This window comes from Talpa europaea, assembly GCF_964194135.1.
Source record: "Talpa europaea genome assembly, chromosome: 9".
Classification (NCBI taxonomy): domain Eukaryota; kingdom Metazoa; phylum Chordata; class Mammalia; order Eulipotyphla; family Talpidae; genus Talpa; species Talpa europaea.
The window spans coordinates 14,238,502-14,310,590 of NC_140076.1; the positions used below are offsets into that span (position 1 = coordinate 14,238,502).

General features: G+C 42.8%; 1 protein-coding gene across 2 annotated transcripts; it reads left to right on the forward strand.

Moving 5' to 3' along the window:
* Positions 1-6,047: 6,047 nt before the first annotated feature.
* Positions 6,048-55,051, forward strand: MACO1 (macoilin 1; the record flags this gene model as incomplete). 2 transcript variants are annotated; one of them, XM_084242008.1, is made up of 11 exons in its annotated part: positions 6,048-6,127; positions 19,634-19,775; positions 21,211-21,337; positions 24,270-24,393; positions 24,848-25,026; positions 26,255-26,756; positions 45,271-45,429; positions 46,772-46,954; positions 48,782-48,902; positions 50,353-50,527; positions 54,849-55,051. In XM_084242008.1, 11 exons carry the CDS (start codon positions 6,048-6,050, stop codon positions 55,049-55,051), a joined length of 1,995 nt encoding a protein of 664 aa, XP_084098134.1. The 2 variants fall into 2 exon arrangements, with proteins under 2 accessions (XP_084098134.1, XP_084098135.1); XM_084242009.1 differs by lacking the exons at positions 24,848-25,026; positions 26,255-26,756.
* Positions 55,052-72,089: the final 17,038 nt, after the last annotated feature.

Sequence of the window (72,089 nt, forward strand, 5' to 3'; positions counted from 1 at the left end):
ACAAGAGAACCTTGTTTTCTGACTACAGATCTAGTTATTCTATCTCCAAATCTTGAAGGCAGGGCATCTGATACAAAATAAAGCAGATGTGACATAAAACAAATATAGTTAAATGTTAATTGTTGAATCTAGGTGGGAGGTGAATGGCTTTTTACTATACAAGTTTTTCGACTATTTTAGTCTGTTTGAAATTTTTCATAACAACATGTTGGGGGGGGGGAAGCACTCTGTGTACCTGCTGCTGCCTCTGCCTGAAACATTTCTCTCTCCAGACACCTGCATACTACTACCCTCACCAGCTCAGATCCAGGCAACATGAGAATGGGGGCTTTTGACTGTTGTATCCTCACCACCTGGTGCTTGGTCCATAGTAGGAGCTTGGTCCATAGCAGGTGCTCAGTAAATATTTGTTGAATGAATAACAGCTGCCATTTCTGGAATGCCATGCACAGGGCTAAGCATTTTGCATACATCATTTCAATTAATCCTTCCCCCAAGCCTGTGAGTACAGGCATCAGCACAGATGAGGACACTGCTGCTCAGAGAGGTGGTGCAAGTGCCATGGTCACACAGCCAGCAAATTGCAGAGCTGGGACCCAACCCAGATCCATCTGACACCACAGCTTGTGTTGCTAACTACTTCGCAATTCTGCCTTCCATCTACTAAGCCACCCACAGTCTTAATTTGCTTATGAGTTAAATAAAATGAGCGACTCTGCTTTCCTCACAAGGTTACTACATGTCCGAAAATCTGTTACACATGCTTGAAAACCTTGGCAAGTGAAGGTGGACAATTGGAGCCATTAAACCATCATCAGAGGGCCTCCCTGGTGATGCAGGGGTTAAGTCGCAACCTATGAAAGCTATCCACAGCCACTGCAGCACACGTTCGATCCCCGCCTAGGGAGCTACCCACATGGCGCAGCAGACCTCTCCTGACTCGCCCGCTGCTCCCCTCAGCAGTGTATTTCATTCAGTCTGCCTGTTCTGTCCCCCATTCTGTGTCTGGTGAATCCTCTCAGCCCCTACACCTCTTGCCTGTACCCCAGTTCTTGTATGCATAAATAAATAAATCTTAAAAAAAAAAACAAACCATCATCAGAAACAGTTCTGCAAAGTTCAAGTGTGTCACACAGGAGTGGCTAATGCAAGCTCGTTGTTCCCTTCCCGGGTATCTCCCCCTCCTCCTTTTCACAAACTTTTGCCAGTTTGTTTTTGCAGAGTCAGCAGACCCTGGCCAGCAGAAATTGGCCAAAGCAAGTCCGAACAGGTTATCAAGCAGCTCTGTTCCAGGGCTCATGAGCAAACCTCAAAAGAAGCACCTGGGAGTTGCTCAAACTCTCCAAATTCCTCAGGAGCATTAGTAAGCCCCTCCCCCAATGAACACCCATGAAGAGCCATGAACCACCAATACATATGCTCCACGTCTTCCTTTCCCTAACCAGACTCCTCCCCTCCTCATCTCCACTCAACCTGTGATACCCCAAACCTCCTAACGGGTATGGGGGCGGATTTAAGCTGGGTCTCCCACATCAAATTTGCTCACCAGGCTCAGCAAAATAAAAGTGTTTCCCTTGCCTGGAAAGCCGAGTGTCTGTTCCCCATGGGCAGCAGGACGACCACAGCCCTGCCGGTACGGTGAATGAGGCACCCTAGTGTGAGTGGCCAGGATTGCTCCAGGTCTCATGAGTCAGGTGGGAGAGCCTGCAGATTTCACACGTAATCATGCACGTTTTTGTCCAAAGAGGACTCTATGAGAATACTTGCCACGCCCTCCCCTCCTGACTCAAGCATTGTAAAGCTCAGTTGTGGGCAGTGACAAGGGAAGTAGGCCCTCCATTCCTTCTCTGGAGCTTGACCACACCAAGGGTGTGACCCTGCTCTGGCATGTCTGGTTAAAGTGTGACTAAGTCAATCATTCATTCAGTTAACAAACATCAGCTTTGGAGTCAGGCAATCTGGGCTCAAATCGTGGCTCTGCAGATTATTAGATGTATGACATTGGGTGAGATTGTCAAGCTCTCTGAGTCTGTTTCCTAACCTGAAAAGTGAAGCAAAATAGTGTGAATTTCATGAGCTATGCACCCAAATGTCAGATGGGTAGCAAACATTCCATAAACGTTTGCAATTAAAGTTATTATATAAATTACATATTGACTGCAGAAAACTTTAAAAATGCAGAGATGTGTAAAGCTTAAAGTACCCATGATTTCAACATCTCCAAAAAAACAACTCTACTTTGCTTTTGTGTAAATATATCCTTTCAGATTTCTATCCATGTGGATTTATGTCTTACGTTTCCCCTATAAAAATGCGATTATGTGGCATATGCTGTTTGGTGACATGCTGTTTTTATGAACAGCATATCATAAGCAAGTCAGGAACATCTTTCTGCAACACCATAGCAAGGTGGCTAAAAGACCAGACTCTGACACCAGACTGCCTATGTTTGGATCCTAGCTTAGCACTTAATATGTGAGCTTCGGCAATTGATGTAACTGCTCCGTGCCACAGTTTTCTTAACTGTAATATGGTGTCAGTAATAATCTCTACCTCAGGGTTATTGTGAGGATTAGATCAAGTGCATATTATACAAGTAGTAGTGAGTGCACATTGTGTTATATGCAATTAGCCTGTATCCTCCAGTCACTTCCAAGGTAAGGATATTTGGTCATGAGTTTAACCAGTCCCTTTTGTGGGATGTTCGAGTCATTTCCAAACTGTGTTCTAAATATTACCACAAACATCCCCAGGGTTCTTGGGCGGGGTTGGGGGTGGTGGTACAGATACATGTAGAAGCAACAGTTATCCTAATATCTGGATTTTTTTCTGTCTTATTATAGCCCGTCCTTGGCAAAGAGGTCATTTTATCATCCCAATCACCATCTGTAGCCTTTTACAGGCACCAGAGCCAATGTCCAAAGCGTCAAGGCTGATCTCACTCCGCTTGTACCTGGAGTTAAATTGTTCAACCATACCAGTTCTGTGACCTTAGTGTCTTTGAACCTTAGTTTTCTCATCTGTGAAATAGGGCTTGAAGTGTCTCCTGAGGGGAATCTTGGTTCAGGCTAGGCAGGTGATTCAAGGGCACCAGGGAGTTGACATCTGAATTGGGACTAGAATCCCCAGCTCCAGATTTTGCTTCTTCTCACCCCCAGATTATCTGTTTGGTTTTTTCTGCTTCCAAATAGCCCTGTGCCCAACAGAAATGCTCAGTCACATGGTCCAATAGCCCCCAGCTGCTCCACACCTCCGCCACAGCATGAAATGCCCTTCTTAGGAACCTACTTGATGGCAACCTGGACTGTGAGCTCCAGAAACATGTCCCCAGTGGCTCTCTCATCTTTTCTTTGCATTTCTCACCCATCAATTTCCCAGTGTGCCTCGGCACACTGTCCAAGACAAGTGGGGAATGGAAAAGACCACATACACGGCCCCGAACCTCAGGAAGTTGGCTGTCTTAGTCTCTGACCAGGTAATCTGCTAATCCTTGCAGTCATGGAGATAAGGCCTCCTTGGGTCTGGGGTTCCCAAGAGTCTGGAGGCAGGACCTTATCAATTGCACATCCTCCCTCATGCCTCCAAGCCTCCATCCACCTTGATTTAGGTCCCTCCTGTACTTAGGCCTCCGTGAAACAATGTGCCTTGGCAGCTGAAGCCTTTTCCTGCTGCTCCAAGCAGAGCATTTCACTCAAATCTTTCACAGTGATGGCAGCTGTGTTGAAATTCTGAGCTCATGGAATTAGTTATCCTTGGCTGCCCAGTGCCACTTTAGCAACATGCTGGTATAGAGGTAAGGGATGAAAAACAAGTATACGCTTAACAGTAATTACTTGCTGTTCCCTACAGCCTGCCTGGCCCTGAAGGTTCATTATCCTGCAAGACTTAAAAGATACTTACATGGAGATAGAGGATCTGAGAGATTTTGTAACTTGCCCATGCTAGTAAGTGGCCAAGCTGGAATTTCAATCCTGGACTGAAAAAGCAGATGCTCTTATCATTTTTCTAAACTGCATCTCTATGTGGTATGGATCCAACCCTCAAGATTTACACTTAGGTGGGTGGACAAGAAACCACACCAAGGAACCATAGATTAGGAGCAGCATTAGGATGTTCTGTGTGGGAGCACAGGCAGGAAGGAGAGAAGATAAGGTTGTACTGGGATTGAGAACAGTGAGTAGATAAGGGTTGTTTTGCCTGGGGAAGTCTGGAATAGCTCTGGATGCCATAATAAAGAGAACGGGCCATAGTAAAGAGACCGGACCTTCTTTCTCCAAGCAGTGGGGGAATCTTTGAAGATTTGTAAGACAGCAGAGAGTAGTAGTTGAAGTTCTAGTCCCTCCTTGGGGTGGGTTATATAGATTACGAGGTTATATAGGGCGGGGAGAGGTTCACCCATCTCAGGATAAAACATCTGGCACCTACTCCCTGGAAGTTTTTTAAAATACGCTGGAAGACCACCAAGCAGTCCTGGTGGTTGGTGAGTGGTTAAGTTGGTGAGTGGTTAAGTTGGTGTAGTCATTTAACAGGAGATTCTGCAACCATCAATAAGGTTTAGGAAGGGTGACCCATTAAAAAAATGTATATAAAGAGCAGGATACAAAATTTAGTATCTAGCATGATCACTATTCTATTTAATAACAATAGTAGTGATGATAATAATAATATAACCCATGGAAATAAAGGAAAACTGCACAGAAAGGAAAAACACAGAATGCTAACAGTGGCGTATTAAGGTGATGAGATCGAGGTACGTCCCCTTCTCCTGCTACTTTTCTACATTTTCCCAGTTTTCTTGAATGACACGCCTTCTTCCCGTTCTTTCCCTTTGCTGTCTTTTCTCCTTGTTATTTGAAGGGGAGTCATGAGGAGTAAATGCGCAAAGAGCTGCACAGCCCCCCGCACAGCGTCAAGCGCAAAATCGGGGTGTCCAGCGAGCAGGGTCACCGGCTCGGCTTCCGCGGCCCCCTGCCAGGCCCAGTCCCCGCAGTCGGCGCCCCTAGCCCAGGGGCAGACACGGCCCCGACGCCCACAGCCGTCGAGCCCCGCAGGCGCGGGGCCGCGGACCAGGCGCTCGGCCCGCGCTGCGGACGTGGAGCCCACGCCGCCGCCACCCACGCCCCCCGGCGCCCTGCGCGACGTCGCGCGCGCCCGCGGCCCCGCCCCCGTGACGCGCGCCAGGGGGCGGGGCCGCGGAAGGCTCCGCCCCTCGCCGCCTCGGATTGGCCGGCGCGCTGTCACCACGTCGCTGAAGCTGGCGGGGCGGGCGTGAGTGTGTTTGTGTGTGTGTGGTTTGCTTTGTCATTCGTACCCCCGTCGGCACCGACGCGGCCGGGATCCGCAGAAAGGGCCCCTGGCGCTGCCCTCCGAGGCTCCCGCGCGGGGAGGAGGCTGCGAGCCCCTTACATAACGCCGCGAGCGCCGGGAGCACATGTCAGCGCGGAGCCCGCACATGCCGCAGAGCCAGGCCGCCGGGTGCTCTCGGTGCGAGGGGCGGCCCACAATGACTGTAGCCCGGCCCGCTCTAGTACGGGTAAAAATACAGCAAAACGCAATCCAATAATCATGAGGGTACCTTCGCAGCAAGGCATAATATAGGGTGTTATATTTATAGGGCCTATTTATAAGCCTCTATTTAACTCTTTTCTGATAGGCTCAGACGCGCGCCCAGACACCAACATGATTGGCGCATTCTTCTGTCCTTCAAGGAGGCGGGTTCTAGAGTCCGTTTGGCCTCAGCGGGCCTTGGGATTGGCCGGCAGCGGCGTAGCGGCGCCTCCGATTGGCCCGAAGGGCCGTCCGTCGGACCGAGGAGGCGGGGCAGGCGGCTGGCTGGCGCTGGGGCGGGCGGGCCCCGGAATTGTCATTTCTTTGTTTCCGAAGGCGGAGGAGGCTCCGGGGCCCCCCTTCCCCTGCCACCCCCTCCCCCCGGTGCGGGCTCCATGTCTGTGTGACCGGCCCCAGGGGTAGAGTCCAGGCCCGGCGGGCGGGCGGGCGGCGGCGGCGGCGCGAGGCGGCGGCGGGCGGGCAGCGGCCCCGGCGGGAGGATGAAGCGGCGGAACGCCGACTGCAGCAAGCTCCGCCGCCCCCTGAAGCGGAACCGGATCGCCGAGGGCATCTACGGCAGGTGAGGGCGCCCCCGCCCCCGCCGGCGCGGCCCGTGCGCCCCGGCCGCTCCGGAGGGGCCCGGCCCCGTTATGTAACCCCGACTAGGCCGCACGCCCGCGCCGGGGGCTCCCCGAGGAGCGCTGCCCGGGGGGCCCTCGGCCGGGCCGCCGGGGGTCCGCCCGGGGGCGCGGGGCGTGGCGAGGGCCGCGGCGGGGTGGGCGGCGCGGCGGGCGCGGGCTGAGGCGGTCGCGGCGCCGCCGTTGAGAGCGCCCGGGCCGTCGGGGGGAGGGGCGGCGCCCCCCGCCGTGGCGGCCGCGCCCCCCAGGCCCGAGGGCCGCTCCGGGGTCCCAACCGGCCTCCGCTGGCCCCCCAAGCCCGCTCCGGCCTGGCGGTCGGCGGCCCGAGCCGGGGGCGCGTGGGCCGTGCGCGCTGGGGGGACAGGCTGACAAAGTTGGGCGCCGGCCGGGGCCCCGCGGCCCCTGGCAGGCCGGGCAGGTGGCCGCGGGCCCCTCGCGCCTCGCCTGCTGCTCGTGGGAGTTCAGAGCTGGCCCCAGCGGCGGAAGCTGCTGCCCCCAAGTCGTGCCCCGTGGCCCCGCTCCAGACTCGGAAGGAGCTGGTGAACATTTTTCTCAGCAAAACATTATTTTGACAATTACGAGCAGATCGTTTTCTTCTGTGTCTTAAAAGGGATCTTCGCCCAAATTCGTAATTTTTTTCCTCCAAAAGAAAAGTGGTGTCTCTTTCAATAGAAGTTGAGTTCAGTACTCAGGAGGACAACAGGTTCATGGGGCAACTTGGTGACAATCACAGCTTCCCTGAGCAGAATTTGCTGTTATTTTGTGGCTCTTCTCAGATTAATTCTATTAGTTTACAGAGGAGGACTCTCAGCACGGGTATGGACTTAATTGGGTCCTCTTGGTGTTTTACAGTTCAGCTGTTCTAGCTGTGAGACTTGGAGAAGTATGCAAGGTAGCTGATGACACCCAGGTTGTCTCGGCATAACTGTACATCTTGCACCTGCTCTTGTTTACGCATGTGGAATGATTGCTTTTCCCAAGCAGCTGATTGATGTAAACATTATGTTTTCTTTATCTCAAGTTTAAAAGCATTAAAAAGTCAGTTAAAGTATGTGAAATCAATTATGTCATGAGCCATAGATCACGGGAATCATTCATTCATTCAGCAGATATACATACTATGTGCCAACTCTGCTTTAACCAATGAGAATACAACAGTGAGTAAAACTGGCCGAAGATCATACTGTATCAATCAAACCTGACCATTTGACAAAAACCGAAAAGCAAAAGCGTATTAAATAGAATTAAATAGATTAGGGACAGTTGTGGCATTTGAATGGCTGCTTTTTACAATGGCATGTAATGATGTTTCTCCATTTATAGCAAGGAGATTAGGAATCCCATATTGTTTACATATCTCCTGTTGTATTTCAATTTTTCTTTGTATTTGAACAAATTTCCCTAGTGTAGTACCTGCCCCATAGTCTATGATGTGAATTAATGTGAAGAGTGAATTCATTGCCTATTGACAATCTTTTGTTTTACTGATATCTTTTGGAATTTTAATTTTCTTAGCCCGGATGTTAACAGTAAACACCCTATGCAAGTTAGAGTTTCATCTTACAATTTTAAAAAATCAGCAGTGCCTCAGCTCTCAAGTCACTTTACTTCCCTATGTTTGATAGCCTTCAAGTTAATTATCAATAAAACACCTCAATATATTTCTACCTACTTTTCCTGTTGGAACATCATATATCAAATAAGTGTTTTAATGTACTTATTTATTTCTTATTTTTATGGTGTGTTGGACTGAAGAACAAGATCATGTATTTTGTTCCTCCCCTCCAGAATGAGTCGGATAGTTAAAATTATGGTGTTTAAGGATTTGTGAATATCAAACTTCTGTTGACTATCAAATAATAAATTGTCCACACCATCTATTGCTCATTCTGTTTCTTAATATCTGGCCAATTTTGGTCTCATTTACCAGAGAGTTTTTGGTGGGTTTTTTGTTCGTTTTTTTTTTTAGGCTCTGTTGACAATTTTGATAGCCACTATCTGTGCTGTTTCGTAGCATAACCTTTCATGGGCTTATTATTTTCATGTTCTCAGTCTCTACCACTTTCTGAGTTTTGGTGTTGTAAGGATGCAGCAGTGGTGAGGAAAGCTCCGGATCACTGGCACTGGGAGACCTAGGTTCAGACTCAAGAGCCCAGCTCTGCCACTTTGATTGGCAGGGCAGCCACAACTTTGAGCTCCAGTTCTCTCATCTGTCAGATGAGTTTTAAGAACTAAAGGAGATAATGTACAGTTTGTGAAATGCTTTATTCTAGTGTGATGTACACATATTATCAACCATATTTTGTTATCACAGCTTAATATGCTTTATTCCTTAAGGAGACAGGAAGGACTCTTAGATTTGGTACAATTATAAGCAAAAATTAAGTAGTAGGAACAGGAGGCTAGTTGCTGCTTGATCTTGCTGAAAAAAAAATTCCTGTTGCTGAGATGCTTTTAATCACGGGCTCCCATCCAGCAACTGTGACTGAGGTGATTGTCAAATGATACCATTTATTGTTAGTATCATGGCTGTGATAGAATTCTGTTTCAGGGACAAGAAAAAAGGAAAATGGATTTGAACATTATATTAATGCCATCTACACTTATATATATGCTTATCACCTGACAATTGAAATGTAAGGAAGTAATGTTATTCTAGTTAGCAACCAAGAATAAAAAAGATAACAGGAATGGTTAATCACTTTCTTTTATATTCATAAGGACAAAATATAATGCCATTTAAAAACTGAGCCCACACAGAGCCTGACAGGGAGTAGGAATTTAGTACACAGTGAATGTTAAGTGAATGAATTAGTAAATAAACAAATGTAAGCCAATTCATTTCACTCATTTAAAAACCCACATTATTGAGGGGATTATGAAGCATGCAGAAGGCATGGTTCCTTGTCTTAAAGGAGTTTACTGTCTGCTAGGTCAAAATGCCCACTTAAATTTGTATAGTGGTTTTGGGGGGTCCAAGGAACTATGAGCTTTGTTGAAGCAAAAAATATTTTTGTTGAATTAAAATTTAGCTTGCTGTTTTAGTGGTTCACCTGATACATAAACATCTTTATTTTGCCTTGTGCTATTTTATGATGAAGTAGACAATTGCCATTAAATGGGGGAATATTTTCTAACTCAATTGAGGTGGATGTAAAACACTTTGGAAATTATGGAAATAAGTTGTTAATGAGAAAGTAAAATGAATAACTCTACTTAACTTACATTTTAGAGATCCTTGGGTTTTCAGGCAGTGATTTTCTGTGTTTCCCTTCACCCATGCACCTGTCATTCCCAATAGTGGTATCTAGTTACATACAGTGATTCTTCAGGTGAGCTCAGGTTGAAGTGTTATGTAGTTTTAAAAAGTCTTATGGGGATTCTGTGTGGTTCACCCACCTTTCACCTTACCTTATTTCCTATTCCTTCTCCCTTGAGAACTGCTGACTTCACAATAGGAAAATGAGGAGATAGGATGTGAGAAATATAAGACTGAGGCAGGAAGGTTTAATGTCTTTGCAATTAAAATTGTTACTTACCAAGTAAGCATATAGGTTTCTCCTGCTATCTGAGAGTAGAACATTCCTATTTGGTATGATTTGGTAGAATACGATTTGGGTCTGGGAACACTATTACTGTTAATTTATATGGGAATTTTTTTGAGCTTTTCCAGACCCAAAAAATAACCTACCAAATTGGAATATTCTACTTTTGGATAGTGGGAGAAACCTATAATAATTTTAAGTAAGGCTTGTGTTTTAAGCCCCAGGAAACTATTTTATATCGTTGTGACTGGTGTTTGAAGGAAGTACCACTTCATTTTGAATTTATGAATACTTCCTGTTCATGTACTGGGTTCTGCTGTAACATATTGCTTGCTATTTTGACAGTGCAATACTACTCCTGACTCACACATTTTTACAGTTTAATGCCATGAAATTAGGACTGAGCACTCAAGGCTTCTCTGGTAAATAGGAGAGTTTTCTGGCCTTTGACTATTTTAAATGATCAGTCTGCATCCTTTTCAGCTTCCTAATTTCCTTTTTTCAGAGCCCTGTCTAAGTAATCTCCAGAGGTGGTTCTTTACTGCTTTTCCTGCCTCTCTAATGGTGTTTCCTATGTCTTGTTTTAGACTCCTTTGGGCTATGCTTATTAAAGCCTCTGGAGGCTGGTGTGACCCTTGGCTGTGCTGATTGTACATGTGTTCTGCAACTGAAACCCCAGATACCATTGTTGCAACCTCATAGCCTAAAAGCATTTTGGTAATCTTGGTAGGTTTTAAACAACTTCAACAATGCCAGACCTGACATGAAAAGTGATGAATTCAGTATTGTTTTAGAAAGGGGTTGAGGGGAGGAATAAATATAATGGAGGGCCTCCCTAGTGGCGCAGGCAGTTGAGAACAGCGCTGTGAAGCTGCCCTCAGCCTCTGCAGTCCAGGTTCCATCCCGACCAGCAAGGGAGATACCCACATGGTGCGGCAGACCTCTCCTGTCTCGCTCACTGCTCCCCTCAGCAGTGTATTTCAGTCTGCTTGTTCTGTTCCCGGCTCTGTCTCTGGTGAATCCTTTCACCCTCCCGTACATCTGGCCTATATGCTGGTTCTTGTATAAATAAATAAATCTTTTTAAAATAAATAAATAAATATAATGGAGAAATTGAAATGTTTTCACTAACCTGTCCAATGAGGTGTTTAGCTAAACCCTTGTGTTTGTAAGTTTCCATGAAACATTTTAAAAAACCTGCCACAGGGAAATGTTTGTACTTAATTTTTTCCTGTAGCGTGCTCCCTTAAAAAAATAATTACTTTCCTTCAGCTTGCATTTGTGCTTCAGCGTGTCTGAGCACTCTTGGTAGTTTAGTTTCATTAGGTGTTTTGAAAACCCCTTTAAAATTGCCACTCTTGGGTAAAGGCAGGGAAAGGAGAGAATATAATCTCTTTCAAATTTCTTGCTTAAAAGTTTCCTGGCTTATCAGCTAAGTTCTTCTTTTTCTTCATAGTGATTCCTCATAGCCTTTCTTGGACCTCAATTTGGATATTGACTTTAATGATAGATTTAATAACTTGTTACTTATCTTCATTTACTTGATAGTTACATGATTGTATGTCAGTGTGCCCTGTCTGTTCTGTAAACATATTTCCAGAGTTGTCTTTGATCATTTCACCCAGATCTCCTTGTTGATATAAGGCTTTGGAGTTTTAAGTATGTATATATGGGTTTTGTTTCGTCATTTTCTAGGCTACCATCTAGGTGATATTTAAGGGAATATAACATGATAAGATACATATCCTGGAATCTGGAGTGTCAGATAGAAATTTTACATCATTAAGACAGCAAAGTAAAGTACTTTAGGTAGGTTACTTTCCTCGATAAAGTCAAATGTTCTTTTTAAACACACTGATTATTTTATTCTCTAAGTTTACTGGATTTGGGTGTAATTATTTTACTTGGAACATTTTCAACAAATAGGTCAAGAAGAAAAATAAGTTGGCTTCTCAACAAGCTGCAGAAATAAAATGGTACATATCAACAGTAGCAGCACATAATCTTTGCTAGACTTTTTTTTTTCCAGCATGGATTTCTTCAAATACCTAAGGAGTGACTATTTCCTTGAGGTATCTCACCTTTAGGCATATACATCCTGGTAATGGAAACTTTTAAAATGAAATAAACTGTTAAGAGTATATTCTTTGAGACTTTATATCTTTGACATTTAACCTTGACACTTCACTGACAGCAAATTGGCCTCAGCTCATCAACCTCCTAAGATGCCCCTTTCATTACACTGGTCTTTGTATTTCTTTGTAGTTTTTCTCTGATGCCCTTAAGGATGATGTGCTCATGTTGAGTCATGGGATCGTAATGTCAGAAATCACTACCCCTCACCCCATCTTCTCTGTTGCCTTTTTCTTTTTTAGAGGTTTTGCATTTAGTGGGTTGAAATGGTTCAACTGGTCTCCTTTAGGTGTATCGGTAGATAACACTGATTCATTTGTGCTGTTTAGGAGCTGTTCCCTACCTAGCACAGGGAAGGTGGCTAGAAATAATCTCACTCTGCATTAAATTATATAATTACTTTTTTCCTCTCCACAACACCTTTAAAAACCAAATAAGCGTCTCTGTACTTAAAGTCAGTACTTTGTCTATCTTGTGATGAGAACTCTTGAGCTTTAGAGAGAACTAATGCCATGGTTCATGGTCAAACAAAAATGCCTGTCTCGTATTAGAGAAATACTGAGATTGGAGACTTTCTCAGATGTACTAAGTATGTATTATTTTCTGGTCCTTTTCTAGGATTGACAAGCTATGCCTCATGGTTTGTTGTATTTCTGTTTTTTGGGGTTTTTTTGGTAATGAATTGTCTTTATTTTTAAATTATATGTTTCTCTACTACAGTGACCATTCCAGGAATGTGAATATTGTTGGAAAGCAATGTACGGCTGTCCCATCTTTTGTGCTGTTTCTATTTCTGTGCAGGACATTAGAATTTAATTTTTTTCCTGTAAAACTGCATGGTATGTTTACAAATCCATAGTTTATGAATTAAGATCCTGAGGGTTTATTCTTTTATAAGTACATCTGTTGTTTTGTTTTTTTTTTTTGAAAACAGCTTTCTTGGAGATTTAAATAATTATATAAATTGAATATGTGTTTAGGTAGGAAAATATTAATTATTACTTACCTGAGAAGTTCAGCGTGGTGAATAAACATAGGTGCTTTAAAGTCATATAAACTTGGGTTCTAATAATGTCCTTAACACTAGTTGTATGATCTTGAACAAGTCATTTACTTGCTTTAATCCTCAGTTTTCTACCTGTGAAATGAGAATAATCCCTACTCTTAGGATTGTTATAAAGTTAACTGAGATAAGTCACATGAAAGACTTAGCATAGTGCAGACTAATTGCTCAAGTTGCTTGCTGTTGCTACTATTGTTGTATTTTTATCTTCATTCTCTTATTTAGTTCCAGTAAGGGTATTAGCTTTACTTTCACTAGTGAGGAAACCGAGGTTGCCAGAGGTTTCCTTAATTGATAAAGACCCATATCTGTCTGGATCTGAAATCTGTTCCTTTTCCCCCCATTATACTGTGCCTCTTCATCCTTTCTGAATGGTGTTTAAGTGTAATAAACATATGATCTTCTCAGACTCACCATTACATATAGGGCAAGGGTCACTATCTTCATTTTACAGAACAAGCAACAGCTACCAGAAGTGTCTTGTGCCATGACCCTTTATTTCCTTCTCAAAATGGAAATTAATGGGAATTTTTAATCTCCCATGTTAAATGAAAAATCAAAATAGATAAGGCAACTTAATGTAAAATGTTACCCTGGAACAGTATCAATCTATTGTCTGTCTGCTGTCTGTCTATTTATTACTATGTAAGACATTAGTGAGATAATTACTGAAAATTTAATATCTATAGGTCAGATAGTAGGATTGTATCAGTGTTAATGTCCTGATTTTGATCATTGTGCTGTTACATGAGAGAATGCCCTTGTTTTCAAGAAATTTAGAAATAAAGGGGCATTATGTGTACAAACTATTTTGAAATGGTTCAGGAAAAAAACCTAATATGTATACAGAGTAACAGAGACTTGATAAAATGTTTTCTCATTTGTAGAATCTGGTGAAAGATATAATGGATTTTTTTTAGTTTTGCAAATTTTCTGTCACTATAAATTTATTTCAAAATGGAGAATTAAAAAGTAAAATTAACAGATGCTTGTTATAAAAGGAATTAAGGTAATATGACAGCGTTTAAGTATAATATAAAAGATCTTAGTATGCCTGCTCTGGGGTGATCATTCTATATAATTTATACAGTTTGTAAACTATATTTGTTGTATATAAACAAAATGTATTTCTTTTTTTAAACAGAAATAGAAATCTGTTTTACATAAAGGTTTCTTGTATTTTCTCCCCCCACTTAATGCCTTGTCCATTTCTTTACCTAGAAATTAATTCTTTTTAGCAACACAACCTTCCCCATAGTGTACACTGTCTCTTAACTCCCGTTTCTGTCTCCTTTCATTGTGCCCTGAGGCCTGTGAGTTCCCTGTTGCTCAGGTTTCTTCCCTATAAAATGGCAATAACTGCCCTGCCCATTTTTTCTCATAAAGAGATAATTAACATGAAAACATTTAGAAGAGAGAGTTAAAATTGTGATATAAATGTAAGGTGTGATTAGGTAGATGATTATTACATAGAAGATATGAAACGTAATACTTGATCCGCTTATGAAATGAATTTCTTACATTCTTGCAATGTGAACACATTTTTTTAGGGCCTGTGGATTGTATTTTCTCTTAATATGTTTCTTCACCCTCCCCATCCTGAAACCCACAGGCTCCATACTGTTGAGGGTGTTTTTATTTTATTTTTTTATAAAGTTTATTTATTTATGCATACAAGAGTTGGGGTACAGGCCAGAGATGCTGGGGTTGAGAGGTTTCACCATAGACAGTGGGGAACAGAACAGGCAGACTGACTGAAGTACACTGCTGAGGGGAGCAGTGGGCGAGACAGGAGAGGTCTGCTGCGCTTATGTGGGTTTCTCTCTGGTGGGCCGGGGATAGAACTGCTGCAGAGGCTACGGATTGCTTCATAGTGTGGTGCTTAACCCCTTGAGCCACCAGGGAAGTCCTGTTCAGAATGTTTTTAAAGCAGAAGTTCTAAAACTCCAAACTCTCCAGTTCCGTTAGGTTACAGTGCCTTGATATATAATATATAATATATACCTTTATAAAATGTTATAGCAGAAACCTTATTTCTTATCTTTATTTGTTTTGTATTTGTCATTTTTTTAAAGACATTATGCATACAAGAGCTGGGGTACAGGCCAGAGCTGGGGTACAGGCCAGAGGCGAGAGGATTCACCAGAGACAGAGAGGGGAACAGAACAGGCAGATTGACCAAAGTACACTGCTGAGGGGAGCAGCAGACAAGTCAGGAGAGGTCTGCTGTGCCATGTGGGTTGCTCCCTGGCCGGCTAGGGGATCGAACTTGTGCTACAGAGGCTGCAGATAGCTTCTTAGGTTGAGTCTTGACCCTTTGCACCGCCAGGGAGGCCCCGGTCATCTTTTTTATCTTTATATGTTACTTTGTTCGGACACCCTTCCCATCACGCTCCCTCTACCTTTGTGTGTACTTTGATAAAACCCTACTGTCAGTCTTAAACACACTGTACTGCGGGTCATTCATTCAACAAGTATATGTTAAGCTCCTACAGTGTGCAGGGTGCTGTGCTGGGCACTATAGGCAAAGGAGGGAACAAAATGGACAGCTAGCACCAGCTTCTTTGTTCTTATAGACTTTATATCTAAACAGTTAATTACAGAAAATATTATTTAATTATAATTGTGATTAAGTATTATGGTACTGTTTGTTGTGTGAGCCTATAAATGGGGTTGCAGTCTTTGGGGCCAGAGGGACCTTTTTTGAGGAAGTGATATTCATGCTTTATGCTAAAAGGAGAATAATAGTGGAAGTATTTTATTTAGTTTAAATGGTGCTGAGGTGGGGATCTTGTCTGTGATTCAAAATGAAATGCAGAAAAATGGAAGAGTTAACCGCAAGCAATTTGAATGTTCCTGGTTGAGGGAAGGATAACTGACACTTTGGAGATAAGTAATGGTTGGTTATTTGCATAGTGTTGTCTTCTATCTATTCCTTGCCATTTAGAAGTTTATACTATAGACTAGTACTTGTTAAACTTTAGGTATGTGCAAGTGTTCAAGTATCTGGTTAAAAAGTAGGCTTGGACTAAATAGAGCTATGGAGGGCCCTGAAATTCTACTTTTCTTAAAAAGCTCATACAAGATGCTGATGCTGCTATTTCAGGGACCATACTTTGAGTAGCAAGACTCCAATGATAAATAATAAGCCTTCAGGAGTACCAGCTAGACAAGACAAATATTTTAGAGATGATGTTGAATAGGGAAAGGTATGTGATAACAGAGAAGACAAAGCAGTTTGGTGCAGAAGTATCATCCTCCATATTGGAATGCTAAAGGTGATTCACAGTTGCCATTACAGAGAGGACAGGAAAGCTAGAGAATGAGATGGATGGCCACTAGCACAGCCAGTGAAATATTTCAGAGTCATTTCTGTGGTGAGGATCAAGTGAACTAAATGGCCATTAGTCTGCCTAGGGAAAAGGTCAGGTACTGAGGATTGATGGCCACCCCATGGTAATTATGTGAGCTCCAGTAAATGATCTAAGTGACAAGCTGCTTAGAGATACTGGAGAAAAGGTGCACTTTACTTGGAGAAAGAAGAATGTTCGATATTACTTCTCATTACTCTTAGATGATTAATCCATAGATGGATTAACCTAAAATAGATTCAGGTTGAAAAAATGGTGGTAAATGGCAAGGGTAGAAATAGAATGGAGAAAAGAAAATCTTATAGCTAATACCCGCTTTGAAAAAAATCACTGCCATTAAGCCTAATAATTGCACATTCTCTTTATTTCATTGGTACCCAAAGAAGAAGTTTATATAATACTGTCGGAAGATATTATTGGTCTTCCCTTGTTTCAATCTATTCTTGTGGGAAGTATTTTTTTGTTGCAGCTGCACTTTAAATTTTTGTTCAATATATTTTCTAGTAATAAGTTTATTTAGATCAGAAAATTAAAGCAACATCAAATTGACCATACGTCATATAGTGAACTCTATGTACAAAAAATTTTTATACTTCATCATATTTTTTTCATGGTTTAAAAAAAGTTGGAATGCTATGTGACTTAAAACCCTGTCTAATTTTTTCCTATTTTAGAATGTCATCTGTGGATTTGCAAAATCTTAGGACTTTCAGAGTATGAAGGAAAGGAATTAGGGTTTCTACACTGATGAACATTCATTTTAAATCACTTTTTTTTTTATCTTTTTGTATATGCCTGTAGAAGAATATCAGCCATAATTTACTCATATAGAGGGCTAAGTAAATAATACTGAATCAGGCAATTGTTTTAAACTCTTAGTCTAAAATTCTGTAAGACTGAAAGGAATCCATACAGCTCAAGACTAGTCGTAGAGTAAAATCAACTTTGTTCATTAGTTTGCCTTTTTTAAATTTTAGAGACAGGCCCATGAAAAATGGAAACCTGAGGAAAGCTGAGAGCTTGGCATGTTCTGAAAGATCAAGTTTCTTAGATAGATATACTTTTAAACTGACTCAATAAAAACTGGGTGTTAAGGAACATCAGAGATATGAAAATAGTGGTTTGAAAACCAACGAGCCCCCTTGAAGTTACACAACTGTAACAGAGTTGATCACCTTTGTATTGTCTTTTATTTAAATGATTGAGTTGTTTAAAAGTATTTAACAGGCTGCAGTTCTTTAGATAATGCTACCTAAATAGAAATATTGCTCTCTGGCCTGGGATCCTGCCATGTGTTGGGAACTTTCCAGGCAGAGAATAGTTGATAGTTCTCTTCCACTCCACCTGGGGAGTAGCAAGAACTAGATGAGGTACCCACCTTGTTTCATTCAGCGACATTGCAGACAAAGCCCCATGCGGAAACGGATTCATCAGAAAAGTCAATACATTCCATGCCAGTATCTCAATGCCTTAGAAACATAGACCAAAGACTGTTATTTTTTTCTTTAAAACCTAGAAACAAGGAAAAAACCTTTTAGTTTTAAAGCCAAGCAGGTTGGAAATCTAGTTTGGGCTAGATTTGTACTCCTGAATGCCTGCATGACTCAGTTGTTCCTTCTAATAAAATACTCCTTTCTCTCCACTGGATCAGTGACAGATTTATGAGAGTGAGCCCTCTGCCCCCCTCACTCTGGTTTACATGAGTCCAGTAACCTGAAACTAAATGGTGGGACTTAAGATTCAAGCCTCTGTTCTTCTGGTTTGCTGGGTTCTTTAGTTATATAGGGAACCTTTTCATCAAAACATTATCAAGCCTGAAGAAGTCAGACTAGGAATTAGTATTAGAAATAGACCCTTCTTGCAAATTACGAATAATTATGAATACTGTATCATAGGGGGTGGTATGTATCTGTTCTTGACATCTTTTACCTGTAAAGCTTCAGCAGGCACAGAAAAACCCCAATGTTGGATCTTGCTGTTGTGCCCACCCCCCATAGTATGTCTTTTTGTACCTTATTTTAATGTATTCTGAAATAATTTATTATAAATCCTGATTTTGTTGGTGGTATATATTTATACAGCTTATTTAGTCACACCAGTGTTAGAATGTTTGATTCTACAATATCAGTCAAGGCTCTCACTTGAATCAAAGTGAATTTTAGGTACTTAAAATCTGTATATTTTAGGGCCTCCCCTGGTGGCGCAGGTGGTTGAGTGCAGCGCTGTGAAGCTGTCCGCAACCTCTGCGGCGCAGGTTCAATCCTGGCCGGCCGGTTAGGGTCCCACATGGCGCAACAAACTTGTCCTGTTGCTCCCACTGCTCCCCTCAGCAGTGTATTTCGTCAGTCTGCCTGTTCTGTTCCCCACTCTGTCTCTGGTGAATCTTCTCACTCTCCCGCGCATCTGGCCTGTATCCCGGTTTTGTATAAATAAATAAATAAATCTTTTTAAAAAATCTGTATATTTTAGAAAAAAACTTTTTTGATACCTGAGCTTAATCTGTTCCAGAATTGACTAGGCTAAGGACATAGAATGAGGAACTTGTTAATAGTAGAAGATTTAGTATATCCATTATACAACTCATGAACTGAACTGGAAAAATAAGTTTTTTAATCCAGATCCTTATCTTGCTTTAATCGACTACAGTGATTAGATACGTGTTCTGACTGATTTGTCAGTGTGTTTCTATATACCAGCAGAAAGTGGGTACACACCTTTATATCTAAGCTCGATCAAGACTTAGATGATCAAGGATTTTTTTTTCTGTAACATGTGCCCTTACAGCCCTTTGTAGTGACTTATATCTGCTCCTTTAGTTTCTGTCTATTTGGGGAAGTCATTTGGTTTTTGTTTGGTTAATGCAGATGAAAACTGCATAAAGAGATGAGGAGAAAGGGGGGAAAGTTGGAATTCTTCAAGTGTGCAGAGATGTGCATCAAGGATTTCAAAGACTTTCAAGCAGATGTTGGGGGGTGGGCAGCAAATCTGAAGCCTTGTGACCATGACATTTCCTTCTAATGAAGAGCAGCTTGAAAGCTGTAATTTTCAGAGTGTTACAGTATTTTCAAGTCAGACACTTAGCACATTTTTAAACAGTGGTGAGATTTAAGTGTTGGGTTGTTTTTTTTTTCCCCCATTTTAAATGGAATTAAACATTTTTGGTCATCATCTATCTCTATAGTTGTGGAGCTTCCCAGATTTAGCTGGGCCATGACAGCATTTCTTTTTCCCTTTCTCTCCATATTTTCTGTCTCTTTTAAATAGAAACAGTGCATTTTCTTTTTCTCGTTCTTCATAAATGACCTTGAATTAATTCTATATTTTTATGTTTTCCAGTACATTTTTATACCTGAAATTCCTGGTGGTGTGGGCACTTGTCCTCTTGGCAGATTTTGTCCTGGAATTCAGATTTGAATACCTGTGGCCATTCTGGCTTTTCATCAGAAGCGTCTATGATTCCTTCAGATACCAGGGACTGGTATGTTTACTAATAGTATTTTCCAAGTCTAAGGGATTTAATTGCATGTCTGAGAATATCTTGTCACCAATAGTGAAATGGCTTAAAGTAGATTTTATTAACAATTCTTAGGTGACTGTACTGGGGTGAACTTATGGGGTCTATAGACTGAAACCCACCTCTAAGGCTATCTTGTCTATACCCTCTGACCCAATCATTGGATTCCTGTCCCATTCCAGTGAATAGGAGGAATAGGAGGAAGGACTTCCTGAGAGAGGCAGAGTAGTGGAAGAAGCAGTACTTGCTCAGTCCTGCTCTGAAGCGTTTCTGGAGCCCCTGTCATTGTGTTAGTGACTTGTTAGAGTTACAACGGTGGTTCTCAAACTTTTTAATTTGGAGGCCCCTTTGCACTCTTAAAAATTATTGAGAACGCCAAAGAACTTTTGTTTATATGGGTTAAATCTATCCGTATTAACTATACTAGAAATTAAAGCTGGAAAAATTAAATATTAATTCACCATTAATGTTAATACAAGTTACATATTTCAATGAAACATAACTATATTTTTCTAAACAGAAATTTGTTAAGATTGACTACATTTTTGCAAATCTCTTTAATGTCTCACTTAATGGAAGACAGCTGGATTCTCATCTCTGCTTCTGAACTAAGTTGAATACAATATTACATATCCAATAGGTTCTGGAAAACTCCACCAAACTCTTAAGTGAATGAATGGGAAAAAGGCAAATAACATCATAATATTATTGGGAAAATAGTTTTGAACTGGAAGACTCCTTGAAAGAATCTGAGATCCCCAGTGAACCCCACACCATGTTTGGGGAACTATTGAGTTAGAGCAAGGTTTTAGGCTTGGACTTATCCCCTTAGTTGACCTGTAGTTCTGTTGTATGCCATAGCCATGTCTTAAACATACAGCTCTTCTACCCAGACCTGATGCTTTTGTCATAGTAATTTATACCTTGAAAAGATGGTTTCAAGCTCATGTCCTTTTGGTAACAGGTAGTGAGTGGTGCTGTTTCTAGAGGGAGGCTACGTCATTATAGTTATTAGCACCAGCATAATTCTTATTAAGAATGAGGCTCTTTAGGAATTTTTGTGAGCAGGGGGAAGCCTTTTCTGTGTTTAAAATTCTAGTTCTTTTAGGTAATCCACCATAGATTCCAGGTGAACTCATTATGAACCAACCTCGATTTGTTCTTGTCCGGTTCTTCTTTATGATTTGAGGCCATAAATAGCATTATTTTTCAGTGTTAAATTAGCCACTACTTTTTACATGGTTGCTTTAAATGTTTAAAATTTCCTGTTGTAACTTGCATTCAAGTTATTTATTGCATTAGTAGTTTCAAAGATTTTGTCCAACACGTTTTTAATAATCTGTTTAAAAATAACAAGTTCCAGGATGTGTTTTTTAATTTTGTTTTATTTTCCCTTTAGGCCTTTTCAGTATTTTTTGTTTGTGTAGCATTCACATCAAATATAATATGTCTGCTCTTCATCCCCATACAATGGCTTTTTTTCGCTGCTAGCACATACGTATGGGTTCAATACGTGTGGCACACAGGTAAGTCTTAATAATTTCTTAGATGATAGACATCTTAGATTCATACTTTTTAAATTAATTTCTTTGGATAAATATTTAGAGTTGAGTTTAATGTGGACATTTTAAAGTTGCCTTTTCCTACTAGATTATAATGTTGTAATTTTAAAAATAAATTTTATCCTTTTTCACCACTGAATCAAAAGTTAAAGCCATATGATTTCAACTATAGACATTTCATTATTTTCAATTATAAGCGTTCCATACCAACTCTTAGTATGAAGATCCCCCCCCCCTTTTTTTTAAGGTGATTTCTGCTTTGGGAAACTTGAAGATAGCTATTTGCTAAGTAGGAAAAATGTTTATGGAATGTCAGAAGTCATTTAATTGAACCCTTATTTAGTACAAGCACCCTTGGGTCATAGTGGTTTTATCTCTGAAAACCTGCAGTGACATGGAACTTAGCTGTTGTTTTGGGGTAACTTTAGGGAAAGTTCTTCAAACTGAGTCAGAGTTTTCTTCCTTAAACCTTTGAGCCAGCATGTCTTGACTGTTTTTGGGCTCCCTGATCCTTAGAGAACTTCAGAAAAATATATGGGAATTTACAAAACTTATCTTTAAAATTTCAAAGGGACTACAAATCATTCCCTTCAGCAAACATTGGATTCCTGCGTTAGAATCACGTTGAATGAGTGTAACCTCCCATCTATGTTTCTTTAGAGATTTGAAGACATTGTCTTACCCTCTTAATCTTCTTTACTGTAGGTAAAACAGCTCTGGTTTTATCAGCTTTTCTTGTATGTTATTTTAAATACTTTCACCATCCTGATCTCCAAACTTAACCAAAATGGCTAAGTGGTTCTTTTGACTAAAATATGTTAATTCAGGTATGTTCTAATTAGAGTAGAACTACTATACAATCACTTCCCTTCTTAGAGCTATACTTATGCTATTTCCAACTAAAATGAGGTGCGGTATTTTGACGCCTTTAGTTCATTATGAAGCCCGAGTAGGGATGCATGGGGATGTGAGGACTGGCTCTCACAGCGTCATACTTGTCTACAAAGTTGTATGAAACTTGATTCTTAGGCCCAGCTGCAACCTGTAGGATTTTGACTACTGAAGGAACACCAGATAATAAAAGTTCTCTAGAGCAATAGTCCTCTTCTCAAATCTTCTAGAAGTGTGATGAAAGCCTGTGTAGAAGACACAGTTCACCTCGTTCAAGTATCTCTATGAGCGTGGTTTGCTCTATCTTGAATACTCTGTCATATCTGACATGATTTATAAGCTAGGGAATGATAGCCCGTTAGTCTGCTTTCCTCTAATTAAAGTGTTTTTTCTACATTCCAGTTTTTACTTGTATTTTTTTTATACTGGGCCTCAGTTTCTAGTAAGTTGCCATTTATATTTGTCATTCTAGGTTTGTTTCTTCTCTGTAATGTGAAGATGGAGTAATCAAGATAATGTCTAAGGGAGCCTTTCAGCTCAGTTTACCTATGACTCTGATAAATTTTAATGATTCCCTAAATTACTTTAATAATGTCTTAGAAACAGAGGAAAAAAACGACTCATAGAACTATTAATAGAACCTACTGCAAGTTCAGTGGATGGCCCATAGGACAGCAGTGAAGCTGATGTCATAAATGAGCCTGGCCTCTTGTTAGCCCTAGGCTCAGAAATGCATGTTGAAATAGCTCAGTTTGTGAAGTCTGTTTTAATTGGGGATGATTAGCACCCAAACAAACAAAACATAACAAACTGTGTTCTTACTGGGCCCAATAAATATGAGTGCAAGCTATATAATTTGGCGTTAATTTCTCGTACTTGTTAAAATTTAAAATTCTTTAAAAGTATTAGAAATAGTTGATGAAATTATATATTGTTACAAAAGAATGATACTATATCGTGAACTTTTTTCAGGATACAAAACTGTATGTCCAAATGTGACTATTACATTTGTTCAAAAATATTTCCAGTGTGGTTTTTACTTGTTTGATAGGTGTAAAAATATAAGTGTTTTGTCCAGTGTTTTCCATTTTTCCCCTATAATGTACTTAGGTTTATAATAACTTTATAAGGAGTAGGGAACACAACTTTTAAAAAACATTTTGAAATTATTTTGAAAAGGTATATCCTGTAGGTTGCTGGTTGTCCTGCTACATTGTGAAAAGTTCCTTTTATGTGTATGTTAAATTTCTGGGAGTGGTTGAGGCCATTAGCTGCTTTCACAGAGCTTCCTATGTCTTGTTATACATGTGGAGTAGGTCTAAAAGGACTTAGAGTCTACTTAGAAGCAGTTTTATCTCTGTAAACTGGGACCCAATTTGTATTGAACTCAGGGCTTTATTTTACTCTTCAAAAAAATGAGGAAGTTGGACTAAATGATCTTTCTAGTTCCAAGATTCTATGATTTTTTTCTTTTGTTTCATCCCTTAGATCCTTATCAAAAAACCATTTAGTATTTAAGGTCACTGCTTTTCCCTCCTATTCTCTCTGTAACTTGCTTGCCTTATTTGGTTTCAAAAAATTGTCAGGTATGAGAATGACCCTGTAACCCCTCTAGTACCAGTCTTTTCAATGCTTGCCTGTCTCATAGGTTAAAAAATAGAATCTCATTTTAAAATTTGTATCTCCCTAATCAGTAATGAAGTGGAGCATCTTTTCATGTTTTTTAGCTATCTTTCTTTTATGACTTACAAATTATTTTTCTTCAGCTGTTTTTTTATTGATTAGTAGGAATGTGTTGGATGCTAGAATGTTTGTCTTTTATTTTTGTCTGTGATTCCATGACACTCTTTGCCTATAAAAGCTTTCGGTTTGGATCAAATTGCTTTTTTAAGTTAGTTTGAAAATCTTCATGAAAGTCACTATAGTTGAATCAGTCTCCCTAATGACCCAGCTGTCATGTCAGTTATGTGTCACTAATGCTTGTCTCTCCACTGCTTTCCCACAGAACGGGGAGTGTGTCTGCCTACAGTGTCCCTTTGGATACTCTTTGTTTATATTGAAGCAGCAATTAGATTTAAAGATCTTAAAAATTTTCATGTAGACCTTTGTCGTCCATTCGCTGCTCACTGGTGAGTATACATGTATTCTTCATTTGTAATTCAATGCAGGGCTTTCAATGTAGTTGAAGTGTAACTTTTTCATAGAGATTTTGCATGGACCCAGAAAATAGCATAATATCATAGTAAAGAGCCTAAATTCTCTGTTCAGGCAGATGAATGTTTGCATCCCAGTTCTGTCCCTTAACAGCTTTGTTGCCGTGGCCATGGCACTCTCTCTAAGCCTTATTCTCTTACCTGAAATATTGGGGACCTGTCTCATGGGATCACGGTAGAGGTGAAATGAGGTGTTATGCATGACGTGTTTAATGCTGCACACAGAGGTGTCTGATAAATGTTACCAATTTTTATATGAGATGATTCCAAAAAGTCCTGATGAAATACATGACAGTTTTATGAGGTTTAAATGAATTTACAATTTCCTTAGCCTTATTTTCAATTACTGTATGGATTGTCTTCTTTCTAGTATTGGGTACCCTGTGGTAACTTTGGGCTTTGGCTTCAAAAGTTATGTAAGTTACAAAATGCGGTTAAGGAAGCAAAAGGAAGTGCAAAAAGAGAACGAATTTTACATGCAGCTTCTTCAACAAGCCCTCCCACCAGAGCAACAGATGCTGCAGAAGCAAGAAAAAGAGGCCGAGGAAGGTAGGTCTTTACTCTAAAACTGTTAGCTTAGTAGGCTAGTTATTGTTTTGTCTGTCAGAAGAATTTTATTCTTTCTGAAAAGTTGTCAGGATTTAGACGTCCGCTGAGGATTTTCCTATTTTCTGATGTTCCTTCTCAGGCCATTGCTTTGTTTGGTCCTGAGGTGCAGAGTGTGGGTGATGTTTTCTACCTACTTTCTGAAGATCACACACTTTTAAACATGTTTATTACTTGTATGTATTTTATTTTTAGATTTTAGATTTTAATATTTTATGTGTTATGAATATTTAAAGATACTTATTCTCAGCAGATACAACTATGTGAGTGTGTAATTGATGCAAACCAACAACCAAAGTATAAGCAAGCTAGGAATGTACATATGGAATGACTCTTTTATAGGTCAGAGTTCTTCTGAATAGAGCAAAGATGGATAGGTCCCATTCTAGATGGTTCCGATGATGCAATGTAGCTCTTAGATTGAATCTTTCCTAATAGGGCCTCTTGAATGAGTGTATAATGAATAACAATAGATGAATTAATAGCAATCCCAGTCTTCATTGGTTTGAGAGTAGGACATTTGGGCTCATGTTTTTAGTGGATATATAGCAAAACCTTATTTCTGGCGTGGTGCAAAAATATCTCTGAGTAGACGTTAACAAATTGGAATGTGTAGATATGATACAGAGAAGTCTGTATACGTGATCTAGTAAGTGGTGTAGCCTTAGTACCTCAGTGTTAGAGTCCACAAAAAGGTGATGTGTCCTGTATCCTAACATCACACCTCTTTTTTGTTTCATTTAATCTCTTTCTTTTAATAAAGTTTTTAACATTTTGCATAATTCAGGCATCTTTTAAAATATGACCTCTTAGGAGTGTGACTGCCTTTGTTGTGCCACCCGAGAGATAGTCAATTTAGATTTGACTGATATATAAAATAAGACTTAATTATAAGTTCTCATCTTATTTTTAAGGCCAAATGTTAATGAGTTGGTGTTTACAAATGGTGGCGATTTTCTAAATGTGCATGTTCTCAAATTTATTTGGATTTGCTAATTGAAGTTTGTATAATGTGATGTGGTTATTGCTTTTAAATGAGTTTGTAAATTAATGTAGTGAATTTCTAAGCATAGCTAATGCAGTTTGTTGAATCACTCTGCTCTCTGTCTTTGTACAACTAAATATTCCAGTGTGAGTTTTTTTGTTTGTTGGTTTGTTTTTGGTATTGTAGCAGCCAAAGGATTACCTGATATGGATTCCTCGATCCTCATACACCACAACGGAGGTATCCCAGCCAACAAAAAACTCTCTACAACTTTGCCAGAGATAGAATACCGAGAAAAAGGGAAAGAAAAGGACAAAGATGCCAAAAAACACAACCTAGGAATAAATAACAACAATATTCTACAACCTGTAGACTCTAAAATACAAGAAATTGAATATATGGAAAACCATATCAACAGTAAAAGATTAAATAATGATCTTGTGGGAAGTACAGAAAATCTCTTGAAAGAGGACTCATGCACTGCTTCCTCAAAAAATTACAAAAATGCCAGTGGAGTTGTGAACTCCTCACCTCGAAGTCACAGCGCCACAAATGGGAGCATTCCTTCCTCATCTAGTAAAAATGAGAAGAAGCAAAAATGCACTAGCAAGAGCCCAAGTGCACACAAGGACTTAATGGAAAATTGTATTCCTAATAACCAGCTAAGCAAGCCAGATGCACTGGTAAGGTAAGTGTGTGTGCTGTGTTCTGGCCAGCTCTTTCCGGTAAAGTTGACTTAGATCTTCAAAAACAAACACTGCCATGTGGGCATGTAGGTGTTTGTAACCAAATACTGGGACTGTTAGCTCTGTGGTACTTGACATTTTAGTGTTTATTTCACACGGCTTGTTGGCCACCTACTGCCATTGTCCTGAAGCATTGACTCCAGATCTTTCCAGTGTTCTGCGTGACAATGATTACTTTCCACATTTGACAGATTTACATGTAGCTTGCTTCTTGTAGTGATGCTGAGAGAGGCATTTCTTTGATCTTTATGCTTTTCTGAGTGCACATCCATAGTTCTTTTTATTCTATTATGTGTATATGGCTCGTTTCACCTAGCACCATTCCAGTGCTAGGTGCCATTTCCATTGTCAGAATGATCCCTTCTACTCTTCTCATCCATCCAAAGTTCTGGCACAGACACAAAAGGGAGAGTACTCTCCTGTTCATTCAGATTTCTGTCAGACAAAGGAGGCAGGCAGGGGGTGGAGAAAGTTGTCCTTACCACTTTGTGTTTGTTTGACTTTCCACTTATCACCCAAATAACTCTGAGAAAGTTAAGTTTAAAAAGTAATTGCTTTCTAGAAAGTCCATAGGCCAGTGCAGTGACAGACATGGTGTTCCTTTTCTCATCTTTAGTTAAAAATACATTGTTGTACTATTACCTTGACTGGCTCAGATATAATTTTGCCCTTTTTTATGTATTTTATAAGACATACGTGTGTTCCTGTTACCTAAATTTCATTTGGAAACTGGGCTCAGACCAGGAGGTGGTTTTTTTTTTAATGTGACGTTCAGTAGAGCAATTGTAACTCACACTCTCCAGTAAATTGTTTTCTATTTTCCTTTGGTTTGCTTAAGAGCAGACAATTCTCGAAGGGAGGGTTTCCAGCATTATAAAGTATACAAACTAGATTATGGATTTGTTTTAATTTTCTAATTGGCAGCTAGATAAGGGGAAATATATTTTGGTTCTCCTGCTTAAGGCTCTGGAGGTTTCAGAGCCCCCAGGCCGCTCTGGAGGGGTCCCACATGGTTGCTAATGCGGGGCTGGTGTCCTGATTGTTAACAGCCTCGTGCACATCACGTCCTGCAGGCAGTGCTCAGCAGAACCTTCTCCAGATGCCTTCAGGAAAAAAGCCAATTAGTTGACCTTATGTTTCAAAGGGAATAGCCCACAAATCTGTATGTATAAATGAAATATCTGCCACAGCTTTTTAATATCCTTTTCCCTACATGATTTTAATAATAACCATCAAGTCAAAACTACATTCCTCTATTGGATGTTGTAGACAGAACAGTTAAGACTTAGTATTGTGACACCATCTTACTTGAATCCCTGTTGTCATTTTGATTGCCTTTACTTCCTTTAATAAAGAAGTTTAAGGACTCAGGTGGTCCATTTTCTACTACTTTGGGGGTGATGACGTGGGTTTGTTGCCCTCTACTTGCTCCTGGGAGGCAGCGCTACTTCTTGTGGTCATTGATGTGTATTCTTCCTTGAGCTGAAGGACTACTCTTTTAGGGAACTCCTGCTGTCAACTATATAATAGAAAATATTGTATTTAAATAATTTTATAAGCTTCCTTAGAATTGGTTTCAATTTTTAATGTAATGAAAATTTTATGAAACTTTTATGAAAAACAATGGGGTGACCTAAATATCCACCAACAAGGGAGAAATTTGAATAAATTATGGTTCATTTGATGGACTTTTAATGCAGACATTACAAAATTATATTTTTAACCATATTAAACAATATAGAAAAGTGCTCAGTGTTTCATGAAGAAAATAGGAAGAATTTTATTAAAAACTTTTTTCTAGTATACACAGAAAAAAGATGTGAAAGGAAAATAACCAAATGACAATATTACTTATTGCCCCTGTGATTGTATTGTATGTTTATTTTCTTCTTTTTTGTTGTTGTTTTTAAAGATTTATTTATTTATGCATACAAGAGCCGGGGTACAGGCCAGAGGTGTGGGGGTGGCATGAGAGGATTCACCAGAGCCAGAGTGGGCAACAGAACAGGCAGACCAACTGAAAGACACTGCTGAGGGGAGCAGTAGGCGAAATGGGAATGGTCTGCTGCACCATGTGGGTAGCTCCCTGGCTGGCCAGGGATCAAACTCGTGCTGCAGAGGCTGCAGATTGCTTCATAGTGCTGTGCTTAACCCATTGTGCCACCAGGGAGGCCCTTATTTTCTTCTTTTTACTTTTATGCATTTTCACATTTTTCTGTGATGAACAACAATGGAAGTTTATAGATAGAAGAGTATCTGAACAAATTATCCAATTTGGTTGCAGGAGACCTTATCTTACTTCCACTTACCCTTCTTGATTATCTCCTATTTCCTCTTGTTTCACTTCATGTGTGTTTTGATGAATATTATTTAAACTGTAACTGATCCAAGCTTGACATGTTTAAATTGACAGCTGGAGAGTGGGTTTGTTATCTTCAGAGAGAGGGGGCTGGACTTAGTGGTCACTAAGGTTCCTTCTGATATAAGTATATATGAGCTGATAATGTGTTCGTGTGCCCTTCATTTCTGTAGGCAGGATTGTGTAAGTCCAGGGTGGCTATAACTTCCATGTGGATGCTTTAGTGAGAATATGGACAGATAACTAGTGTTTTTTAAAAAATCATTTGAAAACCACTGTATCATTAGTAGTAAATTAATTGCAACATATTCTGCAGCTATTTGTCTCAATACCATGGCTGAGAACTGCTGTTTATGAGGAATCAATTAAGTGACTTGGGGGGGGGGGTTCATTTGTATACCACTTTCAGAGAGAATTCTTCTCGATTAGAGTGGCTGTCAAAATAAGGTTTGATAGCCATTCCCTGAGACAGGGCAAGCAATCCTTAGGCCTTTTTTGCATCTTTTCCAGGCTCTAAGGATGTTTCCTAGTGTGCTGTATATACAGCTTGGCAGGTAACACCCAAGCTATATCTGGGCCCAATGTCTGTTTCTGTTTAAAAAGGTTTTATTGGAATACAGCCATGCTTGTTCATTTATGCAGTGTCTGTGTCTGCCTTTACACTGCACTGACTGTTGAGTAGCGGCAACTGAGACCAGATAGCCTGTAGAGCCAAAGATATTTACTATCTAACCCTTTACAGAAAAAAAAAAAAAATAAGCTGATACCTGTTGTATAGTAATTGCTTGTTTTGAGGAACTTTTTTTCTTACCAGACTGTGAACCCAGAAAGCAGAAGCTGAGTCTCTTTGTTTTATATTTCCACATAAAAAATAAAGTATTTAGTGAATGTTTGTTGAGTAAATGAATGAGCTGGGGGCAAGGAACTGAGAAATACGTGAGAATGTGTGGTTGAGGTGCTGGATAATAGATTACTAAGGTTAAGGAACATGGGGGAAAGTGGGGAACCTGGGGTAAATGTTGTCTGTAGTATCCTTTTGGGAACAAGTTTGGGATCTTATTAAAGCAAGTGTGATTTTGGTTTGAGAAATAACATAGCTTACAAAACCATCCTACTTATGCCAGCTTGATTTATGAATTCTTTACTCAAGATGTTTAGAAACAGATTTATGTTGATAATTAAAAATATTTTTTTAATTCTGACATGGGAAAAAGTCTAGACAAAAACAGAAACAGCAATGAGGAGGAAGATCATTTATTTTAACTAATGCTGGATTTGAAAGGAATGATGTAAATTGGAATGAGATTGTTTTAAATTGTTTCTTCAGTAGTCAATTTAAAAGTATTTCAGATGTGAAAAAAATTATGGAAAACTTAAGTGGCTAAAAAGGGTAGAGAAAAGTCCCATGACTGTGACACAAATCGTTAAAACTGTTTTGTTTTGTCTTTTCATCAACTAAATTTATGTAGTTGTGACCATTGTATTTGTGTGATTTTTGTGTCCTGTTTTTTTTCCACTTAAATTGTATCAAAATCATTTTCCCAGTTTAGCCTAATCCCTTTTTTCACTTGGTGTGGAATGTCCTGTGGCAGGTCCGTGCAGTCATTCATAGTCACTCTAAGGCCAGGAGGGTCAGGGTGTGACACCTGAGCCCCTTTCCCGCAGTTTCAGGGCCTGCAAACAGAAGAGCCAACAGTTTTGTTTGTACTTGGCACAAAGCACCATTTACACACAGCCCAGGACTGTGGGCTTTCTTGGTGTGATATTTACTGGTTTTGGTTTCCTGGTTCAGGGAGAGAAGTTAAAACTTGGAGTATAACATGGAGAGTGATCCATATCCATGTTGAAGCTTAAGTCTCTTCTTGGTTTGTTTCCATATCACGTCTTTTTGTATCTAAGAAGATTCATTTTCTTTTTATTTTTAGTGTTTATTAATTTGACATCATATCTTTGTAGTGGTTGAATTATGTCTGGTGTAGAGTCATAAAGAAAAAGTATTCACAGTTTACCTGGTAGAGAAGCATTTAACAAAATGGAGTTGAATTTAGAATGATAATTATTTTTAGGAACCACAAGAGCTGTAAGAGACATCTAGACCGACTTCCCCGGCCCTACCTGTTTATCAGATAAGTGAACCCTAGAAGATTAAATGACAAGTTCAGGTGTTCCTACTGGAGTGGCAGTGCCAGGACCAGGACCCGGACCCAAGTTTCTTGACTTCTGCTCTTTTACACTGTGCTGCTTCAAAAAAATTCATCTACCTATTTTATTTTTGTGCTTCATGTTTTTGTTTTTGTGAGTGTTGTTTGTTTGTTTTAAATGCAAATGCAAATGGTATAAGGATTGGTACCAGAACTAGATTTCATGCTTTCATGGCTAAAATCTATGGAAGAAGTACTTAAAGTCATTTTCCTTTCTGCAGAGCGGTGCTGTTGTGTTTTAAAATTCTTACTTTTATTGAGATGTCATTGACACACGTCATTGTAGTAGTTTTTAAGTGTACAACATAATAATTTGAAACATATATATTAGGAAAGAATAGCCACAAAAAGTTCAGTTAGCATCTATCACTACAGTTTGATTATTTTTCTTGCGATGAGAACTTTTAAGTTCTACTCTCTTTATTATTCCAATTTTAGTATATGTGTTACTGAAGCAAACACTAAGCTCTACTCTTACAACACAAATTCTTGCTCTTGCCAGAGACACATCTGAATAGAAGGGAGCTGTCTGCAGATACCCTTGAAAGCTTACAGGGTCTGCTTAGGGCTGACTTGGGAGTTAGTGTGTTCCATGCAGCTCAGAGCCACCCAGCATAGAATTTGTCGTTTAGGGTAATTCTGGGCAGGCGTCTTTGACTGCAGTGGACCTAAGAGTGTTGAACTTAAAATGTAAGGCCAGGAATGTAACCATCAACTTGCCCTGAGGAGAGGCCACCATTCACTGTTTGGAAGGTCCTGGAGTGTGGGCATTGCCATGGTGATAAGTTCTGAGAAAGTTTGAAGTCATGGAAATGGGGAGGAAAGAAATGGACAACTGGGGAAAGTTGTCATGTGTCAAAATCTTATTCTTTTATTTTTCTCTAAGTAAATTTGGTTATTTTAGGCACACCAAATTTTATTACTTATAACTTAGTTTGTTCAAGCATTTCTGCTTATTTAGAGATTTGAGAGCCTGGGATAAAGGGAAAAACATCTCAGGATTTTTCCGGCAATCTCTAAGTAAGTGGTTGTGCTTCCTCAGAGGGAAGGGAGAACAAAAAGGAGGGCTGAAGAAGGACTTTTAGAAATTTTAACTCATTCGTTCACACAGAGGAGTGCCTAACTTCCACTCAGACGCAGGAACTACCTTAGAGTACCAGATCTAGGTCGTAGAGAAATATATTAGGTGCACATGGATCCATGGCAACATACTTTGTAAGTAGTGTTATGGAGTAGTTACAGTCTAGCCACAAGCATGTTAATTATGTTTTAGGTTGTGATCTGTTTGTGACTCTAACTTAAGCTGGTGGTGAGCAAAATGTCATTGCCCTTCATTCTACTTTCTCGCCCATGTAAAACTTGTATTTATGTCTTATTATTTCGGGTTTCTCTTAAAAAGGGGGACAAATGCAGCAAAAAGCTAAAAACAACCAACTTTCTCTTTTAACTGGATTTTGCTGGTGGCACAGATTACCCAAATGTGCTTTGACTTGAAGTTTAGTCTTTCAGACTTGCGAATTAAATCTTGTTTTCCAGATACCAGCACCTGAGATTGTTGGGTAGCCTCTGACTTATATAAGGCTCCTTACTGTGTTCTTGCTGTTTGGGCACAAAACAGGAGATAGCTCACAATACTTTCTATTTTTCATTTCCTCACATTTTAATATGTCTATAAAAACTATGTAGCCATTGGAAAAAAGGATGATATTCTTAGATACTAATTTTTAATAATCTGTGACTCCAGTATGATTTGGTGTGAATAATCTGAAAAATAGCAACGTGAAAAGAGAATCCAAGAGGTCCCTGCTTTTTTTTTTTCATTTTAGAGGAGCATTTTGAAGTAATAAAAAAATAAAATTGGGGGACTAATGCAGTTTACCAGAAGAATAGAGATACTGGTTCCTATTCCAACTCTCCATTTTCCTTTGCCTTGTAGGAAGCTTGCCTGGGGACTAGCCTGGATCATGGTTAGGAGTAGGTGGGGCTAGTTCCCATTTCAGAGGCAAGGAAGGGCAAGAAACTTGTTGGTTCCAAGTTGCAACAGAAAATGAGAAAGAAGACTCAGAGCATAGAGTCCAAGATTGTAGACACAAAGCAAGACTAAAATCCAAAGCTGAGACCTGACTGTCTGGAAGAAACAAGGTGTAGAACAGTCAGGGCAGGCAAGAGGGGAGCCCGGGAGCATTCCCTGGGCCTGCACACCCTGGCGGAGCAAGCTTTTTAATTTTAAGATCATTCCAGCCCTTCCCCAAGCACTTAAAACAGCCCTAAGTGGGGAATCAGTTTAAGTGCAAATGATTAACAAAGGATTCTCTAGAAAGGCAGAAACCCACCCATCTTGAAGGAAGATAATGGAAAAATCAAAGATTGACTGTTAAAGGGAAGTAGCAAAATAGATCTTATAATAAGACCCCATTATAAAATATGAGTGGATGTAGTTTTCATGAACACAGAAAATTACTTGAAGTAATTTCCAAATATATATACCCAGCAGTTAGTTGTAGTTGATTATAGGGGACGTTTAATTTCTACACTGCTTACTTCTGTGTAGTTTGAATCTTTACACCTTCTTGTTGTGTCTGTAATAGAATATAAGCTCATTGAGGGCAGAGACCTCCTTTTTTGTTTTATCCATCACAGTGCACACTGCTTGGCAGAGAGTAGATGATACTCATTACTTGGTGAAGAAATGACTGATATCTTTGTGCAGAGAATATATTAGTGAGAGAAGGGGGGAAAATAAAGGTCAGTAATTTCATGACAGTATAGAGCAACTCAAAGGCTTTGAGGTTAGAAGACCTAAACATTACAGTAGACTGGGTCAAGGATCAGACCCCAATGTCAGACTATTTGTTGTTTTTGTGGTTATTGATTTTATTTTTGAAACATTAACTTTCCTTGGTATTTCCCAGGAAGTTTTCAAATTTAGTACTCTGTCAGTACTTTTTCCCCAGGCTGCGTAGGAGGTTCAAGAATTTCTGGAAGTTACAAGAGACAAAAATCTCCTAAGGAACTATTGTCAAAAAAGCCATTTCCTCTGGCAGTGGGTTGGTTGTGCTTGAGAGCCAGGAACTCTAGGTACAATCCACTCTCAGCCAAGGGCTTGAAAGTTTGCCTTGTCTAAGTCATCTTTTCCCGATGGGTCTTGGCCCCTCTCCTCTCCCAATCCCAACCATTCTCTCTGTCTTTGTGGTGACTGGCGAGAGCTCACATCCCAGGTGTCTGCTCCTGCCTTCCCTCTGAGGTTATGCCCCAGGTTAGAAAATATATTGACTGCTTGTATATCATCTCAGATGCTGGAGAGAGAAATGTACATTTGTTTGTTCCCTTTTGCATTGAATACATACTGCTGTACGTCAGGAATAGTTAACGAAGAAAATCTGACCTTGGGAGATAATGATTTGAGCTTTGGGGCTTTGCCCTGGCTGCTTTCCCTGCTGCTTGCATACCACAGTGCTGACAAACCACTGCTCTAAGTTGACTTACTTGCTCTTCCCTACTCCCCTCCCTATACACCCCCCATGAGCTATGGCCTCCAAAGCAGGCCTTTCCTCTTCTACAGGTGCATATAATAATTTATTTGTAATAGTATCATTTCTAGCTGAGAGGTAAAGTTATATGAAATTATGGAATAAAAACTGAGTGCTTGATGAGATTAATTATGTTGGAGATAGCTACTGCTAAATTATTTGGAAATCATTAAAGAGAAGAAAATAATAGAGCCATGTGTCTGTCTAGTAAATTTAGTGTACTTGTTTCCTGTCTCTCTGGAAACATAGTTTTGATTTATGTTTGTTTAGCATCATTACAAAGCAGATATACATTGTCATACTTGATTTATGTTCATTTTCTGCTATGCTCACAATATTTTAGGTACTTAAAGGTTTTGTTTAGTTAGCTCTGTTTATAGTAATTCATAATAAGCTTTATTTTAACCATTGCAGTGATTTAAACTCTTAACATTCTGGGGTTAATAGAAGCATGATAATTTTATACTTAAACAGGTGATTTGGAAACTGTGTAGCACTTAAGAAAGTTGGCATTGGGCCTCCCTGGTGGCACAAGGGATTGGGACGCAACCTATGACGCTGTCACCAGCCTCTGCAGTAGGAGTTTGATCCCCCAGCCGGCCAGGGAGCTACCCATATGGCGCAGCAGACCTCTCCTGACTCGCCCACTGCTCCCCTCAGCAGTGTATTTCAGTCAGTCTGCCTGTTCTGTTCCCCACTCTGTCTGTGGTGAATCCTCTCACCCCTCACCTCTGGCCTATACCCCAGCTCTTGTATGCATAAATAAATAAATCTTTAAAAATATATATTTAAAAAAATAAAGAGAAAGTAGACATTAATGAATTTAAAGACAGCGGTTTTCCTAATAGTCTGAATGTCCAGGTGATCAAAGAAGATAATTGTCTATGTTTGGTGGATAAATTATGAAATAATACAAATTATTTTGGGGGAATCCACATTGGAAATACTAAGGACTGAGATTTCATTCTAACAAAACAGGGATTTCTTATTAGACAGTTAGAAAGTTTCCTTACTAGAATTCAGAAGAAACTATAAACTTCATGTTAAATTCTGAGTCAGTACACGCACTGGCACATTAGATTTCCAGCTAAGGGAATTAGGGGTGAATTCCCTGAAGGGGGAACTGTATTCTTTAAATGTTACTCACACTGTCATTTGGAAACTGGTTATTTGAATACTTTGACAGCCAAAATGGGTATATTTCAGTCTGTATTAATCTCTGGGGAATCTCTAACACCTTTTTTCTAGTCAGCTGGGACTCTTCTGGGGTTAAAAAAGGTTTTGGTTTCCTTTTAATGGGAAGAATGACAACTCTTCTCTCATAAGATACATTTCATTTTTCTTGGTAGAGTGTTCTAGCAGATTGGAAACAGATGCTGAATAATGAACTGGGAAGGACCCCTCATTGCCTTCCTTTAGCATAGGCCTTCCTGAGCCACCTGCAGGATCAGGAGAGGCCCGGAGCATGCAGTGGGCAGGCCAGGGTTGGCATCATTCACATTCAGTGCTGCACCTGGCACCCAGAAATTTAGGAGCACACGCCCTTCCAAAGGGGATAGCCAATTATTACCACAGGGGATTGCAGGTCAAGATTTGCTAAATCTTCTGATATTTTGAAGAGATGCTGAAAATAGATACCATTATGTGAAATCTTCCAGTTAGAAAACATTTTTACATCTTGTGGGGGTGGGTCAAACAAAATATGCTATGGACTAGATTGTTCACCAGTTTGCAACCTCTGCACCTGCCACTTCCTGTTATTGTCTGTTCTGTTCCCTCCCACCCCTTTGGCCCTGCCAATCAAGACTTGACTCCTGTAGGAAGGTCTTTTTTATTAGGAATATCTGGTAAATCCAATGAGCTAATCTACCAGGTACTTATGGGGCCTTTTGGCTTTTTCCTCTCCTGCAGTTCCCCTTATTCACAGAAAACACATCCCTGCTCATAGTACCTCCCTCGGGTCACGACCACCCTCTTAGTTTTTGAATCCCCACATCTGACAGTGAAGCTTTCAGACCACTTACAAAGAGAGGCAGCCTTCTTGATGAGCAGGGCATTTTGGGACACTATATGGTTGCTCCTCGTACCATATAGTGCAGAGAGCTGCATAGGCCTTTCGTGCTCAGGACTGGGGATATTTCTATGGCGAGATAGAACCACTTTCCTATGGTGTTCTTGGAACAGAAAATATACCCAAATTCAGGATGTGGACAGTGGGTTGTTACATACTTCACAGACCAGCTGTTTGAATTGGGACCTGCCAAGCACCCTCTCTTGTAACATGTGGTACCATCATGTCTGACGTCAGGGCGATGCCTGCTTTCCTATGGTCAGTGTCTTAGCAAACAGATCTTCCAGAGGGAGCCAGAGCAGGGCAATCATCTATATTTCCATACTCTCGATTTAGAAAAACTTCGTTTTGATAGGCATTGATGAATGAAAAATCATTGATGTGGATTTAGGAAGTGAGGCATTATCTACTTCAGAAAGTTAAGATCCTGTTTTTAGAGTGACCTAAAAAGTTTATAAAGTAAGAGTTGGGTTTTCCCTAAGGCTTTCAGATTATTCTGAAATTGGCCTGTGACATGGGCAAACCTAAGAGTAACAATGAATGCTGAAAAACCTTGGAAAGCGGGTGAATAGCCTCCTTGTTAAAAATAACTTTTTTCCCAATTATAGAATAATAATTAAAATACTAAAAATAAGTTATACTTGGCTATGTCAAACCTTGAGATAACCACTATATTTTTTTCAAACTATAACATTTTCTTTTTTTCTTTTTTTTTTTACATTTTATTTAAATTTTATTTTTTATATTCCCCATACAATTTCAACCCCCTTATTTTGACCCCAAGCCCTCCTTTCCCCGCCCCCCCACCCGCATAGTCTCTGGTTCATAGTTGTTTGTTGATTTTGATATTTTCTTTCTTATAATTATTCTTTTTTCTTGTCCCTTATTTAAGTTTTCTAGATTCCTGCTATGAGTGAGACCATCCGGTATTTTTCTTTTTCTTTCTGGCTTATTTTGCTAAGCATGATCCCTTCCAGTGCCATCCATGTTGCTGCAAATTGCATGTTTATCTTTTTGAATGCTGAGTAATATTCCATGGTGTATATGCACCACATCTTCTTGATCCAGTCATCTGTTTTGGGGCATTTGGGTTGTTTCCAAAGCTTAGCTATTGTAAACAGTGCTGCTATAAACATAGGGGTGCAGGTGCTCTTTGGAATTGATGTTTCTGTGTCCTTTGGGTAAATACCTAGGAGTGATAACCACTATTTTAATAGATATCTTCCCAGACTTTTTTTCTCTCACGTATATTTTCTTTACAAAATGGAACTTTTGGCTGAACCCCACTGACTCCCACCTCCACATGTGCTAGCTGCGTGGGCAAGTTACTTAATCTTAATCTCTTGGCTCCTCATTTCCCTGAGCTGCCACTTGTGGATCCTGAAACAGATTCTGCACATTATGTATAATATTTTATAACTTGTCTTTTTCATAAGTTACATTTTTGCAGGTCATTGAATATTCATTCTCAGTGTTTTTAATGGTTTTATGTCAGTCAGACACATGAATATACAGCTTATTTAGCCATTAAATATTAAATATTATAATTATATTATTTTTTATTATAAGTAATGCTGCAATAAGCTTTTGCATAAACCCTTTATCTCCAGTCCTCTAAATAAATGTCTGGAAGTGGGATGCTGTATTAACAGAAACATTTTAAAGACTTTTGATACAAATTATCAAATCTGACCACATTTCTTTAAAGATCTTGTTAAAACCACTAGTTGTTGGCAACTAGCTTTATTCTTGAAGGACTTCAAGAAGTCAGTTTTGTATTTTCCCCTAAATGACCAGCTGTATGAAAGTCTCTAGAATTCCTTTTCTGTCTCTCTCTGCACTCCTTAATGGAAGTGAGTTTGTTTGCCTTTTGTATTTGACAGATGTGGGGCCAGAGACATAATGTACTTTGTAATATGGCTTCACCTAGTCATCAGGTCACCGGGCTGTTGCTTATTTTTGGATTCTTGTGCCTGATAAGCAGTTGTAGTAGCCACAGTGAGACCTGAGGCAGCTTCAGTTTGCTATTTCCAAAGCTGTAGTTTATGTAACATACTGGAGCAGCTTCAGGTCAATGTCGGGCTCACTTAAGATGAGATACATTCACATTTTTATGTGAATGACCACGCTGCCTGTCCTGTCAGTGTGAATTACCTGGGAAGCGGGGAGCAGAGGGAGTTGGTGGAGAGGGTAAACAGTATTTCTTCTGGGGACAGAGCTTTGATTAATGAGCTCAGCTTTCTGCATAGACAGCTGTGTGGTCCCTAAACAAGTCTTGTCTTGTATGATTAATGTGTACCAGGGGATCTCCTAATGGAATTAGGTACTTACCAAGATGAAGCAGTTGCTGTTCATTCATTCTTTTCATGTGCACCTGCCTTCTTGATAAGCAAACCTCCATTTAACCCTGTCTCCTTCAGCCATTATTTAAACTAAAAATCTGATGCCTGCTGTGTTGTTTCCAGAGCCTCATATGTGACAACAGTGACCCTGTTCTACTCTAAGCACAGAGTGAGGTTTAGAGACATGGTCAGTATTGGAAGAAACTCTAGAAACAGAGTCCTAACTTCTAATTTTGTAGCACTTAAGTCTTTTTGGAAGTAAGATACATGCACACAAAAGATTAAAAACCAGAACAAAAGGCAGCACAGGGCAGTGGTCTAGGGCCAGATGAAAAGCAGAGTGGTTAGAGCTTTCAGATTCTAGGAGTGGGAACTTTAGGCACCAGTGATCAGTGCCTCATACTGGAGAGTTTGTTTAGTTTATGTCTTTGGGTTTTTTGTTTTTTGTTTTTTTTTAACTCACTAGAGTACCAATTTATTGCAAAAGATACTGCAGGGTGCATATCAGTAACCAGATGAAGAGAGGTACAGGGCAAGGTCCCAAACAAAGGATCTTCGGTCCTCAGAAAGTTTGGGGTCCAGTTTTGCTTAGAATATGGATGCACTCTGGTTCATCAAGTTGGATGCTATTTTAACCCCATCCTTTTGGGGTGTTTTATTTTTTAAAGATTTGTTTTATTTATGCATACAACAACTGGGGTGTAGGCCAGAGGTATGGGGATGAGAGGATTCACCAGAGGCAGGGTGAGGAGCAGAACAGTGCTTTGAGTTAGAGGGTGTACTGAATGAATGTCAGGGGTAGGGCTTCACAAGTTTAGGAGTTGAGTGCTGGGCTTTTTGCCTTTTTATTTATTTATTTTTTTAAGTGAAGTGTCTGGGAAAGGTCCTTGACCTAATAGGTAGCATTTGTGTTGACCGGAATCCTGACTTTCTAACTGTGCACAGCGGACATTGTGGGGTTCACAGACTACAGCTTTGCCCTGTCTGTATCCTCGGTGGTGGCACCATCGGGCAGCCTTGATAGGAGTCAGGCGAGCTGAAAGCGCATGTGTCCCTCCTTAGCCTTACCAGAGTTTGGTTACCTTCTCTTTGGCCCCAACTTTTTTTGGAATGAGATTGTAACTTTCTGGGGGAAAAATTCCTTTTATGCCTTAATCTTCTATTGTGTGGGAAGAAAGTAGAATTTAACTGTGATAAAAAATATATGAGCCTCATGGATGAAGTTTTTCCCTCTGTTTTAGTCTGTATTTATTGAAATCAGTTTTAAGCATGTAAACTATTACCTCTGCCTCATTTTCCTTCTGACCACTTGCTTTTAGTTTAGGTTGCAACTATTTTTAATAAATTCCATGAGTACATATGAAGATTTTGCCTTCACTTCTTAACATCATTAAATCAATACTTCTCGGTGCTCTACACCAATAAATTATGGATCCACATTTCACCTAGAAAGTATTGACCTTCAGCCCCAAAGGGCTGAGTATACCATGAGACAAGTAGTAACTATCTGCTAAATAAATGCCCCTGGCACTTGACTGTCTCAATTCATTTCCATTTGTTAATGCACATAATTCTTTTAAAACTCATGTATGCATTTTTCTATTGCAAAAATTTGAGATATATCCTAGAAATAGGATTGTGTGGCACATGGATACTATGAAATATTATGCAGCAATTAAATTTATTATGAATGATTTCTGATGGCATTGGAAATTGCTTAAGATATGTAAAATGTTTATGTGGTACTCTTTCACCAATATTAAAAGTATTTACATGTGTGAAGAAAGAGAAAGAAAAAAAAATTCAGAAAAGTAGTATACCAGATGTGAATAGTGAGTGGTTCTGTTTGGATGAGAGGATTATGAGTTATTTATATTTTTATACTTTATAGTTTTCTCTTTATGCAGTTTGTTATGCTAACTGGGTGGGTATCACTTTTGCGATAAGATAAATCCAATAAGGATTTATAAATCTTTTTACCACCTGTCTCAGTAAAGATTTAAAATATAGTAAACATTCAAGGTTAAATTAGCTTTCTGTAGAGAGACAATGAAATATTTTCCTTTATAAATTTTAAAAATTAGTGAAAATTTACCATTCAGCACATAAAGTTTTATGTCAATGCACAGTGTTCCTATGCATCAGTGTTTTTTAAACTGGGGAATGCCAGTATTAACTAGTAGGTTTGGTCAAACTATTTGGAAAACAATTAATTCTGAGTTTATCAAAATTAATGGTATGGTAGCAATTAGGAAAATCCTGAATCATTTTAGTTCTACATCTTATGAAGTTGTTTTATTCTTGAAACACCTTTTAAATTGAAGTATGATATACATCCACAACAGTGCAAAAGTGCTAATTGTATAACTTATACATCTTCACAGTGCATATACTCTTGTAACCATGTCATTCTATCTTGTATTGCACTATTTATCTTTTTTTTTTAAATAATAAATTTTATTTTTATATTCCCCCATACAACTGCAAATGCCCCATTCTGACCCCAATCCCTCCCCTCCCGGCCCCCACCCCCCAAAAAGTGTCTCTGGTTCATAGTTTTTTGTTGATTTTGATTTTCACTTTCTTATAGTTATTCATTTTCCTGATCCCTTATTTAAGTTTTCTAGATTCCTGCTATGAGTGAGACCATCCGGTATTTTTCTTTTTCTTTTTGGCTTATTTCGCTGAGCATGATCCCTTCCAGCACCATCCATGTTGCTGCAAATTGCATGTGTTTATCTTTTTTGAATGCTGAGTAATATTCCATGGTATATATGTACCACATCTTCTTGATCCAGTCATCTATTTTTGGGCATTTGGGCTGTTTCCAAAGCTTAGCTATTGTAAACAGTGCTGCTATAAACATAGGGGTGCAGGTGCTCTTTGGAATTGATGTTTCTGTGTCCTTTGGGTAAATACCTAGGAGTGGAATTGCTGGATCATATGGAAGCTCTATGTTTAGTAGGTCCAGAAATCTCCACACAGCTCTCCACAGTGGTTGGACCAGTTTGCACTCCCACCAACAGTGCAGGAGAATTCCTTTTTCTCCACAACCTCGCCAACATTTGTTGTTGCTAGTTTTTTTAATATGTGCCATTCTCACTGGTGTAAGATGGTATCTCATGGTAGTTTTGATTTGCATTTCCCTGATTACAAGTGATGTTGAACATTTTTTCATATGTCTGTTGGCCATTTGCATTTCCTCTTCAGAGAAGTTTCTTTTTAGCTCTTCTGCCCATTTTTTGACTGGGTTATTTTCTTTGTTGTTGTTGAGTCTCATCAGCTCTTTGCAGATTTTTGTGATCAGTCCTTTATCATTAGTGTTGGGTGCAAAAATGTTCTCCCAGTTGGTGGGGTTTCTCTGTTTTTGTTATTGTCTCTTTTGCTGTTGCACTATTTATCTTTGACGAAAGTTTCTTTGTTTTACATAAAAATGTGTTGTTTAGTATTCTGCAATCTCCATAAGTTACACTCTAGATATTTTGCAATTTATGCTCTCACAGCCTCATTAACTCTGGATTTTTACACTTTTCAATGAGCTCTAAAATTTTCAGAATATGGTTATTCTTAGTTCATGGTAGGAAAATTGACTTTTTTTTTTTTTTTTAAAGATTTATTTATTTATTTATTTATACAAGCACTGGGTACAGTCAGAAGCGCGGGAGGGTGCGAGAATTCACCAGAGCCAGAGCGGGGAGCAGAGCAGGCAGAAGGACCAAAGTACACTGCTGAGGGGAGCAGCGGGCGGCAGGAGAGGTCTGCGCGCCATGTGGGACCCTCCTCCGGTGGCCGGGGAGCAGCCGGGGATCGAACCGGCGCCGCAGAGGCTGCGGGCAGCTTCGCAACCCAGCGCTCAACCGCTGCGCCACCGGGGAGGCCCAGGAAAATTGACTTTTATAGATTAAAAATAAAGAAAAAGTAGTAACTGCAAAATTACTGACATCTAGCCTCCACTGAGTTCATTCTTCTTTCATTCCCAACTATGGTGCGTGCTTTGCCCCAGTTGGCTGGTTGTATGGAACTTGATTCCTGTGTCTCTGCATATGATACAACTTAGGTTGCTAATCTGAAGAAGCAGATCAGCAGCCAGTGGTAAGTGTGTCAGGCCTAGAAATCCTAGACCTAGCAGGGAGGAACTTTAGAGATCATTAGCCTCAGATGGGGAAACTGAGTCCCAGAAGGTCACATGTCTTGCAGAACTGAGTCTAGAGTTCTACTCTTAAACCCCTTAGCTAAGCCATGCTGTCTCTATTTTCATGTTAATATTCACCTTTTCTACTAAAAACAGTCTTCAGATTGTGAATTTGACTTCTTAAGAAAGATAAATTACCTAACACATCTTTTCAGCCAAACTTCTTAATGTCAATAACCTACGGTATCAACCTGTTTTCTAAAACATCCCTTGGGTTACTTCGGGTGAATGAGGGATGGTGTGGAGATGGTATAAATGCCAGTCTGTAATTGTTTAGAACTGTTCTGGGAGTACGTTCAACTGGAATAACCCTGGCAATAGGGAAAGTGTGGCGTGGTGCTGACTTGTGACCCTTCCCTAGGGAATGAGCTGTGTCGGGAGACCCATTGCATCTGTAACACAAGGTCTCCAGTTTGTGCTCCCAGGCACTGGACGGGCAGCTGGCCACAGTGCCTGGGAGATGACCATTCTATGGCTTTTTTGTTCTTGAGATTTTGCTTCAGTAGATAGGTACATAAAGGTAGAGAGGTAAATAAAGCTGTTCTTTGGCTTTTATAAGGGAGACCAGGCAACATATATTAAGTGTTGATCACAGTGGTGGGACCTGGGAATTTCGTGCTTAAAACACATCCATAAGGACTTAGTCCATGGAGTCGACAATTCCAAGGAAAGGTCACCATTTTGCACTCCAGAAATCTGGCTGCTTTTGGCATGTTGGATTAGTGAAATGCACAAGTCTTAGCAGAGTAAACTGACTTTTACCTGCCTATAGGTTTGTATCCTGATGGAAGGATATCTTTAAGTCTTACATGGCGGCATCCTTACTCTAACTTTCAGTGCCACTCTCCACATTCCCTTCTACCTGACCTGTTTTCTCTCACTCAAGCCTTTCTCAGAGGCCAGACCAGTGCCCTTGCCCCTAAATATCTCCAGCTGTTCTTGCCTTTGAGCTTTTGAGCATGTTTCTCCCCTCATTTGGAATGCCCCCTCTTCCCTTCTCTAAATTCTGCTCAATCTTTGAGGCCAATTCAATTACCGTCTCTCTTCAGAACTCATGTGGCATCCATGCCCACGCCATGGATGAGACGGCCACAGCTCGGCTTGGCGAAGACAGGGCTCTGGACCTAGACTGCCCGTGTGACCTCAGACTGGAACCTTGCCCGGCCTAGCTTTCTTCATCTGTAAAAATGGGAATGGTACTTGCACTTAGCCTGTGGTCTTGCTTATTAAATGAGCTCATACCATTAAAGCCTGTAGGACAGTACCTACCATATAAGTGTTCATTAACTGTTAGTTGTTACTGTCCCTTCTAGCATGTATTTGATCGTGACCTCTCTTGTGTTGCTATATAATGGTTTTAAGTTTCTATTTTTTGGCCCCTGGTGAAGTGGTAAAGTCCTCTTATGAAGAAAAGGGCTTGATTTTACATTTTGTTAACTCTTTTCAGACCTACATGTCCATATAATAGATCCCCAATATATGAAACTATTACTATATTAAAGAAAATAGATGGACAGGGTAAGGAATTGAAAAGAGAGTCTTCATTTCACAGATGGGGTTTTATTATGATTTTTTCGCCATGTAATAAATTCTTTGGCAGAAGCACTGGAGAAGCACATTGCAGAGAGGAGTCCTGATGCTGGAGGAGCTGCTGGAGGGGTCCTCTGACATCCAGCTGGAAGTCCTGGGGGCCTCAGCTAGGGCCTCCAGTGAGCCTTTGGTGTCCTTTCTGTGATGAAGATGCTATGTTTCTCCTCTTAGGCTGGAGCAAGACATTAAAAAGTTAAAGGCTGACCTGCAAGCCAGCAGGCAAGTGGAACAAGAGCTCCGAAGTCAGATCAGCTCCCTCTCAAGCACCGAACGAGGGATCCGCTCAGAAATGGGCCAGCTCCGGCAGGAGAATGAGCTGCTGCAGAACAAGTACGTGCACCTTTTGGGCCTTTGGTTGTGAGCCAAGCAGCCTCGCCCTTTCTCTTATTTCCAGGGATTAGAATACAAGATTTATGATGACAAAGGGACTTTGCAGAGAGGTTTTTAAATAAAATGTTTGGATATTTAGTGCCACGTGTTCAGTATGTTATAAAATCTATAAGACATTGCAATAAAGTAATTTATTAATATTGCTATTTTGTTTTCTCTCATTTAATAACTTCTCAGTTTAAAAATTGTTACTGAACTTTTGTGGTAATATAAGTAATGCTTTTATCATAATGTATATAAACGTATAGAAACATAGTAAAATATGTATAAAATTGACAAATTCTGCCACATTTTGAAATCTTGTTCCTTTGCATGAAAGTTTCCAGAGGATTAGATGTTATTTACTTTGATTTCCAGAAGTAAAAAAATGACATTGATGTGAAGAAGCAGGAAAAAAATAGCTCTTCTGTATGAATTCTTTTATGCCTTCCACTGATCAATTCTGTAATTACTACTTGACTCAATGTGGGTCTGTCCTTTTTTTAATTTCTAAGCAATGTGTGTCTGGGGGTAATGATTACTATTACAGGCTCTGAACTTGTTGGGCTTTCCCCATTGCTAGAGGAGTCCTTCAACATTTTTAAGGAACATAAATCAAAAGCTAGAGCGTTATGAGCAAATCACCTCTCTACTGCTTCTGAGCACATATGTCATAGCTCTAGCCTTGATGTGTAAATATTTCACCTTTTAGAGAGGTATTGAGATAAACTCAGATTGGTAGGTAAAACTAGGGGTGGTAATGGCAGGCTGAAATTTCTATCTGAAATAAAGCATCCGGTGACGCTGACTCTGAGCTCTATTTTGGGATACGTTGAGAAAACATCGCACAGCTGGAAAGGAAAGGCTGCAGCATAATTGTATTCAGACAAAGAAAGACCTTCCCCCTCCTACCCTTCACCTCAGTTTCAGTGGGCTGGTTCCATCAGTGGTTCTTCAGTTATACTGAAATTCAAGGTGCTTTGGGGCACTAGAATTAGTATTACAGATATCTTTCTCTCTTATAGAAACTTATTTTATCCTATTATCTGGATTACCTTCATAGAGCAGAGGTTAGATATGATTCTTTACCTTATAAGGCAACTTGCTTATTGGTGTTTAGGAATTGTTACATAATATTGACAGTATGCTTTCCCTGAGCCCTCTTGGAGACTACATAAATGATTTGCTGTTCAAACCTCCTGTTCATTTGGCCTCAAAATGATAAACAGGAGCCATGTCTCTCCAGGGTTTATAGTGGGCATTTGTAACTGTAAAATTCTGTATGACGATCTTGTCCATATAGGTTACATAATGCTGTGCAAATGAAGCAAAAAGACAAGCAGAATATCAGCCAGTTGGAGAAAAAGCTAAAAGCTGAGCAGGAAGCCCGAAGTTTTGTAGAAAAGCAGTTAATGGAAGAGAAAAAAAGGAAGAAGTTAGAAGAAGCTACTGCTGCCCGGGCTGTTGCATTTGCTGCTGCGTCTAGGTATGTCCATGACACCGGAGTAGTTAATCCAAGGTTGGCTTTCCTTGTACCCAGACAGACAGGGGAATTAGATGCCTTGGGCAGGATTGGAACTACAACAGTCTTACACGGATGGATTGATGTTAAGTACTGTTTTATTAGCTAGTTTAAACCCCATCTGTGCAAGCTTGCACTTCCTTATAACAGCTTCATCTTTCAGTGACCTCATCTATAAAGTGGGATGAGAGAATTGCTGTCTGGGAGGCAAAATGCTGCTCATAAAAATGGTTTTCAGTCACTTTCTGTAAGACTGATCATTACTGCATGCTTTGAGAGATTCGAATCTGGAATTATATCACTACTCTCTACTCAGTATGTGTGTTTGGGGGATGTTTTGTTTTAAAATGAAGTAAGGTAAAAATCTTGGTTCTATGAGCACAACCTGTTCATGTCTTTGTTGGATGTCAGCAAACTGTGAGATGAGCTAGAAAAGACAAATCACTATTAAGTATCATCGTATCTGTGGAGTGATGAAAAATGGGGACTACTTCCTGTACCTCTGAAAAGTATACAAGTACTGTATTCCGGAAACTGATAAGTAATGGCTATCTGCATTCCAGTAAAGTAAGAAGATAGTTAAGAACTTTTTTTCTTGCTTTATCACTTTTTCTTTTTCTTTTACTTAGTGAAGACCATTTGCATGGTGGGGATCAGTTACAGGTTTACAGATATAGAGTGAGGATAAACTATCATTTATTTCATCTTACGTTTCTATCCTAATTTGTATCTATGTGATGTCTCTCTACTGTAATTCTTCCTTGAGTTTTGCTTTTTTTGTATTTGGCATTTCAATAGCCTTTCGAGTCTGGCATTTGCAGAGTAATTGATGAACCAGCATTTCATCTCTTAGGAGGTAATAGAGAAGGATCTTGTCTCTTGTGTGGGCCTGCTTACCTCCAGCCAGCTATATGCCACGAGTGCTGAGCTCAGTTGGCCCATCAGCATCTAAACAGACTCACAAAGCTGTTAACTAGCCTACCTAGGATGTGGGGTTTTTGGTTTGGTTTGTTCATTTATGTAAAGATTTGTAAGCGTTTCTGCAGTGCTGACGCTGACAGGACATTTTCCTGAACAGTTATGTAGTATTGCTTGTACTGTCCTTAATTCTCTGAGCATCTGCCCTTAAGAGAAAAGAAATCCACTGAGGAGTGCATGTCAGTATCTTAGTCATATTGTTCATTGTCTCTTATGCCTGAAAATTAGTAAATTGGTTTCAGCATCTACCATACGCCCCCTTTGCTTCCAGTGAAGCGTATTTGTTTTGGTCTTACCCTTAGATGGTCCTTCTTTGCCATCAATTATGTACAGGCTATTTTTAGTCTTAAGTAAATCTCACTTTTTTTTTGGTAGGCAAAGGATACCTACTTTCTCCGTTGGACTGTTTGTGAAACTGAACAGTTAATCAGCTTTGGATTGGCCCATTGCCATCATCTGTTCTATGGTGTCCTAGTGTTGTGTCTCTTGTAGCCTCACTTTTCTTCTCTGGAAAATGGGATAATATGCCCTACCCCCTTAAAGAAGGTAGAATGGGTTAAGTTTCTTGTCTGCTGGAGGCTGCCTCATGTTAGACACCTAATTAATGATAATTATTTTAGCTCTTTGTTGAAATTATCAAAGAACAGAAAGAATGGGCAATGATGATATTTCTTTTAAAGTTTTAGCTTTTAGCTCATCTGCTCAAAGCTAAAACCTGACCATTCCAGGATTTTGAGAGACATTATCAGTCTTGCAATATAAGTAAGCCTAGTCTTTTAAATCTCTTTATTTTCTTCTCTTCTGTTTCGAAAGGGGAGAGTGCACTGAAACTTTACGGAATCGAATCAGAGAGCTAGAAGCAGAGGGCAAGAAGCTCACCATGGACATGAAGGTGAAAGAAGACCAGATAAGAGAACTAGAACTAAAAGTTCAGGTAATTGGAGAACAAAAGACTTTCTTGTACTTGAATTCCCCTTCTACATTAGGGTTGTGCAGTACACTGCAGCGTGGATACAGGCCAAATCCCTTTGCATCTGAAAATCTCTATGTGGCAACATGATTTGAAGCACTGATCTTATCCATCTCATTTCAAGTTATATTTAATTTAGCTGGATTCTAACACAAGTCAGAAATGTTGATGGTCTCTTGACATGTTTTATACCAGAATTTAACTCTACCATAGATTCATTTCACTTTTTTAGGGTATAGATCAGATTAGTGTCCTTTGAACTTACACATCTCTTCTTGACCCTAACCCCGTGTTTATCACTAGGGAATTGAACCTTTTGCATCCTTCTGAGACTTGCAGATTGCAGTTCTGAGCAGTGTGGCTTGAGGAAAGCTGCCAGTGCTAAGGAACAGCCAGGTTTTAGACTGTTTATACTTAAGCCACATATTTGGCACTGGCTCCCCAAAGGAATATATAAAACTAATGTCATATATTGTAATGTTACAGTAGCTTGAGTCATGTGGAATTGGTAAGAAATTATTGGCAGGTTAGTAGAGACGAAGCCAGATGTATGTAGTGGGGGTACATCAGGGTGGACAGGCAGCAGCAAGGAGTGGTCAGTAAAAAGCTTTGGGATAGCTCAATAACTAGAGATAAGAAAATAAACTTAAGTGCTAACCTAATACCACATCAAACAGAATTTTAGATGAAAAGTTGAATGCAGGAAAAAAAAGCCTTTCTTAAAATTATGTGAAAATGTAGAATTTGATCTTGCAGTGGGAGGAATTTCTAGACAAAAACAATGGAAGAGGGCCTCCCTGGTGCCACAGGGGGTTATGCACCACACTATGAAGCATTCCGCATCCTCTGCAGCACGAGTTCAATCCCTGGTCAGCCAGGGAGCAACCCACATGGCGCAGCAGACCTCTCCTGACTTGCCTTGCTGCTCCCCTCAGCAGCATATTTCAGTCAGTCTGCCTGTTCTGTTCCCCACTCTGTCTCTAGTGAATCCTCTCACCTTCCACATCTCTGGCCTGTACCCCAGCTCTTGTATGCATAAATGAATAAATCGTTAAAAAAAATTGAAATGAAGCAGAAGGAAGAGTAATACCTAATGGTATCACAAATTTATCTGTTAAAAAATGGAAGATATCACAAAGGAGAAGGAAAATGAAAAATTTTAATTGGAAAGGATACAGATATTGCAACAAATGCTATAAATTAGGAATTAAGTACTCTTTTTTTTTTAAGATTTATTTATGAATACAAGAGCTGTAATTTTTATACTCTTAAGCAATAAGGTCTATACCTACAAAACACCAGGATTCTGTGTTTTATGGCCAAGTTGATACTGGGATCTAACTTGTGATTTCAGGTTTGTAGACACTGATACCAAAACTATCTTGTAACATTGCTGCTTTAATGATATTGATAGGAACTTCGGAAGTATAAGGAAAATGAGAAGGACACTGAGGTGTTAATGTCAGCCCTCTCAGCCATGCAAGATAAAACGCAGCACCTGGAAAACAGCCTGAGCGCAGAGACAAGAATCAAGCTGGACCTGTTCTCTGCACTGGGGGACGCAAAGCGACAGCTCGAGATTGCCCAAGGTAGGAGAGCGGCAGGCTCCAGGTGCGGAGATGTGGCTGAGAATGCACAGAGACAAAAGAGCAGAGCTCCCTTAGAATTCAGAACTAAAGTCATTTGTTTTCTCATCAAATGATTTGATAAGTGTCCACCATTAACATCTAGGAACTATCACATTAATTCATGTTGTACACACACTGAGATGAGAACGTGTCAAGTGCAGGACAGAGAGAAGAGTATGCGTTTCTGTGCTCAAGGACCTCCAAATAGTTGAAGAAATAGAGACCCCAGAGGTACTGGTATAGCGGTATGGACGGGGTCTGTGGGAGCATAGGGAGGCAGGGACTACACAGGACTGGAAAGTTAGAAAGGTCCCTTTATCAAGAGTGCTGGTCTATGAGCTGGGTCTTGAATGATGAGAAAGGGTTAGCCCAGTGAAGAGCAGCATTGTGGGCATGAAGGACAGAAGAAACAGCTTGAGCTCTGCTTAACTGGAATGAAGGTTGCAAATGAGGAATGATGGGAGAGCAAGTTTTATTCCCTCAGCACGTATTTCCTGAGGCCTACTATATGCCAGACACTGCGAATCCCTGTGGGGGGGCGGTGGCTAGTTTGACATGATTGGTAGTCATAGAAGATCCTTTGAATGAGTAACATTTGAGCAGAGACTGAAAGGGAAAGTGTGCACAGGCCACTTAAATCTCTGGAGAAAAAGCAGTTTGGGCAGAGGGAGTCTGTGTGGTGGCCAGCAGGCTGCAGCTTGAGTAATGGGGGGAGCCGGAGTCAGACGCAGCAGCAGCCATATTCTGCCAGACCTTTCCCCATGGGGAGAACTTTTGGAGTTTACTCTGCGTGACATGGTAGCTCTGGAAGGCTTCTGAGCAGAGATATAACAGCACCTAATGAAAAGAAATTTTTATTTTATTGAGGAAATTGAATAGCTACCAATGGACTACTGAAAACAGTTTCCAAAGAGTTGACTTAAGTAGAAGGAAAAGAACATTTCAGCAGGTACTTTCAGAGCATTCACACTTAGTCTATGCAAACATACTGGAAGCTACAGGAGAGACATAGATAAGCCACAGGGGAGACAAAGTGGGGATCCCCTAGGGCAGTGGTGCTCAAGTTTTTAGATCTTAAGGTCCCTTTTACACTCTTAATATTATCAAGTACCACATTTCCAGGTAGATTATATCTATAAATATATACCTATTAGAAATTAAAACACGTTTATTCATTTTAAAATAACATGATAATCATTGTTAACATAAATAATGCTTATTTTATGAAAAATAACTGTATTTTCCAAAACAAAAAATGTAGTGAGAGAAGTAGCATTATTTTACATTTTGCAAGTCTCAAATTTCTAGCTTATAGAAGACAGTTCAGCTCTCGTCTCTGTTTCTGCAATTCAGTCTGTTGTAATTTCACTTCCATTTATGAGGGAATGAGTGTAGAAAGCAGATAATGCCTTAGTATTATTATGAAGATAATTTTGACCTTACTGGCTATACTGTGAGATTTGCTGTACCAGGGTAAGCCAAGCAGAAAGGCCTGCTGCCGGTACCTAGAGGGAGAGGACTTGAAAGGCCAGAGGAGAAACCAGGGATGGCTTCAGAAAGGAGGAAGCGTTGTGTGGGCTTTGAAGGATGAACGCTGAGAATGGCAGGGAAAGGACATTTTCACCTAAGGGAACAGTGTAAGTGAAGGAAAGAAAGTGTTGGAAATGTCCAGGTGAGCAGTCCAGTAGCCTGAAGCTGGGGGACATAGGAGAGTGGGGAGAGTAGGAGGCGCATGAATGAAGTCATACTGGAGAAGGTATCCTCTAGATTTTAGGAGAAGGGGGTGATGCATTGTGGCCATTATTTTGGAAGTCTCCGTCTAGTTGTGGTGCAAAGGGTGGATCTGAAAGGTGAGCGAGCTTGAGTGCCCGCAGAGGCCAGTTAGGACGCTTTCACCACCTTCTCTCTAAGAGATGATGAACATGGAGGAAGAGGGGAGTGAGGGAGAGGGAGGGTGCCTGGAGGGCCTGGGAACTGAGGAAGTAGTGCAGAACAGATTGAAGAGAAGAGAAGAGGACATGAGTTTGCTTTAGCATGTTTTAGTTTGGAGTTGCTTCCCAGATCCCCGGTGAAACATCATCATATGTCAGTAGAAATTTGGGGTCTAAACCCCAGAGAGAAAGCCAAAGCCTCTGGGGGGTGAGAGTGGAATATAGAAGTTGTGAGAAGTTAGTAAAGCCGTGGGAGTGACTTGGGATGGCCCAGGTGGTGGAGCAAGAAGAGGGGGGCTCAGAATCAGGTGTGTTAATCTGTTCACTAAAGGGAGGCATTTATAAAGGTGGCCTGGGAGACCTTACGTGAAGGTGCGCTTCTGACCGTACATGCACTGGTCTTTTTGCCTGCCTGGCTCAGCTCCCTGAGAACTGGATTTGCAAACTTGGAAGAGGCTCTCCCCTGGAGGAAGCAGCATCTGCTCTCAGACTAGCCAAGGGAGCTTGGCTTTCCCTGCACCAACTGTGCTTCCTTGTCAGCCCAGGAATTTGTAAAGCAACACAGAAGCAAAGAGAACTGCCTTTTCCCAAGCTCTGGGAATATTTGCATGCTACTGATGAAAGAAATCAAATTGAAATCTGCATGGAAGAAGATAGAGTAGCCCGTATGTCAGAAGCCATTAGGTATTGTATTCTTCTGAGGGAAGGAGGATTCTTAATGCTTAGGGGACGTGCAGGAAGTCAGAGGGCACCCGTCTCTCCTCATGCCCTGTGTGCTGCCTTCCCCACTACTCCCCTCTGTCTAATAAGAACCCAACTTTGTAATTCAAATCAAACCTCTTGCATTTCTCCTTCCTACTCTCTGTCATTTGATTCATCCTGGTTCCATAACAACTTTCATCTCTACTATATCATTTTTAAAAATATGCACCCAGCCTCCCTTCAGGTCTCTTCCCATCCTCTGTAGGATTCAAAATTGGTATCACTCAAATGCACCTCTTTCTTGGTCGAACATTTAAATTTGTTCTTCCCCTGGGAGACTGGGAAGCTTCAAAGCAACATGGAGATTACGTGGACTTTGAAACAAAGTGGGTTTAAATCCTGCCCTACCTCCTGATAGCCGAGTGGCTTCTGGGCAAGTGCAGGGTTGCCGCGCTTCCGCTTTCTCTTGGGGGGCTAGGGCTAGAGCAGTGGCAGAAAGCTCGACACACGCTCTGTCCTCAAGGAACTCCTGGTCCAGTGGAGAGGTGATGGCCACAAATCATCACCCCAAGTGAATAGTTAGAAGAGACAGAGGAAGGAGGTCGTAGGAGGCAGAGATCTGAATCCTGCACTGCCTGTCATTCAGCCTCTCTGTGAGTCAGCGTCCTCATCTGTAAAATGGAGGCGGATGAGAATAACTCCCACCTCATCAGGTTCTTGTGAGAAATAAACAAGGTAGTGATACTGACTAACTAGCTACTATAATTATTATTACAAAGACTAACATGACAGAAAAGTTTAGTTGGAAAGTATGTTTTAAAGGAAAGTATGTTGATTGAGCATCTAGGATTTGTGAGGGCCAGGGAAGGCCTCGTGAGGAGGTAGCAGAAGAGTTCTCAGGCCTTAGCAATGCAGAGAGGGCATGGGGAGCACAGAAAGGAAGCAGCCGGGGCAGGCAGGAGCTGCTGGGTGGATCAAGTATCTAAGCCTAGCGAGAGAGAGGGTGTGCTTGTGCTGAGGAGGGGATGTTGTTTGAAAGCCCAGCCAGGTGCAGACAGAGGGGCCCTGTGCCAGGAGGCGGGGCCAGCCGCCTCCATCACAGGAGCACCCCAGCACAGCAGCCACAGAGCCCCATTTATTTTGCATAAGACAACCTAGGGGCAGAGTATATTTCCATGACTGATTCTGAGGCCTCAGTTGTTCTTTATTTCTTGCTTTGACACCTCCCAGCAGACTGTTCCAGCTCAAGAAGTGGCGCTACGGTTTAAATCCCGCACCCTCGTAGGCTGCTGCAGGATTGCCATGCTGGAGACAGGGCTCCTGGGAATCGATGTCTTTGCTGCGTCATCACCACATAACCCAAATCCCTTTGTTCTGGTAAACCGTGGCCCACTACCTGGCCTTGTACTGCCTCTGGGCTGAGAACCAGGTCCATGTTTTTCATGGTTTCAAAAAAAAGATTAAAAACAGTGTGTGGCGCACAATGCCTAAAATATTTACTATTTGGGCCTTTACAGGAAAAGTTTGCTGCCCTTACAAACCATCAAAGCTGGAGTTGTTTACCCTGAAGCCAGTCCACTTGGCTTGACCCAGGAGGGCTTTGTGTTGGGTGCCCCCTTCTCACTAATGGTGGGTCTTTGATCTTCCAGGACAAATTCTTCAGAAAGACCAGGAAATCAAGGACCTAAAACAGAAGATAGCGGAAGTCATGGCCGTCATGCCCAGCATAACGTACAGTGCCGCCACCAGCCCCCTAAGCCCCGTGTCCCCCCACTACTCATCCAAATTTGTGGAGACCAGCCCCTCTGGACTTGATCCCAATGCCTCTGTTTACCAGCCCCTGAAGAAATGAAGACCAGCAGCGTGTTCTGCCCAACCTTTTGGTTACCAGAAGGCATCGCAAAGGAGCATTTCTGGCAGTCAAGATAAAAGAAGTTTATATTGTGTTTCGTGAGACGGTGTATGTTGTCATTTTTAAAAAGGGGGGAAGGTAACATCCAAATCTGACCAGAACTGCCCATCAGTTTTTCTTGTAAATTTTTAGAAGACCTCACGGAACTTTACGATTCTTTTTTTTAGGCCAATACATTAAAACCATTCTTGGATTTCTAGTAGCCAGTTTTGCCTTTTATGCATTCTTAGTTTCCTCTTGAAGAAGAAGAAAGCAGATCTTGCTCCTCAACCCTTTTATTTTTGTTGCGTTTTTTCCTTAAATAAGCAAGCAAAACTTGCACATTGGATTCACACGGGATGCTGATGAAAACCTTTAGTTTTTAAGGTGAATGGGCTAGATAACCTAATGCGGCTTTGACTTCAATAGCTGCACTAAAAATGATTATTGATATTATAGGAAACAAAAATTGATTTCCCCTTCAAGGACCAAATATATTCAAGGAGTGTCATTTAAGCTGAGGGGAGAGATCAGGTGATGAGCCTAGTTGTGAGAACATTTGAGATGCTCGTATTCCCATTGGTGTGTTCAGTCCTGGGAACTGCTAGCGGCAGTCTGTTTCACAGTGCCTTGGGAAGAGACATTTCAAGAGGAAACTTGACAATTTTAAACTATTTTCCCCCTTGACTGTCATCTTTCTTCTGTCTGTATCAAGCTCACTGTGGATCCTGCTGTAAAACTGGTGGGTGGCTGGGCTGTTGGTGACCCCACAGCTACACCTTCTGCTTCCTCCCATAGAAACACCACAGTGTTCTGGACTTGACTCGGGGGGAGCTGCTGGGAAGAGTTGCTGGGCGGTGTTTGTGTACAAGAGACTGTTACAATGGCTAATAAAAGCTGCAGTTCTAGGTTTTGCTTTTTTTTTTTTTAATCCATTTTCATTTAACTGTGCTTTCCACTCTTCATCATCTTGTGTTTGACTATTTAAAAGAAACTTGACTATTCCTCAGCTCTTGTGCCAAGGAGAGTTTTTTTTTTTTTAAGAGTTTAAGCTCAAAACTCTGCACAAAGATTTTAGTTCCAAGTGTATATTATACATTGGTAGAAAAGTGTTTGCACTGGCAACTTTTGGAAGTGTTTAAGAATTGGGGTGGGGGTGGGGGGAGGGCCTGGGAGAGGGAGGGACAAAGCAAAATTGTATTTGGAAACTAGGAAAATGAAGAAACCAAATAGACTGGTTTTGCTTCCTTGCCATGGATGCTGGAAGGACACAGTTCTTCTAAAATTTCCTGTTAATTGGCATGTATGTCTCATTTAAAGCAAATTAAGTAGGACAAGCAAGTCAGTAAAATAGAAGTATTAAAAAGAATCATCCTTTTAATCACAGATCTTATGTTGGGATAAAAAAACTTCTAGCTTTAGCCAGGCGTGCATGTTGCTGCCATTTTGCATTTTTGAATCATCTTGTGTAATTGTCACCATGAAAGTGTTACTCAGAATTGTCACAGATTTTTTCATCTTTGTGCAAAAACATGGAATATTGTCACTGACTTTGTGTTAAGGTTCCCCCCCCCCCCATTCTGCTGCCGTTTGGGACACTATTTTCGTTAAATACTTGGTCTTGGCTGCATTCTTTCTTTCTTTCTTTTTTTTTTTCCTTTTCCTGTGGGGTTCAAAAGAATAAACGTTTTCTTACAGATAAAACTAGTTTTCTGCCTTTTTAACTTTCCAGGAGGGCACGACAAGGTAGACTGATCTGAGTAGCCTTCGGTGACTGCTCTGGTCCCCCCCCCCCCCCATCTCAGCACCCTGCCACAGAGCAGTGTCCCGTGTGGTGGGGAGCCACCTGGCCTTGGGAGGAAGCCATCCGGGTCTCACGCCGACTTTAGTTCTAGTCTTAAGACATAGTCAGTCTCATCCTCTTCCCCTCCCCTTTCTTACTCTCTCCTTCCTCCCTCTTCTCTCTCTGCATCTGATTAGAGCCTAGGCTGACCATTTTCTGTACAATCCTTTCCTCAAAGAGCAAGTTGGAGGTGGGATGGAAGGATAGTTGCTGAGAAAATCTTGCAAGTGAATTTCCTTCCATTTTCCATAATCTTTGTCAGGCCACTGGGTGACCCATACCCTTTCGGGTTTCTTATCTCTACAGATCCTGCGCTGACGTCCAAGGTGGCTGCTTCCATCATCCCCCTTGTGTCCAGAGGTCCTGCCTGTTTTCATCTTCTGAGAACCAGCTGCCTTGTTTGGCCCTTGTTTTCCTCTCTTGGCCATTGTTATATTGATCTTGGCTGGAGTTTTGGAAAATTCTACTCTTGGCACCTCAGCCCCTTTCCAGATTGCTCGGTAGCCTTCCTGAATCTCGGCTGTTTAGGCTCTTGCAGACATACCTCACCATGAGCGGGGTCCCTGGGGATGCCCCAGCTTGGCCTACCCTGGAGGACTATGTCTGCCTCCAGCATTCTCCTTGGCACTTTCTCCTCCACCAAGGAACTCTCCAATTGTCTTTGTTGTTTAGCCCTATCAAAGAATGGCTCCGCGTACTGCGACATTATCATTTATGACATGCCATAAAGCAGCATTGGCCATTCTGGATGGCTAAATATTTACACAAAGAGAGAGCCGAGTATGTTTTGACTGGCAGAACAACCTCTCTTTATTGACATCTCCCCACTAGACATAGGAGAACACTGTTGATAATCCTTCCAAGAGGTCTTATAAAATGAGAATGAACAGTTCCTCGTGACTTAGCCTGAAGGAAAGGAACAGTCCTTCTACCACCACCATGCTCCTGGCTGTGTTGACTGGGCAGGAACGTGGGAGGGCTGTCATTTCTAACTGCTGTGATCACATTGCTTCTTGCAAAATGCACACGCCAGAGGGAGCTGCCGAAAACCTGCCCCAAGGCCAACTCAAGTTCCACCAGTCAACTGTTGTCAGGTGGGTCACAGTTACTAGGACCTCAGACCTGTAAATGCCTGGTTTTCTGCGACTCAGTGACATCACTGCTGAGCTGCTTTGCGGGCCTGGCAGAACTTGGCTAAAGGCAGCCCCGTACCCCAGGACTCCTCTTTGGCTCTTGGCCACGCATAGTGTGCTGGCCCAGACAAGCCTTCTAGGCAGAGACCAGAAACTGCTGTCAGCTTCCCCACTTCCCCCTTAACCTTTCTGAGGTGAGGGCTGTGTCCTCTTTAAGGAGTATCATTCCTTAACGCCCTGCCTGCCTGGAGGAGTTGCTATGGGAACTAGGTGACTCAATGAAAAACAGAGCCTGCAAGCTACGGTGGGGGCCCCCAGACGGATGTCCTGAAGAATTGCAGCAAGCAAGCAGCCAGGAATTCCTGTTCCTGGGGGGCGCTCCATCCCCACAGCACCACTCCTATGTCCTACTCCTCAAAAGGGCATTTCAGGTCTGCAGGCCAGCAGCAGCTGGGAAACCCCTCTTCCCCCGACGCCTCAATCTGACTAACTTTCCGGCCTGAAGACTAAAACTCCGTCACTCGTCACTCGCTCTGGTAGTTCAGAAAAAAGTCAACATTCAGGTTTTGTAAATTCAGAGTGAAGAGCTTAATGGGTAGGAGAGGCCAGCTGGAGGTAAGAACAGGCTTTACCTTTACCTACGTGTTGTCTACAATCTGCCCCTCCCACCCCCTGAGAAGGTGAGCTCTGTGAGGGCAGGGAGTCTTTCATCTGCTTATCAACTACTGTAACCCCAGAGCCTAGAACAATGACTGCCATGTCTCAGGCGCTCAATAAATCATTTTGAACGAACACGGTTAATAAGTGGACGTGTCACCTGCAGGGCTGTGTCCTCACTTCCGAGCCTCTCCTTAGCTGCGCGGTGAGGATGGCAGCGTAAACTGCCATTTCTGGGAGAGGAGAAAGTGTGAAGAGGCAAATTTACCATGACATCTTCCATCTGCCTGTCTCTGCTTTCTGCTGAAACCTTCCTTTTCTTGTCAGATTTTCTCTACAAACTCCTGCTTGACTTAGCCAGGTGCGAAGATTCCTAAACAGCTGGATGCCCAGGAACAATCACTTTGCTGTCAGGGAAGCCTTGCCACCTGCAGGGAAGCTGCTGGAGCCCATCACTGCTTCACCCAGTGGGTGCTCGCAGCTCCTTTCCCCACGTGGCTACCACCCACCGCTGCTGCATCTTCTGGGGATTTTTCATTTTGACAGTAATTGAATTAGAAAGCGTTTCCTCGCGCCTGCTATCTGGTTACGTGAAGGTCGAGGATCTCCTAGCATCTGACACAGAGCCCGACTTCTTTCCTTCCTCCTTCCTCGAGCTTTGCATTTTATTCCAGCCTCAATGCTTGCTTTTCATTCCTCTGTCCCTGCCTGGGGTCCAGGGCTCACATCCCTCGGGGTGGGCTTGCTAGGGTGCTAGACTCGCCCTGCCCTCTGCTCTCCATCCCCAGGATCCCCGGGTTCACATGCATGTGGTGTGGCCACCCAAAATGCCTGGACTGGCTCACTACAGGTGGTTCATTCAGGTGCCTTCCCCGGCTCTGCAGCTGCCGGACCCTCGAGGGTTGAGAAGGTGGGACAGAGTGTGGGCAGGCACCCCATGCGGCGTCTGGCCCAGCACCTGGCCCCTTCGGTTCTTCACCGCTCCCTTCCCTTATCGCCCAGATTGGGTTTTTATCAAGGACAGTGTTTTGTCTCCTGAGACCCGTGTTCTCCAACACATTATCTGGTACCAGGCCCATACTTTCTAGAACAGTGCTGCTCAAGCACTAGCGTCCATCAGAAGGGCTTAATTGGCTTAATATATAAATTGCTGCTTTCCCCTCTTTCCCAGTTTCTGGTTCAGGAAGTCTGGGGTAGGGCCTGAAAAACTGCATTTCTAACAAGTTCTTGGGTGAGCCTGGGACCCTACGTTGAGAACCACTGACTGGAGAGCCAGGCGGCCCCGGGGCCAGCCCTGCCTGAAGCCATCCCCTCCAGCGGCCACCAGAGGGCACATGCCGCCCGAGCCAGAGGCCTTGCTTCCCCTCCGCTCCTCCGGACAGCAGAGGTTCTTCCGTAAAGATTTCTAAGTGTGATTCTTGTTACCATCTCTTAGGAAGAAGGAACATGTATTCAATTAAAATCTGTATTAAAATACAGATTCTCAAAGCCTGACAGTCTCAATCCTGGTGGACCAGGCTCTTGGAGGTGTTGAAGTTCCCGGCCCTCTAGAAATGGAACTCTGTTCCCCGGGGCGGGCAGGGCTTCCAGGGCAGCCTCCCTCAGCCCCTGAAGCAGGGACTCTCTTCCAGAACGTCCTGGAATTTTCCACGTTTAGAACCCAAGGGGCACTTAAGATGGTTTTCATTTTTTTCATACACTTTTGTAGGGTAAGGAAAAATGTCAGGCTTTTCTGCCCTCCCGCCATCAGGACAGATGATGGCTCCCTGCGGTCCTGAATGCATGCCTGATGGCGGGCACCTGGCGTAGGGTGTGGGCATAGGTAGATGGGATTCACCTGGGCTGAGACTGGGCTTTTAAGGGCGGCGTCACGGGGACGCCAGCAGAAGCCAAGGAGAAGCCGAGAGAGAAGCAGAGAAGGCCGGAGAGCCCAGACAGAGTGAAGACTTGCTGGGAGCTGGGAGGCCTGCCAGCCTCCTGGCCCCCCAGCACTCCTGCCTGCGATATGCCTGGTGAACCCCAATAAAAGACCTGCATAAACCACTGAGGACTCTGACTCCTTCTTCACCGGGTCTGCATGGGTTCCTAGAAAACCTGCACCGTGTCCATTCCTGCCTTGACAACTTTATATTCCACATTTTCTACAATAAACTTAATATGTTTATAATTTTTAAAATAATGGGTTTTAAAAAATTTTTAAATATAATTACAAGCCAAAACAACACCCTCGGGGGAACCTAGGCTGAGCAGCTTGGGTAGGGAGAACTGCCCCATTCCCCCTCCCCCCTTCATTTGGAACTTACCCCCAGCCCCCTGCTTCTTCACTTCTTGGTTCTGCCCGGGTGTCTGCCTGGGGCTGAGGGTGCTTGGCAAGGCCAGGCTGGCACCAAGGACAGAGGAAACCAACTCATGCCAGCACGTCTTTTAGTGCGTGTGCAAACCCTCCCTGCCCAGGGTGAGCTCCCCTCCCCAGGTGCTGGGCTGTAAATTGTTACCTTCATGATCTCCAGCTGAGGCCTCACTCAACTCTGAACTTGTATTTCCAGATGCCTACTCACTTCTCTGGCATCTCCCAGGGCACCGCAGACTATGTCTGTTGAAACTGAGTTCCTAATTTACGCTCTAGCCTGTCTCCCCACTTTAGTTAACGGCAACTCCGACCATCGCTCAGGCCTCTTTGACGCCTCTTTCTCTTGTACGCCACGTCTAATCTGTTAGCAAATCCAGTCAGTGCTTGTGACAAAATATTCTCAGAACTTGACTGATTCTCGCCTCTTCCATTGCTGCCCTGGTGTAAGGGTCAGGAATGGACACAGGGCAGGTTTTCTGATCCCATGCAGACCGGGTAAAGGAGGAGTCAGAGTCCTCAGTGGCTCTGCAGGCTTTTATTGGGATTACCAGGTACACGGCAGGCGGGGGTGCTGGGGGGCCGGGAGGCTGGCAGGCCTCCCAGCCCCCAGCAAGTCTTCACTCTATCTGGGCTCACTGGCGTTCTCTGCTTCTGCTTCTTTGCTTCTCTCTCGGCTTCTCTTTTGGCCTCTTTCTCAGCTTCTGCTGCTGCTGGCGTCCCCGTGACGCCGCCCTTAAAAGCCCAGTCTCAGCCCAGGTGAATCCCATCTACCTAGGCCCACACCCTCCTCCAGGCGCCCCCCATCAGGCATGCATTCAGGACCGAAAGGATCCATCATCTCTCCTGATGGCGGGAGGGCAGAAAAGCCTGACCTTTTTCCTTACCCTACACCTGGTCTGACCCGCCATCCTCTCCGCCTGGACCTCTCACTGGTCCCCTTGCTTTCGCCCTTGCCCCACATGGCTGTGCCCCACACAGCCAGATAGTTTCAGACTTACAGAAAAAAATGGTTAAGAGTGTTACAGGGCCCTGGAACCTGGTCCTTGTTTGTGTTATTGGGTTAACCTGGTCCTTGTCTCTTACCTCCCTCTGCTTGAAAACCTAATCAACTGCGATGCACGTCCCCTGAGGGGGGAGGCATGACCCCGAGAGACCAGGTAAAGCCCCTGCGGGTGGGTGCTTAGAGGCCCTGATACCCTGCTCACAAAGTCCCGCAGCCATGACCCTGCTCCCCTCTACCCCGCTCGGGACCCTGCTGTGTGGCTCAGGCAGTAGCCACCCCTCCCCTAGTGTGTGAGCCTCGATAAATGTTCCTCTCTTGAAACCTGTAATTGGCTTTGTGAAATGTGCGTGGGATTAATTGGTGGAAGCAAAGTCCCTACATACCTCATACCCCGTCACTAGTGTGGTATCCTTGTTTCTGTAGCGAAGCCTTCTTGACATGTGATATGAACATGCACGCGTGCTTCATGTCCCTTCCATTTTTAGCTAATGTCCTTTCTCTGTTCCAGGGACCTCTCTAAGCTCCCACCTCACAGTGTCATTTTGTCTCTCTAGGCTCCTCTTGGCTGTGACAATCGTGTTCTCTCTTTTCAGTACGTCTGACTCATCCCCTCACCTTCTTCTCGTCTTTACTCAAATGGTATCTTTTCAACAAGGTCTTCCCTGACCAGCTAACAAATAGACTTTATCCCTCTTCTCTTCTCTATTCTTGTCAGCATTTATTTCCATCTGTCATAAATTTTTGCTTACGTATTTTTGTTTGGTCTGAATCTCCTGACAGAAATGTCAGCTCCACCAGGAGAGGGTTTGCTCTGGTCTGTTCAGGGCTGTAGCTCAGAATCATGTGCTTGCTGGATGAGAGAATGAGCTCTAGAGTCTGATGTAAACCTTCAGATCCTCTTTCCATTCATGTTCTAGACTCTGCTCCATAAGAAGAGAAAATCTCTCAGGGCTTCTCACACGCCGGGCCCACATGTACTCCCACAACAATGCTTGCAGGTTGGTAGCAACCTTGCCCCACAGGTGAGGAAACTGAAGCTCAGAGAGGCAGGATCATGCACGGGTAGGAAGGGAAGTAGCCTCTAGCTCCTCCCATCTACCGGCCTGCAGACTGAGGCCTGCGTCTCTGTTCAACCAGGGATTCCTCTTGGCATCTTGTAGGAGGAACACTAAACCCCCTGACTGTTTTAGACTTCACTCCCGTCTCCGTAATGAAGAGAGCTCAGGTGCTGAGAATTACTAATTCCAGCATGCCATGAACCAGACTTCCTGAGGGGGCAGCTGGGAATGAGCAAAGTGGGTAAAGGGAGGTGGCACTGCTGGGAGGGTCTAGACACTTGGAAGGAGATAGTGGAGAGACGTTTGGTAGAGGTGCTTGGAAAAGAGACACATCAGTGAGAGGCACAGGGGTGGACACTCCTGGCCCCAGGCAGAGACAGTGGCAGCCGTTATTGTGACTTCCTGTTGGATTATGTGGGATGTTTTCAGTCTCTCCCGCCCCAGGTCCTCGGGCCCTGCCTGCCCCTATCTTGTGGTTATCCTTGCCAGAAGTTCACTTGAGATTTGTACTTCAGTGGCCTTGCTTCAGGCCAAGCCTTTTTGGCTGGACATTTGTCCACAAGGGGATGATAATTTGGGGGGCTTTATTGGGAAACTTATCTGAAATCCTTTCTTCTGTCTCTCTAAAGCCCTTTTTCCCCTCTCTATATATCACTTCTATTAAAAATCTTTCACACTAAGTATGCTTCCTTTGCCTTTGTGTGGTGCATGGTTGGGCCCCTTTAGAGCATGCTCTCCTTAACATTTTGGGGTCCCTAGGTACCCCTCTGTTGCATGCTAACAATTTTACAGTTGGGGTCCTCCCCGGTGGCGCAGCAGGTTAAGCGCCGTGCTGTGAAGCTGTCCACAGCATTAGCAGTGCAGGTTTGATCCCGGCTGGCAGACAAGAATCCCACATGATGCCGCAGACCTCTCCTGTCGCGCCCGCTGCTCTCCTCAGCAGTGTATTTCTGTCGTCTGCCTGTCGTTTTGCTCCCTGCTCTGTCTCTGGTGAATCCTCTCACCCTCCTGCGCCTCTAGCCTGTACCCCAGCTCTTGTATAAAAATAAATAAATCTTTTAAAAAAAAAATTTGCAGTTGGGAAAAACAAGACCTAAGAGCAAGGGGCTTTGTGTACAGGCTGAGGGGGTGATCCAGGGCTGGTGAGCAGCTACCTCCAGAGTTTTACTTATTATATTTTTTAATTATGTGAATTAATATATAAGTTTAACTCTTTAGACTTTTATCGTTTTTGAAAAATGAGTGAAAAAATTTTAATGGTACATTTGATACGAGCCGTCAAATTATACTGCCACCTGGTGGCAGCGTACTAAAGCCACAGCTTTGTTTTACTTGGAGATGAAGGAAACACGGCCAGCCCAATTTGGGGACTTGACCAGAGATGCCAAAGCATTTCCTCCCTTTCTCCTTTTCTCCGCCGCTTTGCTTAAATCCCGCTTCCATAGCTAAAGCTCCCAGATTTTTGCCTGAACCACACCAGCTCCGGCTTCCCAGCAGACAAACCAACCTGTTCCTCCCCACATCTCCTGCCCTTCACCAGTCCTGGTGAGCCTCACACCCATCCTGCCCTCCAGTTCCAATTCAGTACTAACACCTTCCCAAGCCTTCAGCCCAGCCCCCAGAGGGAATGGCGGGATATAGGGAGACCACTGAGTCCAAGGGTGATGGCTGCACTGAGGTGGTGCAGGACTGACCCTGCCTGCTGGGTGTAGGTCTCTGGGCCTCTCCAAGTCCTCTCTGGCCTCTGTTTCCCCACTTGAAAAAAATAAGTCTGTTTCCTCATTTGAAAAAAATAAGATGAGCAGGATTCAACAAGAGATCTTCTTCCTTCTACTATGTGTCTTTCTATTGCTTTTTCTACAAGAGCTGGAGTGGATGGAGATTAGAAATAGTGGGGATGGAGGGAAACATGGAGGCAGAATACCCACCCAGAGAACTTCTCCCTCTTGGAGGCCCTCAGAAATGGCTAAGACGTATCCAAAATTGGGTTGCGCCCCCTCACAACCTCCTCCAATCTTCCCAGCTCCTAAGTTTCCTCAGAGCTGGGTCCCCAACACGCTGCACCACCTGATAATCCACTCAGAAATGACTGAACAAAGGTCCGTTACCCCCTCCTTGGGGTCCAGAAATGACAGTGCTCTTTCCTCTCAATGCGTCACAAAGCTTGTGTCCAGGCACATGGAAAGGCATTTTAGAGCGAGCTTCCAGTGTCGACCACCACCAGAGCCCAGTCCCAAAGCTCCAGAAAGAGGCTAACAGCACCATCTGCCTGGTGGCGGGTGTGACCTTGCAGAGTCCCTTACTCGCTCCGGCTTCCAACCCCCATCTGTGCCAGCTACTCCAGTCTAGCCCAGCTCTGGTGACAGGCTGCGGGGGCTGCTGACAGAGTGGGCAGGCTCGGGGCGCCCTCTCCCTTCCCCTGCCTCCTTGGGGAACCCCAGGACCCTGCTTGGAGGAGGAGACACGGCTTCCTCTGGGCCAGTGGATCCCAGGGGGACTCTGAGGCTCCCCCACATTCCCTGTGGGCAGCCATCGCTAAGTGCTGTATTAATTATTACCAACTCCCCCTGGGAAGCAAATTCAAAGTGAGGTCACCATGGAAACCCAAACAGTTGCAATGTGACCACATTTTTAAAGTGCTCAGCATGTTCCAGGCAAATTATCTCTCAGTGGAGACGAAAAGAATGGAACTTCAATCCCACACCTCGGTGGCCTGGGGAAGAAAAGCTCCCCAGCTCCTGGGAGGCCTGGAAACTTTCTACAAGAGAAGGTGAGGCTGGGACAGGGCAGGGAGCTCAGAGCTCTGCCTTGAGAGCCAGAGCTGAGCCGGAAATGATGTCCAGGCGCCTGAATGAGGCCTGGCCAGAGAGCCAGAGGCCTGGTTCTAGTGCCAGCTCTGGCACCATCTTATCTGAGCCTCAAGCTGGTGTTCGCCCTCTTTGAGCCTCCAGTAAAGCTTTATCGGCAATTCCTTAAGGACCAAAGAGATGAGCTATGTGGGGGACAAGGCTGGAAAGGGAAGGCTAGGGGCCATTGCTAATCTGGCTCTGAGGCAGAGAGATCTAGATTCAAATCCTACCTCTGCTACCTGGGAGATGTGTGGCATTGGGCCAGTGACTTCACTCCTCCAAGCCTATCAGCAAAGGGGTGAGAGGGCAGGGGTCATAGTAGTTCCTCCTGGGAAGTTGTGAAATTTAAATAAATAAGACAATCCTTGGAAAGCATGCCGCAGGGCACCCTGCACACAGTAGGTACTAATGTCATCGTCATTGCTGCCCCTTAGTAAGTGTCCCTTGTCCCAAGCTCTGAGTTGATCTGTCACTGAATGTTCACCTTATTCTGCACTTGTTGCTCTGATTAACCCATTTTACAGATGTGGAAACTAAGGCCAGCAAGGCGAGGTAACTTACCAAGATGCACAGACACTGGGGTGGGGCCTGGATTTCAACCCAGGTCTGTCGCCCCCTAGATCTGAAGCCCCCAGCCACTCCCAAGAGTGGGAGTAGTGGCACCCACAGGCACAATCAGATCTCGGGCCATAGCACTGTATCCTCTTCCCCTGTACTGGGGCTTGGGGACCTGGCTCGAGTGGGTTCAGACCTTGTGTGGTTTAGGCCATGATGGGGGAGTTAAAGGCAGAGACCTCAGAGCAGGCCCCTCTTCAGGCCACTGCCCAAGGGGATGCCAATGACTGTCTCATCACGATGACCCCACCTCACCCTCCCACCTGTCCCTGGGGCCCTGGCCCTCACTGTGGGGACAGTCAACAGGGAGGAGCTGCTGCTGATCTCATCCTCCCTGGCTACTCTCTGCCCTTTCCTGCTGGGTCAGCTTCCCCCACCCCAGGCCAAACTGGCTTTCCCAGGACAGAATGAGGTCAGGCCCGCTGAGTGACAGATGGGTTTAACAAACAGCCATTCCTGCCACCAGCCCATTTGCCCCTCACCTTCCCAGGCCCATGGAGGAGCCAGAGTTAGCCTCCTCAGTCAGGTGGGAATAGGCAGAGGGAGGAGACCACCCTCCCAGGCTGGCTCAGGACCCTCCAGGAGCCCAGAGCAAGTTAAAGCAAAAAACCTTGGGACATGGACACCCCGGCTTTGGACCTTGTCCAAATCTCAGCTCTTCTCCTAGCCTCAGTTTCTCCATCTGTGAAATGCAGTGGCTAATGCCCACTGCCTGCCTCCTGGGGTTGCTTTGTACAGGCTGAGCCTGTAGCACATGTGATCCCACTTTGTAAATCTCCAGGACATATAAGACTCTGGTGATTGATGATCTTGGCTGCTCCTGGCAGGGGGTTTCCCCCAGAAGCAGACTCTGAAAACAAGGATGAGGGAAATCCCCTTGTGGGGTGCTCTCAAGAAGCACTGGTGAGGGGCCTCCCCGGTGGTGCAGCGGTTGAGCGCTGGGTTGCGAGGCTGCCCGCAGCCTCTGCAGCGCCGGTTCGATCCCCGGCTGCTCCCCGGCCACCGGAGGAGGGTCCCACATGGCGCGCAGACCTCTCCTGCCACCCGCTGCTCCCCTCAGCAGTGTACTTCGGTCCTTCTGCCTGCTCTGCTCCCTGCTCTGGCTCTGGTGAATTCTCTCACCCTCCCGCGTTTCTGACTGTACCCAGTGCTTGTATAAATAAATAAATCTTTAAAAAAAAAAAAAAAAGAAGCACTGGTGAGAAGTAAAAGCAGGCGTCCTATGTAGCCTGCCCTAATGCGCAGGCTACAGCGGGGCCAACTGAGTCTAGGGCCTTCTGGAGACCTCCAGGAAGTGGGGTGGAATGGAGTGGGCCTCAGTTTTGTCCTCAGAAAGAGGCGAGAGAGCTGCACTATTTATTTATTTATTTATTTGTTTGTTTATTTATTTATTTATTTATTTATTTATTTATTTTTGAGGAAAAGGAAAGCGGTTTTATTGGTCGACAAATGAGGAGGGCGGCAGACTCATGTCCAAAAGACCGCAGTCCTGCTCTTTGGCAGTGGGCAGGGGTATTTATACTAGGGGGAGAGAGGCAGGGGTTCGCGAAGGGGAGGAGGGAGGGGTCCACATGGAGACAAGTGGGCGCCGAGAGCTGCACTATTTATCCTCTGGCTCCCATCCACCTTTGATAGAGGACTGTTCTCAAGGACATCAGCGCCCAGCACTTCCGGCCTGCCTGTGATGGCTGAGCATGCTCTCTGGCCAGAGGAAGCCTGTGGAGAGTCACAGGAGCCTGTAGGGAAGTCGGGTGTACAGGAACAGAGAGACCAAGGGGATGCCGGCAGGAGCCACACATGTGATCACGTTTATTGTTATCCTCACAGCAGCCTTAGGAAGGAACTACTAGTATTAGCCCCATTTTTCAGATGCAGAATCTGAGACTCAAAGAGGTGAATGTACTTGCACAAGACCCCAGGGCCCAGAGCGCGTAGGGCAAGAACTAGAAGTGACTACCGCTCTTGGATCTTTCCACTGCTTCTGGAATAGGCAGGACCCATTTGCCTGTGGGTTCCAAGCAGCAGTGCCTGCCTGATATGTGTTAAAAATGAGAAGAAAGAAACCCTGGCTTAGAATGCTTGCTGGTTGCCATGGTGTAAATACTCCCACCAAGGCCGAGTCAAGCTATCATATGATGTCTGTCACTGAACGCTGAGTTGCAGAAAAATGCTAACAAGGGCCTCTCATGAGCTGGCATGAGTCAGCTCCAGCACCCACTGGTTGCAGCATTTGGGGTCTTATTCTTCCCCAGCATTGTCCTCAGAACAAATCAGACCGATTTTTTCTCCAGAGTACAAACACATCACACCTAGTTCTGCTCCCACCCCATTGCTGCTACTGTTCCTCCCCTCTGGAATGACTTTTCCTCTTCTTCATGTATCCAAATCTCACTCACTCATTAAAAGCCTTCCCACTTCCTTCAGGCTGTATTATTTAGATGATGTACCATGAACTGCTATAACAAACAACAAATCTCAGCATTTTAACAAAATCTCAGTTTATTGCCCTGATATTCCACAGTCCACTGCAAGTGGCAAAGGAATGTTGTTCTCCCTCAGATGGAATCCCAATAACTTCCATGTGTAAATGCTTCTATCACTGACACTTCACTCCCAAGTTCATAACAAAAGAGGAAAGAACTGGTGCTTACCACTTCTACTTCCATAGTTGGCCATAGGCACCTCTCCTAACCGCAGGGGCCCTGGGAAGGGTGGTTTAGCTGGAAATGTGATTTTCTTCCAAGGAGAAAAATGACACCATGAAAACAAACCAAACTCAGTTTCTGCTTTTTCTTCCCCAACTTCCACAGTCCAGCTAATTCCTTTCTTTTCTAGAACATATTGCCAGGAACTGTTTTATTGGGTATTTTACTCACTCTGCCTGGCATGCTTACTGGGGTGGTCTTTTCTGCCTCCATAAACTCAGAAGTTGAACTCTGCAAGGTCCCCTAGAAGCAGGTTCCCAAGAGCTTGTTTTGGATGTGGATCCCCTATGGATTATAAGACCCAAAAATAGTATAGTCTAGGTCCTGATAGTAGGAGCTGATAGCATAGGTCAGAAATCACTATTTTAATCAGATTGTTAAGTATTTTAGAGCACAACTGATCTCAGAACGACTGATCTGGTCTGAATATCCCATTTCATGGATGTGGGCACTGAGGCCCAGAGAGAGAGCAATTCGACACAAGTCACAGAGTAAGTAAAAGCCGGATCTGAAACTTGAAACTAGGACTCCTGATTTTTAACCCTGGGCTCAGTCTCTAGACCATGGCGCGTGTCATCTGAAAGACCTGACTGTGAATTCCAGCACAGGACAATGGTAAGTGCTGAGTCATGAACATGACCTTCCAGGTGAAAAGATAGTGAGTTGAACATGAGCTTCAGAGGTGCACAGAGCTGGTTCAAACACTACCTCTTCCACATAACTTGGTGTGTGATATTGGACAAGTCTCTTTACCTCTCTGAGCCTCGGTTTCCTCATCTGGAAAGCCGGAGCGATCCCATACAATGGTTAGAAGGACAAACTGTATGAAAAACGCTCATGGCAGCATCTGGTAAATTCTCAATAAATACTTGCTGTTGGCTCTGATCATCCTCCAAGGTGAGTGGTTGTTCTCAAAGGGCATGAAAGCATCTGGGAACAACCTCAAGAGTGAGGCAAATCTGGGGGAGCCTCACCTGGGTAAAGTTTCAGTCATTGAACAGTGAAAAATCAACTCCCAAATGTATATGTTGAGCTCTTGGAAATTCAAGCTGCACAGCTTGATCTCAATCTTTGTAATTCACTTTGGCACATAAACTAATTGGCCTAAGAATATACCCAAGCTCTATGTGTGCACATGCAGGATATGCAGGCCTGGGTGTTGGGGTGCTTCTATACACAGAGGCTGAGATGAGTGTGTGTGTGCACGTGCACACACGCACACACACATACACACATCCCTGAGGGAGGGCTGTGTCAGCGAGGGAAGGTCAGGCTCTGCTGCAATAACAAATAGTCCCATATCTCGGTGGCTTAGACCAACAAAGGTTTCCTTCTGGATCACTCTCCGTGTCCATTGTGGCTTAACTGGTGCTCTCTCATGGTGGACACCCAGGCATGCAGGCTGCAGGAGCAGCTACCAGTTCAAATGTTGCCGACCCCTGTGACTGAGGCAAAGAGAACTCTGGAGGGGGTCACGGGCAATAAAGTGCTCCCCAGAAAGGATCCACATCACTGTGTGAATTGGAAGGCAGAACTACCTCACTGGGGCAAATCCTTGTGCCCATCTGCATAGCAGGGATTAGAACAGTGCCTGCTCGTAGGACTGCCACAAGGGTTCCCTGGTATGGTCTTGTGGAACTCAGTGGTGTGAGGGACAGAGAAAGAGCTTGATAAAGGATGGCTCTTAGCAGCCGAAAAATGGAAACAACCCAGATGTCCATCCATGGGTGAATGGATACGCAAAAGCTGATATCCACATGAGGGCATACTGTTTAGCCAGAAAAGGCATGAAATATGGTACGTGCTATTATATAAGGGAGAACCTGAGAAACACTTATGCTAAATGAAAAAGTCAGTCAAAAAAGTCTACCTAGTGAATGATTCTATTTATAGGAAATGTCCAGAATAAGCAAAACCATAGAGACGGAAAGTAGACTGGTGGTTACCAGGGGCTGGGAAGCAGGAGGCATCAGCAGTGGTTGCTAATGGGTTTGGGGGAAATGGAAATGCCTGGAATTAGAGAGTGGGGTGGTCACACAACATTCCAGCTCTACTAAACCCACTTCAAGGCCATGGTGAGGTCTGGTTATTTCTGTTCTTCTCTGTAGCCCCTCCTCCTGGCCATGCCTGCAGAGTGTGTGTGTGTGTGTGTGTGTGTGTCTCCTGGCTGTGTGTGTGTCTCCTGGCTGTGTGTGTGTGTGTTTCCTGGCTCTCCTCCTGCTGCCCCCAGGATCCTGTGGGAGGAAAGGCCCTCAGCCACCCAGGCCCTCCCATTTAGTAATGAGGAAAGAGGGGTCCATGGGGGAGCCTTGCCTGGTGACACATGAGGTGGTGGCTGAATGGACTCGGTGTCCCTCCTGGGACAGGGCTCGTGGAGGGCAGGCAGCAGGGCTGGGCAACCTCTAGAGGCTCTCAGCCCTTCTCAGAGCCTCCACGACTGACAGGTGAGCAGCCTGCTGTGAGGATGTGGAGGAGACAGGAATCGGGAAGGCGGGAAGGCTGCAGTCAGGAGGGAAGGACACTGCCACCCGATACTTCCTGTTTTCACCATCATCTTAGTTTCAAGAGACGGTTGTCACCACAAATCGCAGCACCAAACCCACAGGCTTCCCTGTGCAGGTCCCCCCCCACCCCCAGAGGCCTCGCTGAGATCTGTCCCCTCCATCTCCTCCAGGTCCACAGAACCAGCATCCCCCCTTCTGGCCCGTGTCAGGGATGAGGCTGGACCGGGACGACACGGCCCTTCTGCCGCCAATGTGGAGCCGGCACAGCCTCACTGACATGGG